This window comes from Carassius carassius, chromosome 13 (assembly GCF_963082965.1).
Source record: "Carassius carassius chromosome 13, fCarCar2.1, whole genome shotgun sequence".
Classification (NCBI taxonomy): Eukaryota; Metazoa; Chordata; class Actinopteri; order Cypriniformes; family Cyprinidae; genus Carassius; species Carassius carassius.
Window position 1 is genome coordinate 15,901,909 of NC_081767.1, and position 72,089 is coordinate 15,973,997.

General features: G+C 39.5%; 1 protein-coding gene across 1 annotated transcript; it reads left to right on the forward strand.

Annotated features, from left to right (window-relative positions):
- Nucleotides 1-4,774: 4,774 nt before the first annotated feature.
- LOC132155622 (extracellular calcium-sensing receptor-like) lies at nucleotides 4,775-49,049 on the forward strand. The gene is made up of 6 exons (XM_059564359.1): nucleotides 4,775-4,980; nucleotides 5,314-5,602; nucleotides 5,678-6,433; nucleotides 6,546-6,773; nucleotides 47,889-48,012; nucleotides 48,136-49,049. Exons 1-6 carry the CDS (start codon nucleotides 4,775-4,777, stop codon nucleotides 49,047-49,049), a joined length of 2,517 nt encoding a protein of 838 aa, XP_059420342.1.
- Nucleotides 49,050-72,089: the final 23,040 nt, after the last annotated feature.

Below are 72,089 nucleotides of genomic sequence, written 5' to 3' on the forward strand. Positions count from 1 at the left end.
CCCAGTGTGCCCCCATCCTTCTACTTGTCTGTCACTCACAAATTCAAATCATAATCTTTCAGTTTAGTAAATAACTCATGATTGCGTCGCGATGCTTCTCAATGAGGACCAAGAATAGCAAGCTGCTGTTTTCCAACGAAAAAAAGCACACGGTAAATTGATCTGTTTTATATAGCTTATGTTTTTCGATTAGCGAGTTGTTGCAGTGCAAGAAGTGTTTGGTACTAACTGTCAAGTGTTTCTTCCAGGTGCACGGGTCCCCCACTTGACAAGGGTTCTTTACTTCTGAATTGAACACTGGGTTCCACTCAAGAATGAGACTTAAGTTGCCTTTTCTCAATTTATTGTATGTTCCAGTAGGTGAAAAACCTTTAAAACCACACACAAAGCAGTGTAAATATTTACAGCAATGTACATGAGTTAAACCACCACAATTTCACATCGTACATAACACCATTTTAATTCTGTAAGCGTTAGCGTAACACTTTCTTTTTACTAATACTATTCTACACCATAGCAAATACGTTTTAAAGAATTAGCTTTTAAATCACTGGATTTGCATTTCATTAGAAGGGAATTTAACCATTTTTACCATAACAAATATTCCAACAAGTGAATTGATTACACATTTCTAGACAGTGAATTTCAGACAGACCTTTAATTTTAGCAAATTGAATATGTGAATAATTTCCTGACAATATACTTTAAAATAACTGTTCACTGCTAGGCATTTGGGCTCAACAATTCAAACACTAACCTAATCACAGATACCAAATAACAATAATAAATACCTAAGTCCATAACATGCACATCCACACAAAGCCACCACACGCAAATGTAAACATTTAGATTTACCGGCAGTCTCTTCAGAATCAAACGATCCCGTGCAGTTTAAAATCAAATCTTTGACCCAACGTTCCCACTGCGTCCGCGCTGCTCACAGTGTACACAATGAAAAGAGCAGCGCAAGCACCATTTCAAACCCAAGGTGCACGTCACGCTGATTGAAACAAACTTCACCTGCCGTTCATTTCCGTGTAACGAGAGGCGTGGCAACGGGCGGATTGCCGCAACACTAACGTTAACGTCTTTCGGTGTTAGACAGACCAGGTTCGATGACGATGTTATCTCCTAGAGCAGACCAAGATGCTAATCATTATATTTACTATGCTCCTTTGATGCTGAATGTAAAAGGGGTTTACTGCGTTACGATTTACTTATTTTTCGGCCGAACGCGCCGATATAGGCAACAACGCAATTTAAAGCAATGGTTTAAAAAAAGTATCATTGTAATTCTAATAAAGTCATTATTGAATCATGCAGTCGATGAGCGACTTTTTTCACTTAAGTGAGGTGACGAAACAAATCGTATGATGTTTATCTAAGGCTCCACACTTGAGACTTTTTTTTACAGTATGGGTGAGACACATGCAAAAACATTGTTTTTTTTACTGGTCAATTTTGAGATTTGGGGCTGTTTGTCTTCAATAACATGTCTTCTTTCAAACTTGTGGTGAAAAAAAGTCCAAAATACACATATAGGTCTTTATTTTACTACACCTTTAGTCTATTCGCGTCTGTAGATTTCTCAGAAATTCAGTTGGCGTTCTAAATCACCATGGTGCTCCGCTATTGCTGTCTGCACCCTGGAAAGCTCTCTCTCTAGCTCTCTCTCCCGTACTCGGATCCAAATATGGTCATTTCCTTTTCATCAGCAACCAATTGTGAAAGTACAATGAGGCATTTAACACTAAAACTGAATTTCATTGGCTGATGCCAATTTCCGACAACGTGATTCGTTCAGACGCATCACGTGACGTGCTCTGACATTTCCACAGTGTTTTTGACTGTTTTTCTGTTTAGTTGAAGGCCATAAATGCTGAGTTATAGGTTTTGATGTGTTTTAGTTGGTTTGTATTGTTGATTGCTAAGGATTTGACAAGATATTGTGTCTGTAAATAGTTGTTTCCACTAAAAAAAATAATTCGCTTTTACATTACAAATCTTTAAATGCCGTTTTCTCAAAATGAGTTTTGTGTCATTCTTCAGTACAAACATCTTAGCCTATGTAGCAGCTATGTGCACCAAACTCTCCAGTTATACACTTATATTCTGTATTCTGAAGATATCTCCAGAGGGATTTGTTAATAAATCATTACTGGCCTGATTAATGAGACATTTTAATAAAAATGAAAAAAATATGCCGAAAATATATAAATATGCTGAAATCCCTCTGAACATCTTTTTTCATCTTGTGTGTAATCAAAATGAAAAAAATAATTTAGCACCTGGCTTTATCATATGTTCATCATATGTCCGCAAATATCATACATAAATATTTAATGCATGATTAAATAGCAAAATAAATAACTAATACTAAAATAACACTGGACTAATTAAGCTAGTCTAAACTGTTTCTATAGGATCAACATATTTTAGATGTTAAACTAAAGCTACCTTTTTGAACAAGTAGCTATCTAACAAAGTATGGATATATGATATTTTTAAATCAATATGCTCAAGATTAATTAGCCTTGACATAAGTAGATTTTGTTTATTCATCAATGCAAATTTACTGCAACTGCTGCTATGCAAATTGAATGGGATGTGGATAATAAACAAAAACAATTTATTATATTAAATTTATATTAGTTATATTAATTCATTAATTGCGTATTTATTTCTATGAATTATTAATGTTGTTCTGCATTTATATAAATAAGGTTATTATATATATATTATATAAGGCTATTATAAATAAATTCTATTATTATTATTATTATTTGTGAGTTGTACACTGTTCATACATTGGATTCTTTTATTTATTACAGTTTTTCTTTTGACTTTTGTAAAGTGAAAAGTTAAAACAAATTGCATTTGATTGTTTTGATTTAGAGCAGTGAATAACTGCTATTAAAATATAATAGGGTATCACTGTTTATTACTGATTTTAAAGGTTACTGAACTCTTGAAATGATTTGGATATACAGTTCAAACAACACAAGATTGGCCCCTCTGTATTAATCGTGGCCCCTCTTGTGCCCCCCAGTTGAAAAAATCCTAGAATCGCCCCTGTATATATATATATATATATATATATATATATATATATATATATATATATATATATATATATATATATATACATGTTTATATACTCTTTAAAAATGTTCAAAATAACTAAACATTAAAAACTTAAACTCTAACAGGCCTTTCTATTTTCATAAAATGCAGAAAACTCATGCAACTCTGCACGAAGGCACCAGTCTGAATAGCAACAACACTGCTTGGATCAACAAGAGTGAATTATGTTCAGGGAACATTCACAGAATATGTCCAGTGAAATTGTTGTGATCTCATTAAATTAGCATGAATTTTACTCATCAGTACATTTAACTTAATTTAAGTTAAAATAAATCAGTTAAATGCATGGAAATGTGTGTCATAATTTTATTAAGTTAGACAAACAAGCAATTTTTGGGAGTGTAATGTGCATTAGCCACAATGTTAACTATTTAATCTGCAAATGTGAAGAAATGCATTTGTACATGCATAAATTACCATTAACAGTAATTCCGAACAGTGATGTCGATCATTGCCAGTTAATGTTAACTAATGCATTAACTAACATTAATATGACCTTATTGTAAAGTCTTATCAAAGCTCCATAGTCAATACAACCCTTCATTCTCTGTCCTTCTTGACCATGAAGAAGAAACTCAATGTTATCAGTTATCTAAATGGATGGTACAGACATCACTCAATGTAATAATATGACAAGAAAATATCAATTGAATTAAATGTAGAAATAAAAAGAATAAAAATAATCAAATCATATGGAAATAATCTGGCATATTATAAAGAATGAATAGATAAATTGTTCTACACAATCTGTACAATATAAGAATTAAGTTTTTTTTTTTGTTTTTTTTTTTAGAAAATAATTGCAGTGGCAAAATCACAGTTGTATGGTTCCAAAACTATAAAATAAACAAATACCCATGTGAATACTGCCATTCATCATAATTATTACCAAACAAAGAATTTTATCCACTTATAGTTTATTTATTCCTTCACAGCTTATTTGTCTGTGACTGTCTATGGAAATGATTTAAATTCCTTAAAAAAATGTGAAATTTTGATTAATGAACTTCAAGATTTTTTTTTTTTAAGAACTCAAATGTGTCTTAAAATAAGACATTGCAACTCGTCCCATATATTCGGTGTGTTCTCAAGGCATCGTTAGGATTTGGAGAAACAAACTGAAACCGTAGTTCATTAGGAAAATTTGTATCTTTGTTTTTATAGTCCTGTGTACATTTAGCACACAGCAGTTTGCACCAATGGGCCCAGAAAAATCACATTTAGTTAATTAATTTTAAGAAATCAAGATTAATTAAATCATGAAAAGAAACACATACTGTAGCCTTTAAACCTGTGAAAATTAAGTGATTACTTTCTTCTTATAGGTGAATATTACACAGTTGTACTCGGTCTGTAAGACAGTTCAGAATGGCAGCCTATAAATAGAAGTACAAAAATAACTTTGAATATAGACAGAAGAGGAATACTTAACATTTTCTGACAGCATGAGAAAATAATAAGATTCTGTCAATAATTATCACAAGCATGCATGACCTGGTTAATTTCATGTCCTATGAGGTCTTGGGCCATGTTCTCTTTCATTCAACCATATTGGTTGTGTCTATAAGAGTGCAAATGTTCTATCAGATCATTCGCATTTGACATCTGCTGTGGAGGTCAATCATTTGGGATGCTTCTCTTTCTTTACGCACTCCTTTTCCATCAGCTTCATACAAAGGCAGAAAACACTCCTTGTTATAAAATGGGAGACCCTAAATACCCGCTGCTTTCCAAGGACGGAGATGTAACTATTGGAGGGATTTTTGCAATCCACAGAAAGGAGACACTACCTTCTTTTGAGTTTACACAAAAACCTCAATATCTGTTATGCTCAAGGTGTGTTACAATGATGATTTAAGAAAATTTAAGTTTAATAAGAAAACTATTTTAACACAAGCTGTTTTTTAAATAATAATAATAATAATACTTATTAATTTTATTAAGATCATATATATATATATATATATATATATATATATATATATATATATATATATATATATATATATATCTGCATCTATAAATTCTTTTCAACAGCAAACTACCAAAAACATCTGTAATTTTATCGTTTGAATCATATGTGAAAATAAATAATTATTATCCCTTATTTCTCCACCTTATATATATAAAATTTAGTTTAGCCTAATAATTTAATGTTTCATTTAACAGTGTGAATCTGAGAGATTTTCGTCTGGCGCAAATCATGATCTTCGCAATTGAGGAAATCAACAGAAGTGAAAGTTTACTTCCAAATGTTACTATTGGATATAGAATATATGATACTTGCGGATCAAGATTGTCTACAATGAGTGCAACAATTGGAGTGATGAATGGTCAGGACTTTGGACCAAGAGACAGATGCAATGGACGTACTCCTTTACATGCTATTATAGGAGAATCAGAATCTTCTGCCACAGTGATTCTGTCAAGAACTGCAGGACCTTATAAAATTCCAGTGGTAAGGAGCAGTAATACTAAAGGTTTGATGATTACCATTTGACTTTGTCATTTTTTTCTGTGCATTCTTTTTCAGATAAGTCCCTCAGCCACTTGTGAATGTCTCAGTAATAGGAAATATTACCCATCATTCTTCAGGACTATTGCTAGTGATTACCACCAGAGCAGAGCACTTGTATACATAGTGAAGCACTTTGGATGGTCCTGGGTAGGAGCTGTGAACAGTGACAATGACTATGGAAACAATGGAATGGGCGCATTTCTTCAAATAGCCCAGGAGGAGGGGATTTGTGTGGAGTACTCTGTGAAATTCTACAGAACAGAGACAGAAAAACTAAAAAAAGTGGTAGACATAATTAAAAAAGGCACAGCAAAAGTGATTGTTTCATTTGTTTCATTTGTTGAGATGGGCTTACTTATTGATCAGTTAAGTATTCAGAAAATTGCAGGCTTTCAAATGATTGGTGTGGAGTCATGGATAACTACAAAGAATTACATCACCCCAAATAGTTTTAATTCGTTGGGAGGGTCACTTGGATTTGCAGTGAGACAAATCTATATTGAAGGGTTTGCAGATTATGTTATGAAAGAATTCTGGGATACAGCTTTTCCATGCTCACAGAGTGAGGAAAATTTTTCTCAATATGCATTAAACTGCAGCAGATATGAGGAACTACTTGAGCAAAAAAACTACAATGAAGACATACTTGAACAAAGATATGCAAGCAATGTCTATAAAGCAGTTCATGCTGTAGCTCATTCACTACACAGTCTGCTTAAGTGCAGTGAACAAGAAGGATGTGAGAAAAGCCTGACGATACAACCACAAGAGGTAAAAAATTAAAGACATAAAAGATAAAATAAAAAAGAGGGAACATTATTTTTGTTACACATTTTAAATGTCTCAATGATAATAACAAAACTGTCTCTTTTTTTTTTGCTAGGTTGTTGAGGCTCTGAAAAATGTAAATTTCACTATAAAGACAGGAGATCATGTGTGGTTTGACAGCACTGGTGGTGCAGTAGCCCAATATGAAGTTGTGAACTGGCAGCAGGACTCTGATGGATTATTCCAATTTAAATCCGTGGGATACTATGATGCCTCCCTTCCCCCTCTCCAACGCTTAATGATTAATACTAAAAATATTATTTGGGCTGGAGGACAACTAAAGGTAAATGCCAATAATCTGTTTCTGCTATAGGGATATTTTAATCCTGGAAGCCGGGAACACCATTTTAAAAAGTAAAGAGTAAATACAAGTAATAAGCCTTGATGAAAGGCATGTAGAATACATAATTAGTTTAGGAAAAAAACAAAAAAAAAAAACAATAATGTTAATTTACCACAATTTACAATAATTTTGTAAGGCATTAGTTATCTTGAAAAAAAAAATAGAAAGTTTAAATAAAAGAATATAATACTTTTAATAGCATTTATTATTCTGTTGTATAAATGTACTTTTGTTCATTAGGTTTCAAGAGCAAAGCACAGAAACCCCTTTTGTAATTATTTTAATTATTATTATAATTCTGCCATACAACTGAAAAAAAAAATTGTTAACACAAATGTTTAAGTAAGTGTATTTGTTCATAGCTAGTCTATCATAACGTATTATCCAATGTGGTAACACTTTATATAGTGCACATATAATGCATTACATAATGCATACAGATAATAAGTTAATATAAATTCACATAGCTAGAAATGTGAGATATCATGCTTGTTAAAGCTTACTAATGTACTTATTAAACATTACTTTATGATTAACAGATCATAATTTAATATGATTTGAAATGCTTTCAAATGTCATTAAAGGGGTCATATGACATTGCTAATGGTGTAATGAAATGTGTTTATGCAGTTTAAACACGTAAAGCTTTACAAAGTTTGTCATTCTGAAAAGTGAGGTCAGGGGCGTAGTTTAAGGGGGGGGGGGGGGTAACCCCCCCCCCCCCAATATTCAAATCCATCAGTTACAACCCCCCCCCCCCCAATATTTCAACATGAAAATCACAGTAGATCAAATAAAAAATATAATATGAAAAAATAGAATTCATTTATTTTGTAAAAATAATAATTTTGTTCCTAGTCAAATATGAGTATGTCATAATAAATCAGACAAAAAATACTCCCCCTCCATTGAACCGATTGGTAACGCCCAACCAGTGAGTCGCACTTTCACCAAAACAAGCGAGTGGTGTTTGAATGGGAGAGCACACGGTTAATGTTAACGCCAAAAATGAAGATAAGCGCTGCACAGCGGACTATATTTAACTGCTGGTCAGAGAGTGATGCAAAAAAAAAAAAAATAAATAAAGCATGTACTGAGAATGAGGTATGAGAATATTGTGTAATAGTTAGTACACACCACATATATTTTAGCTAAATCCATTGCAATGTATTTAGCTATAACTATCAGTATAAACAAGTTACCAAAGCAGCTGTCTGTTTTGCTAGTATATTTTTCAATAGTGTCTGTAATTATCAACGACAAAAGTATTCACATCGGTGTTTGTTTTCTTACTAAATTAATCTGACTTTTGAACGAATTGGATGAATTAACGATTTAATTGGCTAACTCATTAAAACAGTGAAACACTGCCGCCTACTGGCGGTTTCAATACTTAATTTTTTTCTTTTGATAATCTCTACTATGTTAGAATTTTCTGAATGATGATTATACACAAATTTCATAACGTTATGAGGTGTATAATCTCTTAACATGTTTTTATAACAGATTCGAGGTAAATATAGCTGCAGGGTAGAAAAGTCAGCAGAGGGAGAGGAGGAGCAGGTGATCAGGTAAAGAATATGCCATTCAATCAATAAAATAAAATAGGAAACAGTATAGAAAAACAGCAGCTTTGTAAAGTTAGGCTATACATTAATGCCTTTAATGTTTTAAAGATGTGTTTCCCTTTAAAAAAAAAATTAAAATGCATTAAGGTGGAATGTAAAAATCTTAAAATAAATGTCTAAATGTTGTCTCTTTCATATTTGTATATGTTGAATTTGTAATCAGTTAAAGCATGTTGCCAGATAGATAGATAGATAGATAGATAGATAGATAGATAGATAGATAGATAGATAGATAGATAGATAGGAATAAATTATCCAATAACAATACACATAAAAAAAATTATTTTGAAAAAAATAACGGGCAGCATACAACGTTCAACCCCCCCAATGTTCAAACCAAATCTACGCCCTTGAGTGAGGTGTATACTGACTGACTGGTGTGACAGAAATTTTACACCCCTTACCATACTGTGAAGCCATTTCCTGGCACGACGAGACAAAACCAATAATAATTAAAGCTGCAAGCAGCGATGAACGGGCCCTCACACCCGGGCTCACCGGCAGCAAGTGGCTTTAGTAAATAGGTGAACGGTGAGAAATATTCTAGGAGTAGTTTGTTGCAGCGTAAAACATGTCACTTCCTGTTTCCAGCAGGTGGCGCTATGACTATAACTGAATATGGGCATGTAGATCTGTTAAGGGCAGAAGTCTTATCTAACATGTGAAGTTTGGGGCAGATTGGACATTGTATGTCTGAGTCATAGCAACTTCCTTTTTCATGGCGAAACATCGAAATTTGTCAGGCCGCCATGGACACGCCCTTTAACGAAACCTCAAGATCTTCACAATTTAACATCGCAAAGGCCTTTAGATTTAACTGACCAAGTTTGGTGTTGATCTGAATAAATCTCTAGGAGGAGTTTGTTAAAGTACAACCCCTGAAAATGGCAAAAACAACGCCAATTTTGCAGAGAAAATTCTAAATAACCGACTTCCTGTTGGGATTCGGATTTTGTACCAAGAGACTTTTTTGTAGGTATTGGTGTGTTACATGTGTGCACCGATTTTTGTACATGTACGTGAAACGGAGCTCGAGGCGCGCTATGTTGAAAGTGTATAGGTGGCGCTATCGAGCCATTTTGCCACACCTGATGGAATATTGGCCTACAGATGTGTTCAGGCCAGGACTCTTATCACACATGTGAAGTTTGGGGAAGATCGGACATTTTATGCCTGAGTTATAACATCTTGTATTCCCATGGCGAGACATCGAACTTCGTCACGGCGCCATGGACACGCCTTTTAACGAAAACTCAAGATCTTCACAACTTAACATCGCACAGGCCTTTAGATTAGACTTACCACAAAAAAGACATTGATGTCATAAAATTTCTAGGAGTAGTTGGTCGCAGTGTAAAATATGTCATTTCCTGTTGCCAATAGGTGGCGCTATGACTATAACTGAATATGGGGCAGATTGGACATTGTATGTCTGGGTTATAGCAACTTCATTTTTCATGGCGAATCATCGAAATTCGCCAGGCCGCCACGGACACACCCTTCAACGAAAACTCAAGATCTTCGCAATTTAACATCGCAAAGGCCTTTAGATTAGGCATACCAAATTTGGTGTTGATTTGAAGAAATCTCTAGGAGGAGTTCGTTAAAATACAACACATGGAAATGACCAAAATTACACAAAATTTGCTCATAATATTAAAAATAACCGACTTCCTGTTGGGTTTAGAATTTTGCTCCAAGAGTCTTTTTTGTAGGTATTGGTGTGTTACATATGTGTGCCAATTTTCGTGCATGTACGTGAAACATAGCTGGAAGGCTGTTGATTTTCTTAGTTTAGGTGGCGCTGTCGAGCCATTTTGCCACACCCTTTTCTGAATCCTATATCAGACGAAAATTTTCACCAGATTTGACGCGTGTGCAAAGTTTCATGACTTTTTGAGCATGTTTAAGCCCTCAAAAATGCGATTCATTCGGGAGAAGAAGAAGAAGAAGAAGAAGAAGAAGAAGAAGAAGAAGAAGAAGAAGAATTAAAGCTGCAAGCAGCGATGAACGGGCCCTCGCACCCGGGCTCACCGGCAGCGAGTGGCTTTAGTAAAGAGGTGAACGGTGAGAAATATGCGTTTAAACTCATATATATAAGTAGAATATATCAACGTTTATTCCATATATGTTCCAATCCTCCTGTTGCCAGCAGGTGGCACTATCATTACAATGGAATATTGGCCTTAAGATGTGTTCAGGGCTGCACTCTTATCGAACATGTGAAGTTTGGGGAAGATCAAACATTTTATGCCTGAGTTACAACAACTTCTCTTGCTGTGGCGAGACATCAAATTTTGTCATTTTTGCCATGGACACGCTCTTTAACAAAAACTCAAGATTGCCACAATTTAACATTACACAGGCCTTTAGATTAGACTGACCACAAAAATACATTAATGTCAAAAAATCTCTAGGAGTAGTTTGTCTCAGCGTAAAATATGTCACTTCCTGTTGCCAGCAGGTGGCGCTATGACTATATTTGAATATGGGCATGTAGATCTGTTAAGGGCAAAAGTCTTATCTAACATGTGAAGTTTGGGGCAGATTGGACATTGTATGTCTGAGTTACAGCAACTTCCTTTTTCATGGCGAAACATCGAAATTTGTCAGGCCGCCATGGACACTCCCTTTAACGAAATCTCAAGATCTTCCCAATTTAACTTCGCAAAGGCCTTTAGATTTAACTGACCAAGTTTGGTGTTGATTTGAATAAATCTCTAGGAGGAGTTCGTTAAAGTACAACCTCTGAAAATGCCAAAAACAATACCAATTTTGCAGAGAAAATTCTAAATAACTGACTTCCTGTTTGGATTCGGATTTCGTACCAAGAGACTTTTTCGTAGATATTGGTGTGTTACATGTGTGTACCGATTTTTGTACATGTACGTGAAACATAGCTTGAGGCGCACTCCGTTGAAAGTGTATATGCACTCAGTTGAAAGTGTATAGGTGGCGCTATCGAGCCATTTTGCCACACCCAATGGAATTTTGGCCTTCAGATCTGTTCAGGCCAGGACTCTTATCACACATGTGAAGTTTGGGCAAGATCTGACATTTTATGCCTGAGTTATAACATCTTTTATTCCCATGGCGACACATCGAACTTCGTCACGGCGCCATGGACACGCCTTTTAACGAAAACTCAAGATCTTCACAACTAAACATCACACAGGTCTTTAGATTAGACTGACCACAAAAATAACATTGATGTCATAAAATTTCTAGGAGTAGTTTGTCGCAGTGTAAAATATTTCACTTCCTGTTGCCAATAGGTGGCGCTATGACTATAACTGAATATGGGCATGTAAATATGTTCAGGTCAGGAGTCGTATTAAACATGTGAAGTTTGTGGCAGATTGGACATTGTATGTCTGAGTTATAGCAACTTCCTTTTTCACGGCGAAACATCGAAATTTGTTAGGCCGCCATGGACACGCCCTTTAACGAAACCTCAAGTCCTTCGCAATTTAACATCACAAAGGCCGTTAGATTAGGCATACCAACTTTGGTGTTGATCTGAATGAATCTCTAGGAGGAGTTCGTTAAAATACAACGCATGGAAATGACAAAAATGACACAAAATTTGCTCATAAAATTAAAAATAACCGACTTCCTGTTGGGTTTCGGATTTTGTACCAAGATACTTTTTTGTAGGTATTGGTGTGTTACATGTGTGTACCGATTTTTGTACATGTACGGGAAACGGAGCTCGAGGCGCGCTATGTTGAAAGTGTATAGGTGGCGCTATCGAGCCATTTTGCCACACCCGATGGAATATTGGCCTACAGATGTGTTCAGGCCAAGACTCTTATCACACATGTGAAGTTTGGGGAAGAACGGACATTTTATGCCTGAGTTATAACATCTTTTATTCCCATGGGGAGACATCAAACTTCGTCACGGTGCCATGGACACGCCCCTCAACGAAAACTCAAGATCTTCACAACTTAACATCGCACAGGCCTTTAGATTAGACTGACCACAAAAAAGACATTGATGTCATAAAATTTCTAGGAGTAGTTAGTCGCAGTGTAAAATATGTCACTTCCTGTTGCCAATAGGTGGCGCTATGACTATAACTGAATATTGGCATGTCAATCTGTTCAGGTTCGGAGTCTCATCAAACATGTGAAGTTTGTGGCAGATTGGACATTGTATATCTGAGTTACAGCAACTTCCTTTTTCATGGCGAAACATCGATATTTGTCAGGCCGCCATGGACACTCCCTTTAACGAAACCTCAAGATCTTCCCAATTTAACTTCGCAAAGGCCTTTAGATTTAACTGACCAAGTTTGATGTTGATCTGAATAAATCTCTAGGAGGAGTTCGTTAAAGTACAACCCCTGAAAATGCCAAAAACAACACCAATTTTGCAGAGAAAATTCTAAATAACTGACTTCCTGTTTGGATTCGGATTTTGTACCAAGAGACATTTTCGTAGATATTGGTGTGTTACATGTGTGTACAGACTTTTGTACATGTACGTGAAACATAGCTTGAGGCGCACTCGGTTAAAAATGTATATGCACTCTGTTGAAAATGTATAGGTGGCGCTATCGAGCCATTTTGCCTCACCCAATGGAATATTGGCCTTCAGATCTGTTCAGGCCAGGACCCTTATCACACATGTGAAGTTTGGGCAAGATCGGACATTTTATGCCTGAGTTATAACATCTTTTATTCCCATGGCGACACATCAAACTTCGTCACGGCGCCATGGACACGCCTTTAAACGAAAACTCAAGATCTTCACAACTAAACATCACACAGGTCTTTAGATTAGACTGACCACAAAAATAACATTGATGTCATAAAATTTCTAGGAGTAGTTTGTCGCAGTGTAAAATATTTCACTTCCTGTTGCCAATAGGTGGCGCTATGACTATAACTGAATATTGGCATGTAGATCTGTTCAGGTCAAGAGTCTTATCCAACATGTGAAGTTTGGGGCAGATTGGACATTGTATGTCTGAGTTACAGCAACTTCCTTTTTCATGGCGAAACATCGAAATTTGTCAGGCCGCCATGGACACGCCCTTTAACGAAACCTCAAGTCCTTCGCAATTTAACATCGCAAATGGCTTTAGATTACACTGACCAAGTTTGGTGTTCATCCGAATAAATCTCTAGGAGGAGTTCGTTAAAGTACAACCCCTGAAAATGGCAAAAACAACGCCAATTTTGCATGGAAATTTCAAAATAACCGACTTCCTGTTGGGATTAGGATTTCGTACCAAGAGACTTTTTTGTAGGTACTGGTGTGTTACATGTGTGTACCGATTTTTGTACATGTACTTGAAACGGAGCTCGAGGCGCGCTATGTTGAAAGTGTATAGGTGGCGCTATCGAGCCATTTTGCCACACCCGATGGAATATTGGCCTACAGATGTGTTCAGGCCAGAACTCTTATCACACATGTGAAGTTTGGGGAAGATTGGACATTTTATGCCTGAGTTATAACATATTTTATTCCCTTGGCGAGACATTGAACTTCGTCATGGCGCCATGGACACGCCTTTTAACGAAAACTCAAGATCTTCACAATTTAACATCGCACAGGCCTTTAGATTAGACTGACCACAAAAAAGACATTGATGTCATAAAATTTCTAGGAGTAGTTAGTCGCAGTGTAAAATATGTCACTTCCTGTTGCCTATAGGTGGCGCTATGACTATAACTGAATATGGGCATGTCAATCTGTTCAGGTCAGGAGTCTTATTAAACATGTGAAGTTTTGGACACATTGGACATTGTATGTCTGAGTTATAGCAACTTCATTTTTCATGGCGAATCATCGAAATTCGCCAGGCCGCCACGGACACGCCCTTTAACGAAAACTCAAAATCTTCGCAATTTAACATCGCAAAGGCCTTTAGATTAGGCATACCAACTTTGGTGTTGATCTGAATTAATCTCTAGGAGGAGTTCGTTAAAATACGACGCATGGAAATGTCAAAAATGACACAAAATTTGCTCATAAAATTAAAAATAACCGACTTCCTGTTGGGTTTCGGATTTTGCTCCAAGAGACTTTTTTGTAGGTATTGGAGAGATACATGTGTATACCAATTTTCATACATTTACGTGAAACGTAGCTCGAGGCGCACACCGTTGAACGTGTATAGGTGGCGCTGTCGAGCCATTTTGCCACACCCACTTCTGAAACCCATATCAGACGTAAATTTTCGCCAGTTCTGAGGTGTATGCAAAGTTTCATGACTTTTCGAGCATGTTTAGGCTCTCAAAAATGCGATTCATCTTAGAGAAGAATAATAATAATAATAATAATAATTAAAGCTGCAAGCAGCGATGAACGGGCCCTCGCACCCGGGCTCACCGGCAGCGAGTGACTCTAGTAAATAGGTGAACGGTGAGAAATATGCGTTTAAACTCATAAATATAAGTAGAATATATCAATGTTTATTCCATATATGTGCAAATCTTCCTGTTGCCAGCAGGTGGCGCTATCACTATAATGGAATATTGGCCTTCAGATGTGTTCAGGGCTGCACTCTTATCGAACATGTGAAGTTTGGGGAAGATCAAACATTTTATGCCCGAGTTACAACAACTTCTCTTGCTGTGGCGAGACATCAAATTTTGTCATTTTTGCCATGGACACGCTCTTTAACAAAAACTCAAGATTGCCACAATTTAACAGTACACAGGCCTTTAGATTAGACTGACCACAAAAATACATTAATGTCAAAAAATCTCTAGGAGTAGTTTGTCTCAGTGTAAAATATGTCACTTCCTGTTGCCAGCAGGTGGCGCTATGACTATAATTGAATATGGGCATGTAGATCTGTTAAGGGCAGAAGTCTTATCTAACATTCAAAGTTTGGGGCAGATTGGACATTGTATGTCTGAGTTACAGCAACTTCCTTTTTCATGGCGAAACATCGAAATTTGTCAGGCCGCCATGGACACTCCCTTTAACGAAACCTCAAGATCTTCCCAATTTAACTTCGCAAAGGCCTTTAGATTTAACTGACCAAGTTTGATGTTGATCTGAATAAATCTCTAGGAGGAGTTCGTTAAAGTACAACCCCTGAAAATGCCAAAAACAACACCAATTTTGCAGAGAAAATTCTAAATAACTGACTTCCTGTTTGGATTCGGATTTTGTACCAAGAGACTTTTTCGTAGATATTGGTGTGTTACATGTGTGTACCGATTTTTGTACATGTACGTGAAACATAGCTTGAGGCGCACTCCGTTAAAAGTGTATATGCACTCTGTTGGAAATGTATAGGTGGCGCTATCGAGCCATTTTGCCACACCCAATGGAATATTGGCCTTCAGATCTGTTCAGGCCAGGACCCTTATCACACATGTGAAGTTTGGGCAAGATCGGACATTTTATGCCTGAGTTATAACATCTTTTATTCCCATGGCGACACATCAAACTTCGTCACGGCGCCATGGACACGCCTTTTAACGAAAACTCAAGATCTTCACAACTAAACATCACACAGGTCTTTAGATTAGACTGACCACAATAAATAACATTGATGTCAAAAAATTTCTAGGAGTAGTTTGTCGCAGTGTAAAATATTTCACTTCCTGTTGCCAATAGGTGGCGCTATGACTATAACTGAATATTGGCATGTAGATCTGTTCAGGTCAAGAGTCTTATCCAACATGTGAAGTTTGGGGCAGATTGGACATTGTATGTCTGAGTTATAGCAACTTCCTTTTTCATGGCGAAACATCGAAATTTGTCAGGCCGCCATGGACACGCCCTTTAACGAAACCTCAAGTCCTTCGCAATTTAACATAGCAAATGGCTTTAGATTACACTGACCAAGTTTGGTGTTCATCCGAATAAATCTCTAGGAGGAGTTCGTTAAAGTACAACCCCTGAAAATGGCAAAAACAACGCCAATTTTGCAGGGAAATTTGAAAAAAAAAACGACTTCCTGTTGGGATTAGGATTTCGTACCAAGAGACTTTTTTGTAGGTACTGGTGTGTTACATGTGTGTACCAATTTTTGTACATGTACTTGAAACGGAGCTCGAGGCGCGCTATGTTGAAAGTGTATAGGTGGCGCTATCGAGCCATTTTGCCACACCCGATGGAATATTGGCCTACAGATGTGTTCAGGCCAGGACTCTTATCACACATGTGAAGTTTGGGGAAGATCGGACATTTTATGCCTGAGTTATAACATATTTTATTCCCATGGCGAGACATGGAACTTCGTCATGGCGCCATGGACACGCCTTTTAACGAAAACTCAAGATCTTCACAATTTAACATCGCACAGGCCTTTAGATTAGACTGACCACAAAAAAGACATAGATGTCATAAAATTTTTAGGAGTAGTTAGTCGCAGTGTAAAATATGTCACTTCCTGTTGCCTATAGGTGGCGCTATGACTATAACAGAATTTGGGCATGTCAATCTGTTCAGGTCAGGAGTCTTATTAAACATGTGAAGTTTTGGACACATTGGACATTGTATGTCTGAGTTATAGCAACTTCATTTTTCATGGCGAATCATCGAAATTCGCCAGGCCGCCACGGACACACCCTTTAACGAAAACTCAAAATCTTAGCAATTTAACATCGCAAAGGCCTTTAGATTAGGCATAACAACTTTGGTGTTGATCTGAATTAATCTCTAGGAGGAGTTCGTTAAAATACAATGCATGGAAATGACAAAAATGACACAAAATTTGCTCATAAAATTAAAAATAACCGACTTCCTGTTGGGTTTCGGATTTTGCTCCAAGAGACTTTTTTGTAGGTATTGGAGAGATACATGTGTATACAAATTTTCATACATGTATGTGAAACGTAGCTCGAGGCCCACACCGTTGAACGTGTATAGGTGGCGCTGTCGAGCCATTTTGCCACACCCACTTCTGAAACCCATTTCAGACGTAAATTTTCGCCAGTTCTGAGGTGTGTGCAAAGTTTCATGACTTTTCGAGCATGTTTAGGCTCTCAAAAATGCGATACATCTTAGAGAAGAATAATAATAATAATAATAATAATTAAAGCTGCAAGCAGCGATGAACGGGCCCTCGCACCCGGGCTCAACGGCAGCGAGTGGCTTTAGTAAATAGGTGAACGGTGAGAAATATGCATTTAAACTCATAAATATAAGTGGAATATATCAAAGTTTATTCCATATATGTGCCAATCTTTCTGTTGCCAGCAGGTGGCGCTATCATTATAATGGAATATTGGCCTTCAGATGTGTTCAGGGCTGCACTCTTATCGAACATGTGAAGTTTGGGGAAGATCAAACATTTTATGCCTGAGTTACAACAATTTCTCTTGCTGTGGCGAGACATCAAATTTTGTCATTTTTGCCATGGGCACGCTCTTTAACAAAAACTCAAGATTGCCACAATTTAACATTAGACAGGCCTTTAGATTAGACTGACCACAAAAATACATTAATGTCATAAAATTTCTAGGAGTAGTTTGTCGCAGTGTAAAATATTTCACTTCCTGTTGCCAATAGGTGGCGCTATGACTATAACTGAATATTGGCATGTAGATCTGTTCAGGTCAAGAGTCTTATCCAACATGTGAAGTTTGGGGCAGATTGGACATTGTATGTCTGAGTTACAGCAACTTCCTTTTTCATGGCGAAACATCGAAATTTGTCAGGCCGCCATGGACACGCCCTTTAACGAAACCTCAAGTCCTTCGCAATTTAACATCCCAAAGGGCTTTAGATTACACTGACCAAGTTTGGTGTTCATCTGAATAAATCTCTAGGAGGAGTTCGTTAAAGTACAACCCCTGAAAATGGCAAAAACAACACCAATTTTGCAGGGAAAATTCAAAATAATCGACTTCCTGTTGGGATTAGGATTTCGTACCAAGAGACTTTTTTGTAGGTATTGGTGTGTTACATGTGTGTACCAATTTTTGTACATGTACGTGAAACATAGATCGAGGCGCACTCCGTTGAAAGTGTATAGGTGGCGCTATCGAGCCCTTTTGCCACACCTGATGGAATAGTGGCCTTCAGAACTGTTCAGGCCAGGACTTTTATCAAACATGTGAAGTTTGGGGAAGATCGGACATTTTATGCCTGAGTTATAACATCTTTTATTCCCATGGCGAGACTTTGAATTTTGTCACGGCGCCATGGACACGCCCCTTAACGAAAACTCAAGATCTTCACAACTTAACATTGCACAGGCCTTTAGATTAGACTGACCACAAAAAAGACATTGATGTCATAAAATTTCTAGGAGTAGTTAGTCGCAGTGTAAAATATGTCACTTCCTGTTGCCAATAGGTGGCGCTATGACTATAACTGAATATGGGCATGTCAATCTGTTCAGGTTCGGGTTCTCATCAAACATGTGAAGTTTGGGGCAGATTGGACATTGTATGTCTGAGTTATAGCAACTTCATTTTTCATGGCGAATCATCAAAATTCGCCAGGCCGCCACGGACACGCCCTTTAACGAAAACTCAAAATCTTCGCAATTTAACATCGCAAAGGCCTTTAGATTAGGCATACCAACTTTGGTGTTGATCTGATTTATTCTCTAGGAGGAGTTCGTTAAAATACAACGCATGGAAATGACAAAAATTACAAAAAATTTGCTCATAAAATTAAAAATAACCGACTTCCTGTTGGGTTTCGGATTTTGCTCCAAGAGACTTTTTTGTAGGTATTGGAGAGATACATGTGTATATCAATTTTCATACATGTACGTGAAACGTAGCTCCAGGCGCACACCGTTGAACGTGAATAGGTGTCGCTGTCGAGCCATTTTGCCACACCCACTTCTGAAACCCATATCAGACGTAAATTTTCGCCAGTTCTGAGGTGTGCGCAAAGTTTCATGACTTTTCGAGCATGTTTAGGCTCTCAAAAATGCGATTCATCTTAGAGAATAATAATAATAATAATAATAATAATAATAATAATAAACGGAGCAATTCCAAGAGGGTCCTCACACCATCGGTGCTCGGGCCCTAATAATTAAAGCTGCAAGCAGCGATGAACGGGCCCTCGCACCTGGGCTCACCGGCAGCGAGTGGCTTTAGTAAATAGGTGAACGGTGAGAAATATGCATTTAAACTAATAAATATAAGTAGAATATATCAATGTTTATTCCATATATGTTCCAATCTTCCTGTTGCCAGAAGCTGGCGCTATCATTATAATGGAATATTGGCCTTCAGATGTGTTCAGGGCTGCACTCTTATCGAACATGTGAAGTTTGGGGAAGATCAAACATTTTATGCCTGAGTTACAACAACTTCTCTTGCTGTGGCGAGACATCAAATTTTGTCATTTTTGCCATGGACACGCTCATTAACAAAAACTCAAGATTGCCACAATTTAACATTACACAGGCCTTTAGATTAGACTGAAAACAAAAATACATTAATGTCAAAAAATCTCTAGGAGTAGTTTATCTCAGCGTAAAATATGTCACTTCCTGTTGCCAGCAGGTGGCGATATGACTATAATTGAATATGGGCATGTAGATCTGTTAAGGGCAGAAGTCTTATCTAACATGCAAAGTTTGGGGCAGATTGGACATTGTATGTCTGAGTTACAGCAACTTCCTTTTTCATGGTGAAACATCGAAATTTGTCAGGCCGCCATGGACACTCCCTTTAACAAAATCTCAAGATCTTCCCAATTTAACATCGCAAAGGCCTTTAGATTTAACTGACCAAGTTTGATGCTGATCTGAATAAATCTCTAGGAGGAGTTTGTTAAAGTACAACCCCTGAAAATGCCAAAAACAACACCAATTTTGAAGAGAACATTCTAAATAACTGACTTCCTGTTTGGATTCGGATTTCGTACCAAGAGACTTTTTCGTAGATATTGGTGTGTTACTTGTGTGTACCGATTTTTGTACATGTACGTGAAACATAGCTTGAGGTGCACTCCATTGAAAGTGTATATGCACTCAGTTGAAAGTGTATAGGTGGCGCTATCGAGCCATTTTGCCACACCCAATGGAATATTGGCCTTCAGATCTGTTCAGGCCAGGACCCTTATCACACATGTGAAGTTTGGGCAAGATCGGACATTTTATGCCTGAGTTATAACATCTTTTATTCCCATGGCGACACATCGAACTTCGTCATGGCGCCATGGACACGCCTTTTAACGAAAACTCAAGATCTTCACAACTAAACATCACACAGGTCTTTAGATTAGACTGACCACAAAAATAACATTGATGTCATAATATTTCTAGGAGTAGTTTGTCGCAGTGTAAAATATTTCACTTCCTGTTGCCAATAGGTGGTGCTATGACTATAGCTGAATATTGGCATGTAGATCTGTTCAGGTCAAGAGTCTTATCCAACATGTGAAGTTTGGGGCAGATTGGACAATGTATGTCTGAGTTACAGCAACTTCCTTTTTCATGGCGAAACATAGAAATTTGTCAGGCCGCCATGGACACGCCCTTTAACGTAACCTCAAGTCCTTCGCAATTTAACATCGCAAAGGGCTTTAGATTACACTGACCAAGTTTGGTGTTCATCTGAATAAATCTCTAGGAGGAGTTCGTTAAAGTACAACCCCTGAAAATGGCAAAAACAACACCAATTTTGCAGGGAAAATTCAAAAAAATCGACTTCCTGTTGGGATTAGGATTTCGTACCAAATATACTTTTTTGTAGGTATTGGTGTGTTACATGTGTGTACCAATTTTTGTACATGTACGTGAAACATAGATCGAGGCGCACTCCGTTGAAAGTATATAGGTGGCGCTATCGAGCCATTTTGCCACACCCGATGGAATATTGGCCTTCAGATCTGTTCAGGCCAGGACTTTTATCAAACATGTGAAGTTTGGGGAAGATCGGACATTTTATGCTTGAGTTATAACATCTTTTATTCCCATGGCGAGACTTTGAATTTTGTCACGGCGCCATGGACACGCCCCTTAACAAAAACTCAAGATCTTCACAACTTAACATCGCACAGGCCTTTAGATTAGACTGACCACAAAAAAGACATTGATGTCATAAAATTTCTGGGAGTAGTTAGTCGCAGTGTAAAATATGTCACTTCCTGTTGCCAATAGGTGGCGCTATGACTATAACTGAATATGGGCATGTCAATCTGTTCAGGTTCGGGTTCTCATCAAACATGTGAAGTTTGGGGCAGATTGGACATTGTATGTCTGAGTTATAGCAACTTCATTTTTCATGGCGAATCATCGAAATTCGCCAGGCCGCCACGGACACGCCCTTTAACGAAAACTCAAAATCTTCGCAATTTAACATCGCAAAGGCCTTTAGATTAGGCATACCAACTTTGGTGTTGATCTGATTTATTCTCTAGGAGGAGTTCGTTAAAATACAACGCATGGAAATGACAAAAATTACAAAAAATTTGCTCATAAAATTAAAAATAACCGACTTCCTGTTGGGTTTCGGATTTTGCTCCAAGAGACTTTTTTGTAGGTATTGTAGAGATACATGTGTATATCAATTTTCATACATGTACGTGAAACGTAGCTCGAGGCGCACACCGTTGAACGTGAATAGGTGGCGCTGTCGAGCCATTTTGCCACACCCACTTCTGAAACCCATATCAGACGTAAATTTTCGCCAGTTCTGAGGTGTGTGCAAAGTTTCATGACTTTTCGAGCATGTTTAGGCTCTCAAAAATGCGATTCATCTTAGAGAATAATAATAATAATAATAATAATAATAATAATAATAATAATAAACGGAGCAATTCCAAGAGGGTCCTCACACCATCGGTGCTCGGGCCCTAATAATTAAAGCTGCAAGCAGCGATGAACGGGCCCTCGCACCTGGGCTCACCGGCAGCGAGTGGCTTTAGTAAATAGGTGAACGGTGAGAAATATGCATTTAAACTAATAAATATAAGTAGAATATATCAATGTTTATTCCATATATGTTCCAATCTTCCTGTTGCCAGCAGCTGGCGCTATCATTATAATGGAATATTGGCCTTCAGATGTGTTCAGGGCTGCACTCTTATCGAACATGTGAAGTTTGGGGAAGATCAAACATTTTATGCCTGAGTTACAACAACTTCTCTTGCTGTGGCGAGACATCAAATTTTGTCATTTTTGCCATGGACACGCTCATTAACAAAAACTCAAGATTGCCACAATTTAACATTACACAGGCCTTTAGATTAGACTGACCACAAAAATACATTAATGTCAAAAAATCTCTAGGAGTAGTTTGTCTCAGCGTAAAATATGTCACTTCCTGTTGCCAGCAGGTGGCGCTATGACTATAATTGAATATTGGCATGTAGATCTGTTCAGGTCAAGAGTCTTATCCAACATGTGAAGTTTGGGGCAGATTGGACAATGTATGTCTGAGTTACAGCAACTTCCTTTTTCATGGCGAAACATAGAAATTTGTCAGGCCGCCATGGACACGCCCTTTAACGTAACCTCAAGTCCTTCGCAATTTAACATCGCAAAGGGCTTTAGATTACACTGACCAAGTTTGGTGTTCATCTGAATAAATCTCTAGGAGGAGTTCGTTAAAGTACAACCCCTGAAAATGGCAAAAACAACACCAATTTTGCAGGGAAAATTCAAAAAAATCGACTTCCTGTTGGGATTAGGATTTCGTACCAAATATACTTTTTTGTAGGTATTGGTGTGTTACATGTGTGTACCAATTTTTGTACATGTACGTGAAACATAGATCGAGGCGCACTCCGTTGAAAGTATATAGGTGGCGCTATCGAGCCATTTTGCCACACCCGATGGAATATTGGCCTTCAGATCTGTTCAGGCCAGGACTTTTATCAAACATGTGAAGTTTGGGGAAGATCGGACATTTTATGCTTGAGTTATAACATCTTTTATTCCCATGGCGAGACTTTGAATTTTGTCACGGCGCCATGGACACGCCCCTTAACAAAAACTCAAGATCTTCACAACTTAACATCGCACAGGCCTTTAGATTAGACTGACCACAAAAAAGACATTGATGTCATACAATTTCTAGGAGTAGTTAGTCGCAGTGTAAAATATGTCACTTCCTGTTGCCAATAGGTGGCGCTATGACTATAACTGAATATGGGTATGTCAATCTGTTCAGGTTCGGGTTCTCATCAAACATGTGAAGTTTGGGGCAGATTGGACATTGTATGTCTGAGTTATAGCAACTTCATTTTTCATGGCGAATCATCGAAATTCGCCAGGCCGCCACGGACACGCCCTTTAACGAAAACTCAAAATCTTCGCAATTTAACATCGCAAAGGCCTTTAGATTAGGCATACCAACTTTGGTGTTGATCTGATTTATTCTCTAGGAGGAGTTCGTTAAAATACAACGCATGGAAATGACAAAAATTACAAAAAATTTGCTCATAAAATTAAAAATAACCGACTTCCTGTTGGGTTTCGGATTTTGCTCCAAGAGACTTTTTTGTAGGTATTGTAGAGATACATGTGTATATCAATTTTCATACATGTACGTGAATTGTAGCTCGAGGCGCACACCGTTGAACGTGAATAGGTGGCGCTGTCGAGCCATTTTGCCACACCCACTTCTGAAACCCATATCAGACGTAAATTTTCGCCAGTTCTGAGGTGTGTGCAAAGTTTCATGACTTTTCGAGCATGTTTAGGCTCTCAAAAATGCGATTCATCTTAGAGAATAATAATAATAATAATAATAATAATAATAATAATAAACGGAGCAATTCCAAGAGGGTCCTCACACCATCGGTGCTCGGGCCCTAATAATTAAAGCTGCAAGCAGCGATGAACGGGCCCTCGCACCTGGGCTCACCGGCAGCGAGTGGCTTTAGTAAATAGGTGAACGGTGAGAAATATGCATTTAAACTAATAAATATAAGTAGAATATATCAATGTTTATTCCATATATGTTCCAATCTTCCTGTTGCCAGCAGCTGGCGCTATCATTATAATGGAATATTGGCCTTCAGATGTGTTCAGGGCTGCACTCTTATCGAACATGTGAAGTTTGGGGAAGATCAAACATTTTATGCCTGAGTTACAACAACTTCTCTTGCTGTGGCGAGACATCAAATTTTGTCATTTTTGCCATGGACACGCTCATTAACAAAAACTCAAGATTGCCACAATTTAACATTACACAGGCCTTTAGATTAGACTGACCACAAAAATACATTAATGTCAAAAAATCTCTAGGAGTAGTTTATCTCAGCGTAAAATATGTCACTTCCTGTTGCCAGCAGGTGGCGATATGACTATAATTGAATATGGGCATGTAGATCTGTTAAGGGCAGAAGTCTTATCTAACATGCAAAGTTTGGGGCAGATTGGACATTGTATGTCTGAGTTACAGCAACTTCCTTTTTCATGGTGAAACATCGAAATTTGTCAGGCCGCCATGGACACTCCCTTTAACAAAATCTCAAGATCTTCCCAATTTAACATCGCAAAGGCCTTTAGATTTAACTGACCAAGTTTGATGTTGATCTGAATAAATCTCTAGGAGGAGTTCGTTAAAGTACAACCCCTGAAAATGCCAAAAACAACACCAATTTTGCAGAGAAAATTCTAAATAACTGACTTCCTGTTTGGATTCGGATTTTGTACCAAGAGACTTTTTCGTAGATATTGGTGTGTTACTTGTGTGTACCGATTTTTGTACATGTACGTGAAACATAGCTTGAGGTGCACTCCATTGAAAGTGTATATGCACTCAGTTGAAAGTGTATAGGTGGCGCTATCGAGCCATTTTGCCACACCCAATGGAATATTGGCCTTCAGATCTGTTCAGGCCAGGACCCTTATCACACATGTGAAGTTTGGGCAAGATCGGACATTTTATGCCTGAGTTATAACATCTTTTATTCCCATGGCGACACATCGAACTTCGTCATGGCGCCATGGACACGCCTTTTAACGAAAACTCAAGATCTTCACAACTAAACATCACACAGGTCTTTAGATTAGACTGACCACAAAAATAACATTGATGTCATAATATTTCTAGGAGTAGTTTGTCGCAGTGTAAAATATTTCACTTCCTGTTGCCAATAGGTGGCGCTATGACTATAACTGAATATTGGCATGTAGATCTGTTCAGGTCAAGAGTCTTATCCAACATGTGTATGTCTGAGTTACAGCAACTTCCTTTTTCATGGCGAAACATAGAAATTTGTCAGGCCGCCATGGACACGCCCTTTAACGTAACCTCAAGTCCTTCGCAATTTAACATCGCAAAGGGCTTTAGATTACACTGACCAAGTTTGGTGTTCATCTGAATAAATCTCTAGGAGGAGTTCGTTAAAGTACAACCCCTGAAAATGGCAAAAACAACACCAATTTTGCAGGGAAAATTCAAAAAAATCGACTTCCTGTTGGGATTAGGATTTCGTACCAAATATACTTTTTTGTAGGTATTGGTGTGTTACATGTGTGTACCAATTTTTGTACATGTACGTGAAACATAGATCGAGGCGCACTCCGTTGAAAGTATATAGGTGGCGCTATCGAGCCATTTTGCCACACCCGATGGAATATTGGCCTTCAGATCTGTTCAGGCCAGGACTTTTATCAAACATGTGAAGTTTGGGGAAGATCGGACATTTTATGCTTGAGTTATAAAATCTTTTATTCCCATGGCGAGACTTTGAATTTTGTCACGGCGCCATGGACACGCCCCTTAACAAAAACTCAAGATCTTCACAACTTAACATCGCACAGGCCTTTAGATTAGACTGACCACAAAAAAGACATTGATGTCATAAAATTTCTAGGAGTAGTTAGTCGCAGTGTAAAATATGTCACTTCCTGTTGCCAATAGGTGGCGCTATGACTATAACTGAATATTGGCATGTCAATCTGTTCAGGTTCGGAGTTTCATCAAACATGTGAAGTTTGGGGCAGATTGGACATTGTATGTCTGAGTTATAGCAACTTCATTTTTCATGGCGAATCATCGAAATTCGCCAGGCCGCCACGGACACGCCCTTTAACGAAAACTCAAAATCTTCGCAATTTAACATCGCAAAGGCCTTTAGATTAGGCATACCAACTTTGGTGTTGATCTGAATTAATCTCTAGGAGGAGTTCGTCAAAATACAACGCATGGAAATGAGAAAAATGACACAAAATTTGCTCATAAAATTAAAAATAACCGACTTCCTGTTGGGTTTCGGATTTTGCTCCAAGAGACTTTTTTGTAGGTATTGGAGAGATACATGTGTATACCAATTTTCATACATGTACGTGAAACGTAGCTCGAGGCGCACACTGTTGAACGTGTATAGGTGGCGCTGTTGAGCCATTTTGCCACACCCACTTCTGAAACCCATATCAGACGTAAATTTTCGCCAGTTCTGAGGTGTGTGCAAAGTTTCATGACTTTTCGAGCATGTTTAGGCTCTCAAAAATGCGATTCATCTTAGAGAAGAATAATAATAATAATAATAATAATAATAATAATAATAATTAAAGCTGCAAGCAGCGATGAACGGGCCCTCGCACCCGGGCTCACCGGCAGCGAGTGGCTCTAGTAAATAGGTGAACGGTGAGAAATATGCGTTTAAACTCATAAATATAAGTAGAATATATCAATGTTTATTCCATATATGTGCAAATCTTCCTGTTGCCAGCGGGTGGCGCTATCACTATAATGGAATATTGGCCTTCAGATGTGTTCAGGGCTGCACTCTTATCGAACATGTGAAGTTTGGGGAAGATCAAACATTTTATGCCTGAGTTACAACAACTTCTCTTGCTGTGGCGAGACATCAAATTTTGTCATTTTTGCCATGGACACGCTCTTTAACAAAAACTCAAGATTGCCACAATTTAACAGTACACAGGCCTTTAGATTAGACTGACCAAAAAAATACATTAATGTCAAAAAATCTCTAGGAGTAGTTTGTCTCAGCGTAAAATATGTCACTTCCTGTTGCCAGCAGGTGGCGCTATGACTATAATTGAATATGGGCATGTAGATCTGTTAAGGGCAGAAGTCTTATCTAACATTCAAAGTTTGGGGCAGATTGGACATTGTATGTCTGAGTTACAGCAACTTCCTTTTTCATGGCGAAACATCGAAATTTGTCAGGCCGCCATGGACACGCCCTTTAACGAAACCTCAAGTCCTTCGCAATTTAACATCGCAAATGGCTTTAGATTACACTGACCAAGTTTGGTGTTCATCCGAATAAATCTCTAGGAGGAGTTTGTTAAAGTACAACCCCTGAAAATGGCAAAAACAACGCCAATTTTGCAGGGAAATTTCAAAATAACCGACTTCCTGTTGGGATTAGGAATTCGTACCAAGAGACTTTTTTGTAGGTACTGGTGTGTTACATGTGTGTACCAATTTTTGTACATGTACTTGAAACGGAGCTCGAGGCGCGCTATATTGAAAGTGTATAGGTGGCGCTATCGAGCCATTTTGCCACACCCGATGGAATATTGGCCTACAGATGTGTTCAGGCCAGGACTCTTATCACACATGTGAAGTTTGGGGAAGATCGGACATTTTATGCCTGAGTTATAACATATTTTATTCCCTTGGCGAGACATCGAACTTCGTCATGGCGCCATGGAAACGCCTTTTAACGAAAACTCAAGATCTTCACAATTTAACATCGCACAGGCCTTTAGATTAGACTGACCACAAAAAAGACATTGATGTCATAAAATTTCTAGGAGTAGTTAGTCGCGGTGTAAAATATGTCACTTCCTGTTGCCTATAGGTGGCGCTATGACTATAACTGAATATGGGCATGTGAATCTGTTCAGGTCAGGAGTCTTATTAAACATTTGAAGTTTTGGACACATTGGACATTGTATGTCTGAGTTATAGCAACTTCATTTTTCATGGCGAATCATCGAAATTCGCCAGGCCGCCACGGACACGCCCTTTAACAAAAACTCAAAATCTTCGCAATTTAACATCGCAAAGGCCTTTAGATTAGGCATTCCAACTTTGGTGTTGATCTGAATTAAACTCTAGGAGGAGTTCGTTAAAATACAATGCATGGATATGACAAAAATGACACAAAATTTACTCATAAAATTAAAAATAACCGACTTCCTGTTGGGTTTTGGATTTTGCTCCAAGAGACTTTTTTGTAGGTATTGGAGAGTTACATGTGTGTACCGATTTTCATACATGTACGTTAAACATAGCTCGAGGCGCACACCGTTGAACGTGTATAGGTGGCGCTGTCGAGCCATTTTGCCACACCCACTTCTGAAACCCATATCAGATGTACATTTTCGCCGGTTCTGAGGTGTGTGCAAAGTTTCATGACTTTTTGAGTATGTTTAGGCCCTCAAAAATGCGATTCATCCTGGAGAATAATAATAATAATAATAATAATAATAATAATAATAATAAACGGAGCAATTCCAAGAGGGTCCTCACACCATCGGTGCTCGGGCCCTAATAATAATAATAATAATAGACGGAGCAATTCCAAGAGGGTCCTCACACCATCGGTGCTCGGGCCCTAATAATAATAATAATAATAATAATAAACGGAGCAATTCCAAGAGGGTCCTCACACCATCGGTGCTCGGGCCCTAATAATAATAATAAACGGAGCAATTCCAAGAGGGTCCTCACACCATCGGTGCTCGGGCCCTAATAATAATAATAATAATAATAAACGGAGCAATTCCAAGAGGGTCCTCACACCATCGGTGCTCGGGCCCTAATAAACGGAGCAATTCCAAGAGGGTCCTCACACCATCGGTGCTCGGGCCCTAATAACAATAGCACAGTGTGTTACGCAGGACCATAGTGAATGCTCTAACACTATGGCGTTTGGACGAGCTTATTAATATGACGTTGTAACATGCACTCGTCTCACTGAACATCACGTCTGCATCTGAACGTGATGTCTGCGTATGCCACATTTACAGTTCGGCTGCCTGAACATCACGCCTGTGTCTCGTCTGCATTTTCCTCTTTTTTTTTTCATCAATAGTGCACATTTATCTATGGTAAAAAAAAAAAAAATTGTATGATGAAATGCATGGTGTTTTTCTTTCTTTCTTTTTTTAATCCATAGATTTTATTTTAGGCAAGTCATGTTGATTTGAGAAGAAGACTAAATTGATCAAACATATGCTCATTGCACTTCTTGCCACTGGCCTATACTTATTTAATATCACACAAAAAGTGAAAAAAAAAATTTATCTCGCCAAAATCACAAATGTGATATTGTTTTTTTACATCAGTTACACAAGAAGTCAAAATTAACAGACTTATTTTTAAGACACACCATATTGCCTATTTTTGCTCTATTTCACCAATAAAAAATAGCTCATTCCAAACATGACAGTGTTTTGTTCCTGAACGAATCAACCGGTTAAATGATCAATGACTCACTTATTAATAGTGACTTTCTGCCACCTACTGGTGGTTTTAATTTCATATTTAAAGTACCTTTCCTTACCTTTTTTTTTTTATAATTTCAAATATCAGTAGGCTTTTCAGCATTTTAGGATTAAAATATCAAAACATTATTTCTGCATTTGTCCTGCATTAAATGCACATTATAGTGTGTAAATACATCTAAATGCATCTTCTGATGCAGCTTGTTTCCTCTGTATGGCAAAGATTTTGTTTTATAATGATTTTTATTGGTTTGGTAACAGCCCCAAATGACTTATTTTTCTAATTCACTTTATTGATTGAATTTAAGAACTTGACGCTAAATATAATGCACACTTCTACGCAGAATGTGAATAACTTTAGGAGTCAGCTTCTCCACAACAGTCCTGCAGCGCAACACACTCAGAAAAATATAGTCTGATTATGGTTATGGCTAAAAATCCCAGAAAATATTGAGTTATCATTTTTGTCTCTATCGCACACCCTTATATAGACTATTTAATTCTTCTTTGCTTGTTTGGTAGACATAATTCACTGATCATAAAGCTTAAAATAAGCTTATCTTAGGTTTTCTCAACGATAAGGATCGAGGACACAATAAATAAATAAATAAATAAATAAATAAATAAATCTCAGCCTATTCTTACTCCAGTCTTCTTTGATGAATGATCCTTCAATGAATTTTCAGCGTCGGAAACAACTGTGCTGCTTAATATTTTTCTATGATATTTTTACAGGATTGATTGATAAATGCTGGCAGATTATTATTGAAAATATAGAAATCTTAATAATTTGACATTATTGCTGAATAAAAGTTTTCTTTTCTTAAAAAAAAGGAAAAAAAAATTGAATAATAAATAATATCAGAATCCTAATTTAGATTTTAAATGTAAAATATAAGAAGAGAGGTGCTTGAAAAACTCAACATTAATCAGGCATAATTTTTTTCTATGTATTTTATAATTACAGCAACAGTCTTAGATCTAGCAGCTGATTGCAATCGATGGGTTGGCCATGAATTGCTGTAGGCTACATAAAAAATGTAAAAAGATAAAAACAAAATAACCACCAAATGTAATTTAAGGATTTCATAAAAATAAACAACATAAGTAGGCCTATCCTATAAGCAACAAAGACTTCGCTAAAGGATTGCTTTTGTTATTTATAGGCTTTATACTTTGTTAACAAATAATAATTATTATAGATTTATTAGATAATTATCTTTAGACTTTTCCAGTGTAATTTAAAAAAAGTCAAAAAATGTCTGTATTATATATTAATTAGTGCTGTCAACGTTAACGCGTTAATGCATGCAATTAATTTTTGTCTGGTTTAACGTGTCAAAATATTTAACGCAATTAACGCAGCATCCGTATTTTCTGCCATCCGTTGGCTAGCTTTACATTATATGATCACGCTCTTATTCATTTAAATGCTTTTAAACATTTCTAGCGCGGCAAGACAAAAGAGAATGCGCTGTCTGTGAATGCCCTTATGTGACACATACACACGTACACACACACACACACACACACACAATGCATAGACAGGGCGCCAGAATCCAGTTCTCTTAAGCGCTTAAACTAACAATAAACATCCCAAAGTGACAGTGTTGTCGATTATCCTCATAAGAGCAATCTTAAATGATTTATATAAAGTCTAAAATGAACAAAAAGAGTTGTGAGAGAATGAGGCGAGATCCATAGACAGTATATAAACGGTGAGATCCGCGTGTCTGTCTGCTCTTAAAGGGACAGCAGCCAATAAAGCTTCCTGTCAGTAAAGTTAAAGAACAAAGGGAACAGAGAAAATGACTCGCTGCTCTTGACTAAATAACTTTTGTAGCTTTAATAAGGATTAACTATTTAATTTATAGTTTATGCAGTGCAGACTGCATATAACTTTGATAACTTTATTACATTTCTGTATATTTCCTAACTGTTAAGACAGGAAGGGCAGGAGTAAACATGACATTTATTATGGGTTTATGTTAGCATTGTTTTAAGTTTACTTAAATTAAAAACTGTTATATTTTTGAAGCCTAATAATAAATGTAAAAAATTTTTTTTTTAAAAATCAGTAGCTGTATTAATATCAGTAATACTGGCCTTCATTCATAAAAAGATGTCATTTAAATAAGTATTTAAATTTAACTGTGAAATTATTACATTAAAAAATCTATTAAAAACGTACAAAAACATTTCTTTTTTTATTGCGATTAATTGCGATTAATCACAGAAAAAATGTGTGATTAATCTAGTTAAAGTTTTTAATCGATTGACAGCACTAATATTAATATATGTGTATTTAATATGCACATAATTAATGTATATTAAGTTGGCCTGTAAAAAGACGCACTAAAAACTGCAATCCCAAAAATAAGAAAAAAATGCAGACGCAAAAGTCAGACGGAGATGTCACGTCCATTGAGAGGAGTGAATGAAGTGCAAGTTAATAGTGCATTGGCTCACACACTGCACTGAGTCATGTAAGGACCGTGTTTTGATACGTGTTAGCGAAAAAATAAATAAATAACTTCACTGCTACACGTGAATCACGTGTGACGTCTGACTCGACACTTCACTGCCACACACGATTTTCGTCTCGTCTGCGTCTTAAAATGAAAGGATTTAATAGCAAAAAATTAAGACATCAATGAGACGTTCAGTGAGACAAGCGCATGTTACAACGTCATATTAATGAGCTTGTCGGAACGCCATACTAACACAGGATAGACATGATCAGTAGCGGGCAATCATGTAACATACTAAACTGAAGCTCAGAGAATATTAATCACAGCGATCTATAGTCTATTGAAGTTTTGAATGTACAGTGCTAAGCCCATTAATATATTCATGATTTTGTTATCAATATTATGTTATCACTGAAAAATCACTTCAAAAGTATTACTCTACCGTTTTATTTTTATTATGCTCCGCTATACATTGTGGATCATCTAAAATAACAATCTAAAATGTAGTGGTAAGAACTATGATCAGAAAACCAACATACAGTATTTTCACACTCCCCTTGTCTTATGCACAATTTACTACAAAAACAGACACAGACAACTTATTGAGTCCATAAAAGCAATTAAGTTTTTATTTATTTTCTTTTTCTATTATTTCCTGAGTTGCTGGCAAAGGCCATCTACACTAAGAGAACAAATAAATTAAGAAAATAATGTTGTTATATTTTCAATCACTTGAGAGTGGCGTAGTGAGTGTAACCCTAACCCTAAAATGAATCTTTGCTAAATAAAAGTATTAATTTCTATAATTTATATAAAAAAAAAAATATATATATATATATATGTTACAGAAGCATTTTATTTCACATAAATGCTAATCTTTGGATCCGTATTTTCATCTGAAAAATACTGAAAAATGTACTCATGTTTTAAATATTGATAATCAGCAAATCATCATATTAGAATGATTTGTGAAGGATGTGACACTGAAGACTGGAGTAATGATCCTGAAAATTCACCTTTGATCACAGGAATAAATTACGTTTTAAAATATATTCAAATAGAAAACATTTATTTTAATTAGTACAAATATTTCACAATATTACTGCTTTTTTGTATTTTGGATCAAATAAATGCAAGCTTGTTAAGTAGAAGAGACTTCTTTAAAAATTTAAAACATCTTACTGTTAAAAAACTGTTTACTGGTAGGCTATATAGATTACAGAAATGTTATATTGTAATGTTTATATATATATATATATATATATATATATATATATATATATATATATATATATATATATATATATATATATATATATATAGTGTATTCAATTATATTCAAGTATATATGTAATTTCTGGTCCCCTCACTTCTGAAAAGATGGCTAAACCTGGGACCTGTGTTTATTATAAGTGCAAATTAAATGATGAAGCAGAGGAAAACAGTTTGCCTTTTACAGCAAGTTTATTTTTTCAGTTTCACATTTTACAGTAGGCCTGTTCCACTAAAAACAGCCGGGTTATTATTATTATTATTATTACTATTATTATTATTGTACTAAAAATTTTGGGCTAAGCTTGTTGTGTAATTTTTTGTAGTTTGATTATTTTATTTTCTATATTTTAAGGATATTTTAAGCATTATTTTACTGTTATGTAATAAAATGGTATAAAACAGAATAAAACCGAAAATAAAATGAAATGAGATAAACTAAAGACAAATTTGCGCTGAGGGACATTGTGACGCGCTCCGAAGTTCACAAGAAACATAGACAGCAGATATTACCTGTTTGTTTTCTTCATTTTGCAAAAGCTTTACCATTTTGTATTAATTATGTTTTGCTTCTGTCTATATGACCATAAATTATGGAGCAACAGTTTCCTCAGAGAAAAAATATATAAAAATGCAGTAATTGTGTCGGCGCCTCAATCGCACACAACATATTTTGCTAACTTGACATCGCAACTTGTTCATTTTCTAAATAAAATATAGTTAAAGAAACTTAACTATAGTTAAATATAAAGTTAAGTTATAAAGTTAAACTGCTCAATTTAAATTGTCAGAGTACAATCTGTTCAGCGTGAAAACCACCACACTGTGCTTTCAACTTATATTTAAGAAGGGAACTATAGCATCTATTTTTATTATGTTTATAATTGTTCTAACCATTTAGCTTTATTCACCGGTATGTTAGCCTACATTATTTCTGAATGTATTAATAAAATGCAACGTAAAGCCTACATGACAACATGCTTTAATTTCTTTGACAATTTTTCCATTGGTTTAATACATTTAGCCAAAATATTGTTATAAAAAAATGATGCTGAATGTGCCATGAGTAGATGCAAGATACCAGATAACCAGTGTAACGCATTGCAATGTGTGTTGCATGTATGTGTGTGTGTGTGTTTAATAATAACTGACCACTGGTTTAAGCACACTTATCCTGTCTGTAGAGGGGAATGGTGCAGCAAGTGTGATGAACCCGGTCGAGCATTACAGGTCATCTGAGGTGAGTACGCGAGAGGACACAGGCTCTATACAGAGATTATAGAATCTCGCAAACGTGTTAGTTGTCTCGTGGATGAGCTGGTCTGAGGTCCTGAAGCTCTGCTTGCGGTGCACATAAATGCCCAAGGCACAAACGGGACAGAGCAGATCGATGTTTACCAACTGATCCCTGAAAGGCATGGTGGGAACTTTGGGCACATATCCAGGCCGGGGTCTCAAGACAATGTGATAGTTGGCCGGCCCGAATTCAAGGCATGTATTGTTGACTGAGAATGCCAGCAGGTTCCCAGCCCTCTTAACCAAATCCAATGCAGTGAGGAGAACTGTCTTTAGCGACAAGAACTTAAGCTCTACTGACTGCAGAGGCTCAAAGGGCTCCTGCTTCATGGCCACCAGGACCAAGGGAAGATCCCAAGAGGGTACCAGGTGAGGGTGTGGAGGGTTCAGCCTCCTTACCCCCCTAAGGATCCTGATGACCAGGTCGTGCTTTCCAATAGACTTGCCGTCTACTGCATCGTGATGCAGTAGCAATAGCAATAGCAGCAACATACACTTTGAGGATGGAGAGAGACAGCCTTCGCTCCAGCCCCTCTTGCAGAAAGGAGAGCACAACCGCGATCGGGCATCTACGGGTGTATTCCCAGCAGAAAGAACACCAATCAACGAACAGGTTCCACTTCAGCGCGTAGGCATGCCTCGTAGAGGGCGTTCTAGCGGAAGTGATGGTGTTTACTACTGCTGGAGACAAACCACCTAAAACCTCCACGTCCCGTCCAGAGAACATACGTGGAGATTCCACAGGTCTGGGCGTGGGTGCCAAAGTGTGCCACCTCTCTAAGAAAGTTGATCCTTCCTCAGAGGAATATGCCAAGGAGGGGCTGTTGCGTATGCATTTCCCCGAGTCAGCTATTATGGCACTACTAAGAGGACCCGCTCCTCCTCCTTTCTGACCTTGCACAGACACTGTGCAAGGTCAGGAAGGAGGAGGAGTGGGTCCTCTTAGTAGTGCCATAATAGCTGACTGGGGGAAATGCATACTTGTGTAGACCCCGAGAACAGCTGTGTGCCAGCACATCTGTCCCGATGGTCCCCTGTCTCCTTCAGGTCGATCGCTGTGAACCAATCTTGTGGATGAATGCATTGAAGGATACATTTTTGCATTAACATCCTGAACGGGAGCTTGTGAAGGGCCTGGTTCAGAACGCACATGTCCGGGATTGGCCATAACCCACCACCTTTCTTGGATACAATGAAGTATGTACTGTAAAACCCGACTTCATAATGGCTAGAGGGACCGGCTCCATCACGTCCTTTGCCAGCAGGACCGCGATTTCCGCTCGCAAGACGGGAGCATCATTGTCCAGCACAGAGGAGAACCGTATGCCCCTGAACTTGGGAGGACGCCTGGCAAACTGAATCGCATAGCCGAGTCTGACGGTTCTCGTGAGTGAGGTCTGAGTGAGTGATGTGACTCTTACCTGGCTCCGTGATTGGGCAGGGGGCTCGTGAAATGGCAGAGCATCCTTGAAGCGGGCCCTGCTGCCCTCTGGCGAAAGGAGAGGGGGACGGGAGTGTAGAGGCTGCGCCTCATGCAGCTCTATTGTGGCCCTCTTGAGACCCAGAGAAAAAGGAAACTGCTCTTTTATTGAATGTTTGGGTAGCACTGGCTGGGGAGCCAGTGGTATGTAGGGCAAGGTCCGTTGCAATGCACAGCTCCTGCATCACACCTGGGTCGGAACTACCCTCGTGCAGCTGCTTTAATGCCTTGGCCTGGTGGACCTGCAGGAGAGCCATGGCATGCTCACTGTTATCCTCAATTCATCCTGGCCATGAGCCAAAGTAACCCTCCTCTTGAAGAAAAAACTAGAACGGGGCATGGGGAGGGGGACTCCTCCTCGTTTGATGTAGAGGAGCCTTGAACGCAACATTGTGATGGTCATGTTCCCACAAGGAGAACACGACTCATCCATGAATGCTGCCTCAGTGTGCTTGAGGCCCAAGCACGAGATGCAGCAATCATGACCATCAGATGGATCCAGAAAGCAACCACATCCAGAAACGCACGAGCGGAAAGACATCTTTAAAAAGACGCCCCGTCACTCGTGGAGCTCTTTTAGAATTGTTCTTTTTGTGAATGAACACAAAGTGTTGAAGTGCCCAGGAGGAGTTGTAGCATTACCGCAGAATGGGAAGCTGCACAATGCTGAGATCAACGCAGCACTGGCAACCCCCGCTGACGCGCCATAACACAAACATTGCATCGACAGGCTTTGACGACACTCGCTTTATGAAGCTGAAAGGCTCAGCTACGAAGTGAAAAGCTGAATATGCAACTGCAAATCTTGCACGCCAACATTCATTGGCTTGTTTTGTTAACACTCGAAGGCGATTTGTCTTTCTAGCGAGATCCCAATTTGTCAGTCACTGATGTAACGTTGAAAGTGACTGACTGAAAGGTAACATAATTTATATAGCTAATGTTGTGGGCTATATTAGGCAGCTTAAAATGTGGAATTGAAATAAGACATTAAAATGAAATCAAAATATAAATGCAAATCTGCATGGATTATCACTTTTGCATCACTCAATTTGTTGCTTTTTCATTTACTTTTAGTAAGACTTAATAAATCAGCATGCTGACTTTCTTTAGCTACAGGCCTATAGCCTAGTAGTCTACATATTGGCAATGCACGCAATGCACAGAAAGTGCAATAAGGTGTGCATTTACAAATAATTAAAACTTAAATGGGTTTTCAAAGTCTTTTTTACTAAATATTTGTGTGAATTATATTTTAAACAGATATTCTAATATAAATAGGCTATTTTATGAATTAAACTATTAGACACTAGGAGAAATGAATTCTCAGCAAAGGCACTCTGATCTGGGGCTTATTTTATGTTTCATTCATACTTGGTTTCCTCTTACATCATACTCCGGGGTTTCTTTAGGCATTTATACACATGCTCTTCAAAAAAAAAAAACATTTATATTTACATAGAATATAAGTTATGGATTGTACTGCATGTTAGCTTTCTTATATTGCCCAAGAGCTTATATTGCCGAGGGATCTCCGTGATCATATGTGCTGAATTGCTGGGCTGCCGCATTAAAATAGACACATTCTCGGTGGCCAGACCTGTATGTAAACGCACTTACAGGCTGTAAGTCAGAAGCGCCAGACTGTCCTTGCAAATGGTTGGAATTGCCTCACTTTATAGAAACAGCCTTTCTGCACAGACGCATTGTATGCTACTGGTTCTAGAAACAGTCCTTGCATCCTTAAAATGCACTGCACACATCTGAATATTTGGGTGGAACTGTTCTGAAACAGTATTGTAAATACAACTTAACCACTGATTTCTAGTTGTGTCCTTTTTTGGAAGGCAAAACAAAGTAGTTTTGTTTTCACAACGAAACACATAGCGTCTCCACATCAAGGCAGTGGTGGCAACAACAGTACTACAGTGAGAATTAAAGATTCACTACAAGACATTTGGGAGGCGTTATGCAAATCTTCCCACATTGTGACGTAGACGTGGGGGCATTTTAGAATAAGCTGTTTTAGGAGGGAGTGGTTGACTCTAAACTCTCATAAAGAATATTTATTTTGATTTGAGACTTTAGTCTTTGCAACTTTACAGATCTTCTTTATGCACCAAGAGTTTGTAAAACTCCGAACAGAAACGAAACTCATCATATGACCCCTTTAAACTTTCAATTCATATGATCATGAACTTTTCAATGGTTTGGTTGGATGGATTAAAATGATTAAAAGCTTTATTAAGAAATCATTATTATTTAATGCTTAACAGATCATTAGTTAATGTTTAAAAATGTCATTACACTTTCGATTCAGATGATCATGCACTTTTTCAAAAAAAGTCTACTATTGATTTGCAAATATTATACAATAGTAACAAGCTTAATTGTTAATGCTTTTTTTTACATTTACAAAGGATGTGGGAAATCAATCAATAAATGAATAAATACATTTAGATAGAATTAGATAGGTTGTATACATTTCTACTATTTTCACATTTTAACAGAATATTTATTAATTATTTGTTAATGTTTTCGCGTTACTCAATCTAAAGTGCAAACTATTCCTCATTTGTAAATGTTTATAAACAATTACTAATCATTAGTACCTTGATATCTCCATTGCAAAATGTGTCCCAAAGGTCCTGAATTCACCCCATTTACACATCTTAACTAATCATTTATCGATCATTTATTCATGTTTTTGCAGTACCCAAACTACCCTATCTTTATGGGCATTGGACTTTTAGCTGCTGTAAAAGTTTGTTTAAGGAGTAGTTTAGTTAAGTTTAGCCAAATGCTTGCTAAAGACATCACGCACACAGTAATTTGGGTGCAAATGTTTTATTTATTTTTTTATTGACTACTGTAGGATATTCATTTAAACATATATCAACAGGAGAAAACAAATCTATTTTTTCAAGAAAATATTTAATTTATAAAAACAATGCAATATACAGTATACAGATTGAACCTTATTGCCTTTCAATAATCAATTTGATCCCTGTTCACGTTTGACTTTTGACCAACCCTTACACCTACCCATACAACTAAACCTGTCCCTAACCATAACAGTATCATACCTCAATAGCAGCCAAAGTTTTGAGTATAAACCAAAGCATTAAATCACTGTATAAAATATATTAAAATAATTTGAATGTTTTCAAGAAATGTATAATTAAATGAATTGAAATGTGAATGTCATTTGTAAGCATGATTACTTAAATTAAATAATGACCTGTTATTCATTAGATACTGTTTAATAAGTACATTAACAAGAACATTATCTCATATTTCTAGCTATGTGAATATACTGTATACCAAATGGGTCATATGATGCTGTATGTGGTTTAAGGTATATATATATATATATATATATATATATATATATATATATATATATATATATATATATATAAATAAAACATTATTTTCCACATACTGTACATTATTTTTTCTCCTCTATGCCCCGTCTTACTGAAACACGTCATTTTTTACAAAGCTCATTGGTCTGAAAAGTGAGGTGTGCTCTGATTTGCCAGTTATCCAGTGCATTGTGATTTGACAAATGCCTCAAGCATGTGACGGAAATGTTATGCCCCTCACCATACTGTGATGACATGTGTCCCTGCATGACAAGACAAAAACAATAAAACCTATTACAAATGAGGCATCTAGTGGGGACATAAATACTGATTATAATGACTTAGATCTCTTATTACACATTGCGTTGCATATCGCGCTGAGTAAATAAAGCCATGTCTGCATTTGTAATCGGAGAAACTATACACAACAAGCTCTACTCTACACTGCTCAAAACTTGCGTTTGAATCATCGGTTTTACTTATGTAAACATACTAACAGTCTGTGAGTCAGAAGTGCCAGACTGTCCTTGAAAATATGATACTACCCTACTTTATAGAAACAGATACCGGTTTCACAAGTTCGCTTTGCAGATAATAAAGCGAGAAGAATAGTATGCGTAATTGGTATGCTGCCTAGGGAGAGGGCTCCAAGCTCGGCACCAGCCCGAACGCTGAACTCTCCCCCCAAGAATGGGTTGAAGATGAGGAGTTGGGGTTGTGGAGGGATGCTAAAAGACTAGAGAATGAAGGTAAGGCTGCTATGATTATTTATAGTGGTTCTCTCTCGTTGTGATTGCATGGATGGTGTGGTTATTGATAGTGAATTGACCACGTTGATTATCTGTGCACGCTCCTCCCGAAATTTGTTAATAAAACATCAAGTTGTAGGCTACTCTTAAAGGAAACAGTCTTTATCCTCTGTAAAATGCGTTTCACACATATTTTGGTTGAACTTGTTCTGGAACAGTGTTGTAAATAAGGCGGTGGCGAAAACAGAGAGAATAAAATAATACGCCTTCTTTCTTTGCATGAACATTTGGGCGACGTTATGCAATTATTCCCAAATCATAACGTAGACATGTGGGGGCGTGTTAGAATGAGCTGTTTTGGGAGGGCGTGATTAACTTAACATTTATAAAGAATATATCTTTGTATTTGAGACTTTAGTCTTTGCAACTTTACAGATATTTTTTATGCACCAAGAGCTTGTAACACTCCAAAGAGAAAGGTAAACTTGAAATTGCATCGAGTGACCCCTTTAATTAATGATCTGTTAAGCATTATATAATGTTTCCTAATAGATTAATAATGAAAGTCATTATAAAGTATTACCTAATAGGGATAAATATTGTCCTTATTAGACTACATTTTGTGATGTCATGTCATGACACAAAATGAGGGACAATACCGGTATGAAATTGTACACTGGTTTAAGGTACATTATAAATGAAACATACTTTACAACAAAAGTCCAATATCAATATCCAACGAATAGTGTTGAATAATGTATAGTTACTGTATGTGTCAAGCTTTTCCTGCAATATTGACACTACTTATGTTTATAGTACTTTTCATACACAAGAAGTGCCAGATGCACCTAAACCCTTGTAGTCTAAACATTCATGATACAATTCCACTTCGACTAAAATGAGAAAATCTGCAGTGCTGAGGACTTAACAAATATAAGCATACAGTGACCATTGTAAGTCTGCAAGTGCATATGAAGTATGTCTGTTTTGATGTGACAGGGATGAGAAACGAGTAGATCCATTTGCAAGCTATTATTCAAAGACGTGGTCATAACAGGCGAGGGTCAAACAATGGCAAACAGGCATATTGAGGGCAAGACAGAAGAGTAATCCAAGACGGCCGTGGTCGATCAGCGGCTAACAATATCTTGAGGATGAAGCAAACAGGAAAATTCAGATAACAGCAATGGTCCATCCAGGGGCAAACAGAGTATGAAAGAGCAAGACAAAAGGGTAAACTGAAATCACAGGCAAGAATCTAAACACAGGAATACAGGCAAGGCAAGACTTAATAAGAACTGGCTCCATAGAGTAGCTATAGCTGAATATGGGATAAATGCTAAACAATAAATGGGAGTGAAATGGTGGTGTGAGACTGGTTTATATACCATGTGTTATTGGTAGCAGCTGTGTGAGATTGGTTTCAGGTGAACTTGTGATTAGTGCATTGGAGCATGATAAATGTAGTCCAGGGTGATGTGTAACAGTCTGTGTGGTGTGAGAGTCAATATATGGTAGGATGACCTCTGGTGGCAAGTGGATGAAAGTTCATGGACAAGATTTGTGACAGTGTTATTTGGGGCTGGGCCATTCATTTATTTACAAAATCCACAAATTCACCCTAATCTGACATTCTTACACTTAACTCTGACACTCCACTGCCCATCAGGTATGTAACGATGCTCCACGAGCCAGTTGAAAATGAATTCAAATATGTGACGATTCAAATCAGTAGAGATATTAAACGAATTGCGTAACATTTGGGGGAGGATTTTAAATATCTGAGGGGAACTGATTTAGAATAGTTTAGATTATATTTTATTTTCATTTTGACTATGTATAATGCATATTAAATCAGTGCTGTGCTGCCTTGCTGCTGTCAGAGAGTGAATCTGCGTTTGTTTTTCTGCATCTATCATTTTTATGTAGCATTATTTTAAAGTCAGACAATTCTGTTTGTGCTTCAGATTTAAAAATTATACAATCTAATTTAGATTAAAAACTGCTCATGCAGCATGTTTGCAGCATCTTTGTTTGGATCTTGATTAAAATCCATTGGTTGCTTCTAATTGTGCGTTCACACCACCGCCGGAGAGAGCATCAAAATTGTATCTGGCTGCCCCACCAACAATGCTATAGAAAGATTTGTGGATGCTCTGACATAGATTTAATGTTTGGTATTTTTTAACTTTATTTAAAGGGGTAGAAAAGCAAACAAGCATGCTGATCTTGTGCAGACTGGCCACAAGAGAGATATAGGTTAACCTCATTAAATATTTAAAATCTAAAAGTAAGAAATTGATGGAAATAACTTAATTATAGATACATATTTGTTAACAAAATAACCAATTAAAATCCATTTGTGTGGTGTGGCTTTTGTGCTCATGATTAAGTGCTATTCTAATTTTGGTGAACATGATTTCACCAGGTTCAACATGTTCCTGGAACAACATTCCACCCAACCAATCAGACCAATCAGAATTGAGGGAAAAGTTTTCTAGAAATTTCAGTTTTAGGCTTACAATCAAGGTTAGATGCTTCTTCAACCTTGTTATTCACCTATAATTTCCCTCTGATTTTAGGAATAAATTATGTGTATTATGTGGTTTTAGGGGTAGGGGCTGGGTTAGGTCATTTATTTGGACAGTAATGTCGATCCATGATCAACAAAAGATGTTAATCCAGCAACAAGTCTTTCTTGGCAAAATCATGGCAACCTCTAATTTCAATATGCAGTTAGTAGGACACGTTTACTAGCCTTGATCTTAAATTAACATTAATTTGTGCACAGCCTACTGTACATTACAAATTTTCCTTGTTGAAGTGTAGTCTAAATGCAATGGGTCAAATCTGTGTTGTTTTGAAAAACTATATGGCATTCCTCCTGAAAAATGGCTCATTACAATAAAGTTGACCTGACTTTAACTCTCCTCTACGCCCGCACCATCCAAGACGTACCCGCGTCACTGCTCAAATGAATCACTTCCGGCCACTTTGATGCTCTCACCAGCGTTGGAGTGAACGCATGGTAACTGAATGGAAAGAGAACAGGCAAAGCCTTAGTTTGTATTATAGTTTGTTTATATAAAGAGATTTATTTTATTTTTGCTGTTTATTTATTTAAATTGGGGTTTGTTTTAAAATGTTATTTTTTTAAGAAATGTCCAAGCAATAATAAAAGGACATACTGTATTTTTATATATAATTTGTCCTAAATCTCTCTTTTTTTTAAACAAAAACAAAACATAAATAAATAAAAAATAGGGAGAACATAATATTGTGAAATCAGTATAGTGCATCGTATGACATTGGGAGTTAGTGAATTGTTACATCCCTACTGCACATGTGTCCTTTATATTTTGTTGAATTTGGTTTGGTTGGGTCTATAGTCATTTGGTTAAATTACTATATAACTTTTACTTTAACATCTGTGGTCATGAAGTTGTTTGAAAGTTTTAACTCACCTTAAGGACGTCACTTGTCCCTTGTTGTAGCCCCTTCCATTTGTGTACATGTGACTTCACTACGTACATCCTGCAACATCTCAACAGACCAGGGATTTTTGTGATGGTCTTGTTTATGGACTTCACCTGTACAAGCAGCACTGGCACCCCCCTGGAATGTGTGCTCTCCACGCTGCTCTTCTCCCTCTACACCAGTGACTACACCTCTACAGACCCCTCTGTTCAGCTCCTGAAAATTGCAGATAACTCATCTGCCTCATCCAGGACAGCGATAAGTCTGCGTAAGACTTAGTAAGAGTTGGTTGTCTGATGCAGTCACAATAACCAGAACAGCACAATGTGCTCATTTGGGTTCCTGGGCACTACAATCTCAAATAACTTAAATTGGAACACTCATACAGGTGCAGGTCATATAATTAGAATTTCATCAAAAAATTTATTCATTTCACTAATTCCATTAAAAAAGTGAAACTTGTATATTATATTTATTCATTACACACAGACTGATATATATGTTTATAACTGACAACTAAGGAAAATCCCAAATTTAGTATCTCAGAAAATTAGAATAGAACTTAAGACCAATACAAAGAAAGGATTTTTAGAAATCTTGGCCAACTAAAAAATATAAAAATGAAGTATTAGCATGTACAGCACTCAATACTTAGTCGGGGCTCCTTTTGCCTGTATTACTGCAGCAATGCGGAATGGTAAGGAGTCGATCAGTCTGTGGCACTGCTCAGGTGTTGAGAGAGCCCAGGTTGCTCTGATATTGGCCTTCAGCTCTTCTGCATTGTTGGGTCTGGCATATCGCATCTTCCTCTTCCCAATAATCCATATATTTTCTATGGGGTTAAGGTCAGGCGAGTATGCTGGCCAATTAAGAACAGGGATACCATGGTCCTTAAACCAGGTATTGGAAGCTTTGGCACTGTGCGCAGGCACCAATCCTGTTGGAAAATGAAATCTGCATCTCCATAAAGTTGGTCAGCAGCAGGAAGCATGAAGTGCTCTAAAACTTCCTGGTATACGGCTGTGTTGACCTTGGACCTCAGAAAACACAGTGGACCAACACAAGCAAATGACATGGCACCGCAAACCATCACTGACTGTAGAAACTTTACAATGGACCTCAAGCATTCTGTCACAGTGTCTGGGTTGTGTTCCCTGGGTTTCCACTAGGTGTCCTCAGTTCCCACGGTGTTTATCATATTATCACTTCCTGTCTCCTTATTTGGTCACCTTCCTCCTTGTTTAGTTAATTGATTGTTCCCCACCTGTCTCCTGTTTCCCCATTATCCTTTTGTGTATTTATACCCGGTCTGTCTGAGTCTGTGTTACAGAGTCCTTGTTTAATGTTTGAAACTCATGTCCGTCAGCTCTTGTCCTTGCCTTGTGTTCGTGTCTTGTTTATGTTTGGATTTGGATATTCTGGTTTTGACCCTGCCTGGACTGTTTACCCCTTTTGGATTATCCCTAAATAAACACCTTACCTGCAATTGGTTCCCTCTCCTGTGTGTTCTGTAACACCGATCGTGACACATTCTTTGTGAATCTCACAAACCCACATTTTTGAATGGGTTTTGTTTCACAATCCTTATTATCCTGTTATCAATCGTGTTATCCCTATTGCTTGTACACTTTTTTCTACCACATCTTTTCCTTCCCTTCACCTCTCTATTAATGTGCTTGGACACAGAGCTCTGTGAACAGCCAGCCTCTTTGGCAATGACCTTTTCTGTCTTGCCCTCCTTGTGCAAGGTGTCAATGGTCGTCTTTTGGACAACTGTCAAGTCAGCAGTCTTCCCCACAATTGTGTAGCCTACAGAACAAGAATGAGAGACAATGTAAAGGCTTTGCCGGGGTTTTTAGTTAATTAGCTGATTAGAGTGTGGCACCAGGTGTCTTCAATATTGAACCTTTTCACAATATTCCAATTTTCTGAGATAGTAAATTTGGGATTTTTCTTAGTTGTCAGTTATAAACATCAAAATTAAAATAAATAAACATTTGAAATATATCAGTCTGTGTGTAATGAATTAATATAAGATACAAGTTTCACTTTTTGAATGGAATTGGTGAAATAAATCAACTTTTTTATGATATTCTAATTATATGACCAGCACCTGTATAGTCTTAGTTGTGAAAAAGGCCCAGCAGTGGTTGTATTTCCTTCACTGGCTTGGAAAGCTCAACCTGCCACAGATGTTTAAAATCACCTGGTAAAATCAAAAGGGCTGGTAAAATCACTCTGAACCCCTAGGGTGTTATGTGTATGCCAGGTTAAAGAGTTGGGTATTTAATTTAGATTTAAATTAACAGAGTGTGCCTGCCTTCCAAATAATGCTAGGTAGATTGTTCCAGAGTTTAAGTGCTAAGTATTAGCTTATAGTGATGAAGGTGACCACACAGTCTCTGGGCCATGCAGTGTCCATGCTAGTGGTCCAGGAGCACCATCTCTGGCTGTGTCTGGGTAACATGAAGGAGCATGATAAGGTACAGTTCCTGAATGCTCCTGTGTCACAGATCAGCCTTTTCAATGATGCTGTCAAGAGCTTTGCCCAGCAGTTCTCGTGGGACAGAAGCAGACTGAGGCGATCAAACACATCATGCACTGGAGTAAACCTGCTGCTTCCACCCTGGCCGCAGCCCCTCAGCCTGCTCATCGCCGTGGGAGCCCCCTTGTGGCCGTCACTGCTCCCCTGCAGCTGCCTTCCAATAGACAGTGTCGTCGAGCCGGTCACATGCGAAATGCCCAGCACATCCAGGTGTCCGCCAACACAGTGGGAAAGAGCAGGTGTTGGGATGGGTGACCCAGAGATGGAGGAGACTGCTCATTGTGAGATGGTGATCGCACTACTCTCTACCCCGGAGGAAGGCCTGGAGGAGAATCTTTCGTTTCATTACATTTTTGTTCTACTGCAGACCCACCAGCCAGAGGTACCAAAAACTTCAATAAAAGAGCAGGGTCCTCTGTCAATGGGTCTCAAGAGGATGAGAGAGTTTAACCATGCATCACAGGATCATTTCCTCTTCTCTTGCCAGTGGGCAGCAGTGGGTTGGCCAAAAGTACTCCTCCTGACCATTCCTGGAACCAGGTAAGGGCTGTAGCACTCAAGCCCCACTCCATGTTGTCACACACACCAGGCTGTCATAAGTCTTAAGCCGGTCTCCTGCATTCCCTCCGGCACAGGGAGGAATCAGGTGAGTATTACAATTTAGACCCAGACTCCACACTCTGCCGTAACAGGCACCTGGCCGAGTCCTGCGACAGTACGTGGATAGAACTCAGAGCTTTTAAAAACTGAGAATAGATCTTCATCTATTACGGAGGACAGCAGAAAGGGAAGGCTGTCTCCAAGCAGAGGATGGCCCACTGGATAGTGGATGCCATCACCATGGCCTATGAAGCACAGGGTGTATGCTCTGTAAACTCAGGCTGCATGCTTAGTAAATTAAAGGTGTCGCATTGTCCTGGGCACTGACTCGTGGTGTCTTGCTAGCAGAAATTTGTAGAGCTGTGGGCTGGGCTACTCCTAACATGTTCGCTAGGTTCTATAGTCTATGTGTCAAACCGGTTTACACCTCTATTTTCACCTCAAACAGGTAGTGGTAGTCTATCCACCATCAAATATCACTTCTCTTCATTTTGAATAATTAATAAATATAACGGCATTCATGAAAAGGGCTAATGTAATGTGTTTTTTTTTTCCAGTTGGATTTCAAAAAGGTTTGAAGATAGGACACCAGTGGTGTAATCCTAAATTTAAAACAGTTTTTAGGATATATATATATATATATATTTTTTTTTTTTTCTTGGGTTAGAATACTTCTGTAATACCCTATCTGTAGTTAAGATAAAATAATGCACTAAGAAAATTTAGTTCTATAAAAGCTTTTGTCCTAAATGAAGACCTAATTGAAATCGCCATTGGTTAAATAAAATATTTTAAAGGATTCTAAATTTAAGATCTTTCTGTAATATGTTTTTTTTACATGCAGAAGCCAATCTCTGTGTGCAGTGAGAGTTGCCCTCCAGGCACTAGGAAGGCTTCACAAAAAGGAAGGCCTGTCTGCTGTTATGACTGTATCCCATGTGCAGAGGGAGAAATCAGCAATGAGACTGGTAATCTTCATTCCATCTTAAAGTTTTGAAAACTTGTTAGTTGCTATTTTGCTGTTAATTAAATAAATTATTTTCCTTACCTTCCTTACCTTCTCTAACTAGTAATTACATCTTCATTTACAGATTCAATTAACTGCAAGCAGTGTCCAGGGGAATACTGGTCTAATGCTGAAAAAAATAATTGCGTGTCAAAGAATTTAGAGTTTCTGTCACTCACAGAAGTTATGGGTATAGTCCTTGTCTTTTTCTCATTGTTTGGAATAGGAATAACTGTACTGGTGGCCATCCTATTTTACAGCAAGAAGGACACCCCCATCATAAAAGCAAACAACTCAGAGCTGAGCTTCTTACTGCTCTTCTCATTGACTCTGTGTTTCCTCTGTTCACTCACTTTTATTGGACGGCCTACTGAGTGGTCATGTATGTTGCGTCACACTGCATTTGGGATCACTTTTGTCCTCTGTATCTCCTGTGTTCTGGGGAAAACAATAGTAGTGTTAATGGCCTTCAAGGCTACACTTCCAGGAAGTAATGTCATGAAATGGTTTGGGCCTGCACAACAACGACTCAGTGTTCTTGCCTTTACACTCATACAGGTCCTTATATGTGTGCTTTGGTTAACAATATCTCCTCCATTTCCCTACAAAAATATGAAATATTATAAGGAAAAGATCATTCTTGAGTGTAATCTGGGTTCTACTATAGGTTTCTGGGCTGTGCTGGGTTATATTGGACTACTTGCTGTCCTGTGCTTCATTCTTTCTTTTCTGGCTCGTAAGCTGCCTGATAACTTTAATGAAGCCAAATTCATTACATTCAGCATGCTGATATTCTGTGCTGTATGGATAACATTTATTCCAGCTTATGTCAGTTCTCCTGGAAAATTTACTGTAGCTGTGGAGATTTTTGCCATTTTAGCTTCAAGCTTTGGTTTACTATTCTGCATATTTGCACCTAAATGTTATATCATCCTGCTTAAACCTGAACAAAATACAAAGCAAAACATTATGGGGAAAACAACATACAAGTCCTACTGAAAAAAAGCATTTTACATCACATATTTTTTCTTAATTATTTCTTCAAAGACAACTCGAAGTGGTGTTATTGATTCTTTACATTTGCAATTTCACAGGTTTTAGGCTACTGTGCTTCGTGAGTTTGATTTAGTGGGCTAATTGTACAACCTTATTGTACTTTCTATGTATATAATGAATATCATGCAGCTGTCTTTTTTTTAGACAGATGTCTATTTTTTATGTTTTTCTCTTGAGCAAACACATCAGACATAGTGAAACCTAAAAGAAAGTAAAGCCCCAATAATTCACATTACATTTTCCATGTCACACCATATCAAACCGCTTCATAACACACTGTAAAATAAATACAAATGATGTTACTGTGTGTGCCTCTTGGAACACATAAAAACCAAAGAATAATTTTGGGGATGAACATTCCCTTACTGCATCAACGTTTGTGAAACTTCTCTGCAGTAACTGATGAGTCACACTGTGACTATTATTATTATTATTGTTGTTGTTTTAGAGTATATTTTTTATTGTCTCTGGCCATCCTTATCATCCAATATATATATATTATTTTTTTGAGTGTGATTTAATTCTAATAAGCATGTGAATTGTATACTTAATTTATGTAAGTTATAACGTTGTTTTGTCTTGTCTTATTAAACACTCCTAACCTCACAGTTTAATCTGACCCCATTTTAATCTTTTAGCATTTCATTGTACTGCCTGCTGTACAGTGCATGTTTTTGAGGGTTAACTTTGTAACATACAACAACTCTAAATAAATAAATAGTTAAACATTTATTTATATGCATATCCTTGGAAACTGATATTTGTGTGATTTGAATTATGCAAACCATTTTAAGATGCAATCTACATAGCAGGTATGATCAGTGTCTTTGGCAGACAGACAATAAGACGTCATGATGTGATCCTATTGTGTTTTCCAGCTAGTAGTTATCTGCAGGCATCTTTTAGAAGGATATATATATATATATATATATACAGTACAGACGAAAAGTTTGGACACACCTTCTCATTCAAAGAGTGTTCTTTATTTTCATGACTATGAAAATTGTAGATTCACACTGAAGGCATCAAAACTATGAATTAACATGTGGAATTATATATGGAATTATATACATAACAAAAAAGTGTGAAACAACTGAAAATATGTCATATTCTAGGTTCTTCAAAGTAGCCACCTTTTGCTTTGATTACTGCTTTGCACACTCTTGGCATTCTCTTGATGAGCTTCAAGAGGTAGTGACCTGAAATGGTCTTCCAACAGTCTTGAAGGAGTTCCCCTAGAGATGCTTAGCACTTGTTGGCCCTTTTGCCTTCTCTCTGCGGTCCAGCTCACCCCTAAACCATCTCGATTGGGTTCAGGTCATCTGGCGCAGCACCCCATCACTCCCCTTCTTGGTCAAATAGCCCTTGATGCCTTCAGTGTGACTCTACAATTTTCATAGTCATGAAAATAAAGTAACTCTTTGAATGAGAAGGTGTGTCCAAAGTTTTGGTCTGTACTGTATATATAGATATGTTGGACAACACAATCGAGGATGGTATGTAAAGTTGTGTACAATATATTAAGTTTGTTGCACAAGTAAATAAATGTTTCTTCCGACATGCTAAAGTTCTCCAACCACTGTGTGTTTGTAAACCCAGGAACAATCACACCCCACCACTCAGAAGCTCTGTTAAATGTCCAAACAGATGGTCTGTGACGGCGACTTTGCAAAATATGATACATCTGAAATACACAGAGTACACATTTTAATTATATGCTTTGTGACAATATAGCGATTGAGACCCTAAACAAGATTAGCTTACCATCGTGCGCCGTCGGGCATACCGAGTGATATCGTCATCTTCGCTTCGTTGTAAGAGTTCCCAGACTCTTTTGTTTTTTTTTGCAGTAATTTGTTTTGCTGCCATCAGCCTCATTTTAAACACATTTCTCCATCTTGAAGTTAAAAACATCCACATGCTGAGAATCAAGAACACCATCCCCTCGATAGGCTCCATTGTTCCTGTGTTGTGCATTTGAAATATGGCGCGTTTAGGATGATGTCATGACAGTAGAGGCGGCAACTATTAAAGGGTTAGTTCACCCAGATAGCAAATTTATGTAATTAATAACTTACCCTCATGTTGTTTCAAACCCGTAAGACCTCCGTTTATCTTTGGAACACAGTTTAAGATATTTTAGATTTAGTCCGAGAGCTCTCAGTCCCTCCATTGAAGCTGTGTGTACGGTATACTGTCCATGTCCAGAAAGGTAAGAAAAACATCATCAAAGTAGTCCATGTGACATCAGAGGGTCCGTTAGAATTTTTTGAAGCATCGAAAATACATTTTGGTCCAAAAATAGCAAAAACAACGACTTTATTCAGCATTGTCTACTCTTCCGTGTCTGTTGTGAGAGAGAATTCAAATCAAAGCAGTCTGGATATCCGGTTCGCGAACGAATCATTCAGTTCACCAAATCGAACTGAATCGTTTTAAACGGTCCGCATCTCTAATTCGCATTAATCCACAAATGACTTAAGCTGTTAACTTTTTTAATGTGGCTGACACTCCCTCTGAGTTCAAACAAACCAATATCCCGGAGTAATGCATGCACTCAAACAATTCACTGACTGAACTGCTGTGAAGAGAGAACTGAAGATGAACACCAAGCCGAGCCAGATAATGTATGTATATATATATGTACAGGTCCTTCTAAAAAAATTAGCATATTGTGATAAAAGTTCATTATTTTCCATAATGTAATGATAAAAATTAAACTTTCATATATTTTAGATTCATTGCACACCAACTGAAATATTTCAGGTCTTTTATTGTTTTAATACTGATGATTTTGGCATACAGCTCATGAAAACCCAAAATTCCTATCTCAAAAAATTAGCATATCATGAAAAGGTTCTCTAAACGAGCTATTAACCTAATCATCTGAATCAACTAATTAACTCTAAACACCTGCAACAGATTCCTGAGGCTTTAAAAAACTCCCAGCCTGGTTCATTACTCAAAACCGCAATCATGGGTAAGACTGCCGACCTGACTGCTGTCCAGAAGGCCATCATTGACACCCTCAAGCGAGAGGGTAAGACACAGAAAGAAATTTCTGAACAAATAGGCTGTTCCCAGAGTGCTGTATCAAGGCACCTCAGTGGGAAGTCTGTGGGAAGGAAAAAGTGTGGCAAAAAACACTGCACAACGAGAAGAGGTGACCGGACCCTGAGGAAGATTGTGGAGAAGGACCGATTCCAGACCTTGGGGGACCTGCAGAAGCAGTGGACTGAGTCTGGAGTAGAAACATCCAGAGCCACCGTGCACAGGCGTGTGCAGGAAATGGACTACAGAGAAGCAGCACTGGACTGTTGCTCAGTGGTCCAAAGTACTTTTTTCGGATGAAAGCTAATTTTGCATGTCATTCGGAAATCCAAGTCCCAGAGTTTGGAGGAAGACTGGGGAGAAGGAAATGCCAAAATGCCTGAAGTCCAGTGTCAAGTACCCACAGTCAGTGATGGTCTGGGGTGCCATGTCAGCTGCTGGTGTTGGTCCACTGTGTTTTATCAAGGGCAGGGTCAATGCAGCTAGCTATCAGGAGATTTTGGAGCACTTCATGCTTCCATTTGCTGAAAAGCTTTATGGAGATGAAGATTTCGTTTTTCAGCACGACCTGGCACCTGCTCACAGTGCCAAAACCACTGGTAAATGGTTTACTGACCATGTTATTACTGTGCTCAATTGGCTTGCCAACTCTCCTGACCTGAACCCCATAGAGAATCTGTGGGATATTGTGAAGAGAAAGTTGAGAGACGCAAGACCCAACACTCTGGATGAGCTTAAGGCCGCTATCGAAGCATCCTGGGCCTCCATAACACCTCAGCAGTGCCACAGGCTGATTGCCTCCATGCCACGCCGCATTGAAGCAGTCATTTCTGCAAAAGGATTCCCGACCAAGTATTGAGTGCATAACTGAACATAATTATTTGAAGGTTGACTTTTTTGTATTAAAAACACTTTTCTTTTATTGGTCGGATGAAATATGCTTTTTTTGAGATAGGAATTTTGGGTTTTCATTAGCTGTATGCCAAAATCATCAGTAGTGAAACAATTAAAGACCTGAAATATTTCAGTTGGAGTGCAATGAATCTAAAATATATGAAAGTTTAATTTTTCATGTTTACATTATGGAAAATAATGAACTTTTATCACAATATGCTAATTTTTTGAGAAGGACCTGTATATATATATATATATATATATATATATATAACCTTCTAACAGTAGCATAGAGAACAACAGAGCAACACTGAACCGGGATTCACACTTCGTCAAATTGTCACGCACCTACAGCACTTCTGAGAACAGAGGAAAAACTGAATAATATAATAAATAAAAAGAATAAAATAACGTGTTCGGTGTTGCCCAGCCCGCAGCTCTACAGATGTTTCCCAGAGAGGCACTGTGCACCAGTGCCCAGGAGGAGGCAACACTCCATGTGGAGTGAGCTCTCACCCCCAGGGGGCACGGGCCATCTTGGGATTGCTATGCCAAGGCGATAGCATCCACTATCGAGTGGGTCAACCTCTGCTTCTGCTGACCTCCATAGCAGACTAAGAGCTGCTCAGAGCTTATAAAGCTCCGGGTGTGGTCAACATATATATGCAGTGCTCTTACGGAATACAGCACGAGGAAAGGCAGGGTAGGAACCTTGGGCACGTATCCAAGCCGGGGTCTCAGGACAATGTGAGAGTAGGCTGGTCCGAGCACAAGATACTCTTCACTTACCGAAAATGCTTGGAGGTGCCAGACCTTCTTGCTTGGAAGTGAGCAAGGTCAGGAGCGCTGTCTTAGCAGACCAGAACTTAAGCTCGACTGAAACCAGAGGCTCAAAGGGACCCCTCTGAAGTCCAGCCAGGACAATATAGAGGTACCAGGAGGGCACCAGGGGTGGCGCAGGAGGATTTAACCTTCTGGCATCGCTCAGGAACCTGACGATGACATTGTGCTTTCCCTGGGACCAGCCATCCACTGCATCATGATGTGCTGCAATGGCAGCAACATACACTTTCAAGGTGGAGGGTGACAGCCTACGCTCTAATCTTTCTTTCAGGAAAGAAAGCACTACTGCAATCGTGCATCTTCAGGGGTCTTCTCGGCGAGAAGAACACCAATTTGTGAACAGACTCCATTTGAGAGCATAAGCTTGCCTCATAGATGGAGTTCTAACCTGAGTGATCGTGTTAATCACCGCGGGTGACAGATCAGCTAGGTCTGTGGTGGGTGCCAACTGGTGCCGAGCTTCTGAGAGAGGAGGTCCTGTCTCAGGGGGATGCATCTGTGAGGGACTGTGCAAGGAGCATGAGTTCCAGAAACAAGGACCTGGTGGGCCAGAAAGGCACAAACAATAAGATGTGCTTCTCGTCCTCCCTGACCTTGCACAGTGTCTGTGTGAGTAGGATCACTGGGAGAAAAGCATACTTGTGAAGCAGCTGGCAGTGGGAGGACTTGTGGGAAGCAAACAGGTCTAGGAGATGGTGGGCAAGCTGTGACATGCGACATGATCGTATATCCCCCTGTTGGTTGGTGTACAAAACAACAGTGTTGTCCGTGTGGACCAACACATGTTTATCTTGCAGCAGTGGGCAGAACTGCCGCAAGGCAATTGATGTGCCAAAGCAGTCTGTCTACCCGTTGCATGTAGTGCCATAACCCATACTGGAGGTATCTGTCCTGACAACGACATGCTGGGACACTTCTCCTAAGGGCACCCCGGCTTGTAGGAAGGCAAGGTCCAACCAAGGGCTGAAAAGGCGGTGACACATTGGCGTGATGGTCACTCAATGTGTACAGTGGCGCCATGCCCACCTCGGGACTTGGGAGAGTAGCCAGTGCTTGAGTGGTGTCATATGCAGCAATCCGAGGCTGTGGATGCCATATGCCCCAGGAGCTTCTGAAAGTGTTTCAGTGGTACCACAATCCTGCCTCTGAAGGAAGGCTTGTTGGTGAGTCGCGCCGTCATATTCACAGAGTCTAACTCCACACTGAGAAAAGAGATTCTCTGCACAAAGTAGATCTTGCTCTTTTCCCAGTTGACCTGAAGCCCCAACTGGCTGAGGTGCCGTAGTACCAGGTCCCTGTGATCGCACAACTGTTCTCGTAACTGATCCATAATGAGCCAGTCATCAATATAGTTGAGGATCCTGATGCCCACTTCCCATAACAGGGCGAGAGCACCCTCCGCTACCTTCGTAAAGATGTGGGGGGACAGCCCAAAGTGGAGGACCCTTTACTGCCATGCCCGACCCTTGAACGCAAACCATAGGAACGGCCTGTGTTGAAGGAGTATTGAGACATGAAAGTAAGCATCATTCAGGTCAACCACTGCAAACCAATCCTGGGGCTTGATGCATCTGATGATGCGCTTCTGCGTCAACATCTTGAACGGAAGCTTGTGAAGGGCCCAATTCAAGACTCACAGACCCAGGATTGGCTGTAGGCCACAACCCTTTTTGAATACGATGACATAAGGTCTGTAGAACCCCTGCTTCATCTCAGGACTCCCGTGTCCCCAGAAGGGTTGGCCAGAGCTGAGTAGAGGGACAATGTGTCTCCCACAGGGGGCGCTGCACTCCTGCGAGAGGCTCGATGCGCTGGCCCTCCCACGGTGACAAGCAGGCTTTTATTTATTCCCGTATGCATGGGCAGTGGCTCAGGTTGACAAAATCCACTAGCCAAATTTAATTAACGTTTTCTCTTAAAGTCAGATATGATTGGGGCTCCAAAGCGAACTCCCATAATGTCGTCACAACATAACTCGTAGTGACCGACATATAAGGAACTGATGAGCATCAAATACTCCAGCAAAAACTCACTTGTTCATGCGGGCAAACAAATATGTACACTATAGCATACTTTCACCACACAGCAAACTTACTTGAAATACTAAAAATAATAGTATTAAACTATTTTTGGTAGGACTTCCTATGAAGACCGTATTTATAAAACAGTATAAGGGTATTCTTAAGGTATTATAATGAATGCATAATACATTATAAAAAAAAAAAAAAAAAAAAAAAAAAAACAATGTTATATCAACTCATGGATAATCATAACTACAATTTTAATGCATCATAATACTTACATAATACTTACGTATTTGTGGTTATAAATTTAAGAATATGATTATTTATAACACAGAATGAACACCATGTTAAATCTACTTTATGTACAGTATAATAAACTGTATCATATCTTGACATTGTTTATTTAAGATCTGCACATTATATTACTACATCTTGTGAGTGGTTAAATGTTGAGTGTTATTTGAGTGTTTCCTGTGAGGCTTATGTTACCGTATTTTCCGCACTATAAGGCGCACCTTCAATGAATGGCCTATTTTAGAACTGTTTTCATATATAGGGCACACCGGATTAAAAGGCGCATAGAATAGAAGATACTGCAGTCAAACTTTTCACTGGGTTTGCTTTATGCATCCACTAGATGGAGCTGTGCTAAAAGGAATGTCAACATTTTGACATTTTCTTTTTAAATTTAAGGCTTTTAAGTGCGCCTTATAGTGCTGAAAATATGGTAGTTAATTTATGTGAGCTTAATACTCCAAAGTTGCAATGTTTTATATCTGGGGTCGGCAACCTAAAATATGCCAATAGAGGCATGCAGAAGGCACGCAGAAGGATAATCGCTGGAATGTGAGCAATAGGGAAAACTGCATTCTGACGTACATTTTGAGGTAATAACTTATCATAGTGACACAACGTGTTAGGAGCTATAAATACTATTAAAGTGTGAGAATTAACTTGCGCTAGTCTACGGATGCACGCACGAATGCTGCACATACTAGATGCTTCAGATCAAAGCCTCAGCAGTCTAACAGTGCTCTTCAATGTCAAAATGACTGAGATGGCCAATCAAATCAAAGTAGGCGGGGTTTACTGTTCACAGAAGCAGAGCACGAAGCATCAGTTTAAAGTTAAAGAGAGCGAAGTAAGATTAAGCTGCAAATCATTTAATATTAGTAAATTTTTAATAATAGGGTTTAAGATAGAAATGTTAAATGACCAACAGCTATATCTAGTGATGAAAAATGTTCTCAAATATGGCCATTTTGAGAGAGAGGAAGAGAGATGTGTAAACTGTCTGCATCTGTCTCTCTCTACAAACAATGAATTGATTTTGCCCCCTTGTTGTTGAAAAATATAATGTAGCGATTCAGTATCGATAAATAAAAGTCGCATGGCAGCACAGACAAATGTATGAGCTTCTGAATGTTACTTTTTGCACAGCGTGATCTCAGATCTCTGTGTGCAAGTGGTGTGTGTGTGTGTGTATGTATGTACACTATGTGCGCACACGCATTAATTCAAGCAGCGCATTAACGGTAATTAAACTGAACTGTTTTAATTCATTGGCCTTGACACATACACACATTTGGCACACTGTGTATCTGTTATTCACTTTTTTTTAAAGTTTACTGTATAAAACTACTTATTAAAAAATATTCAGAAACTATTTGCATCAAATTGTTTTTTTATCGTATCAATTAAAAATGTGTATGTACCTTTTAAATACAGAATACATTAAAACGGGGGGGGGTTGGCACAGTGATTAACCAGAAAAATTAAAAATGGCACGTCATGCCGAAAAGGTTGCAGACCCCTGGTTAATATGGTTACATTTTATTTTGATGGTACCCTTAATCCATCGACTATAAGCAACTTCACAGCTACATGCCAACTCTCATTAGATAATTAGTATGCTCAAGAATGGTAGACTCTAGTATGGTAGAATAAGTTGACGTACTTGCATAGACACTTATAGTCAGTTTATCTGTTGGTTGACCATCAAAATAAAGTGTTAGCATAAATTTACAGTAGCAAACATACTAACACTTCATTGACTGCAAGTTGACATGTAGTTGCAGAGTAACTTAACAGCTGTCTAAAGGCAAAACCAGTTTACACTATACAAAATATTGTTTATCCTTATATTGCATATTGAACTGTTTTTGCACAACTAAAATAACTGGTAGCAGCTCACAGTGGAAGCCTCGCACATCCAGGTTTAAATAGCCATGCCAGCTCTTATTAAAAATAAGGTGGAAAGATATAATTTTCTACGGATCTAGTTTAAAGGTACAATTTGTACAAAATGTGCAGTAAAATATCCAAAAACCACTTGGCTAGTGTTACATATTTTGTCCAGCTGATTACTGACAATATCTCTAATGTTTTCAACTACTTGTAAATTATGAGAAAATTCCCATTCTAAACAGTGACACGGGTTAGTGCAGTCGCCTGTCAATGACGTTAGTTGTTACCGCCTTTACTGACGTAGAAACCACATGACAACAGTGTCGTGGACAAATGCGGAAGTAGTGTCTAGCGTCCAAACCACTTGCTTGCTTCAAGCAGTTCTTTATTTACTTCTTCTTGCAAGTTTTATGGTGGATTGTTTTACTTATTTATGGAACATAATTACTGTTTACCATCTGCCGCTGGTTCTGTCAACAAGGACAGCTCCCGTAAAATTGTGTTTTAAAAGTGAAGTGAAAAGTGAAGTGACATTCAGCCAAGTATGGTGACCCATACTCAGAATTTGTGCTCTGCATTTAACCCATCCGAAATGCACACACACAGAGCAGTGAACACGCACACACACACTGTGAGCACACACCCAGAGCAGTGGGCAGCCATTTATGCTGCGGCGCCCGGGGAGCAGTTGGGGGTTCGATGCCTTGCTCAAGGGCACCTAAGTCGTGGTATTGAAGGTGGAGAGAGAACTGTACATGCACTCCCCCCACCCACAATTCCTGCCGGCCCGGGACTCGAACTCACAACCTTTCGATTGGGAGTCCGACTCTCTAACCATTAGGCCACGACTTTACTCGACAGATGAGTTGTTTTGATTTGTATCTTTACAGAAAACTTATGCTATTATAACGACCAACAAGATTAGTATTATGGGGCATACAGGCCAAACGGGGGGCAACGCGTCGGATCCATAGTCTGATTGCATTGACTTTGTATGTAATCTACTCGCGCAAATCGTTGAACTCACGTTTGAAAATTATGACATCAAGCACAACATTTATAAAACTTTACCTCATCCGTTAAATCCATGATTTTTATTTCCATCTGATTGATGCCCGTCAGAGGTTGGGTAAAAGACAACAAATCCCATCATCCCACGCTCCTTCTTAGCGTCATCAAACCAAGCGATTGTTATTGTTTTGGTAGTGCGCCCTCTCGTGGCAGGTCCTACAACCTGTACCTTTAAGGACCTGTTTAATGTTTGAATCATGTCTCCTCTAATGGAGTAGAACTGGCAAAGTGGCACAGTCCAACAAAACAGGGGACCTATAATTGTCTTCCTAGGATCACATTATTGCAGTAAAATATTACTGCTGTTCACTAAATAAAATGCAATAAAATGTTCCAACTTTTCTAATATATGTCCACTAATATGCACTAATGTATTATTTATTATTGATTTATTAATACTACTTATTTCAAAAGCAAAAAAATAGAACTCTTTTCTAACACACACTACACAGAAACTTTGACGATATAGTGATTTTGTGCTTTCTAGGCTTCTCCTGTTATGATAAAATATGTTTTTATTAACAAGAGTCGGGAGGAGCACGTCAGATACTTAGCCTAATCGACACAGGTGGACCATAATCAAGTAATCAATCCCATAGTATAAATATCGCTGACTTACCTCTATCGATTGACGGTTTATCAGCATGCTGGTTCGCTTTGTCTGTCACCTTATCACAGACCCAATTTTCCTACCAACGAAGAGAGCTATACCGGGGATTTATCAGATCTGCTGCTTTTGCCGGACCCGCGATCATTCCTACCCAGCCAAACACGGCCGTTGAGCACCATTAAGCGTCATCCTGACAGCTGCTCTCCTCGCCAAGCCACACGTCGTGGTCAATAGACCGTGCAAGCTCCGAGCTCGACACAATGATCCTGCCGCCCAAGACGAGCTCTCCTTGAGCGCTGGATTGCAGCAGCAGCAGCAGGCATTCAACCAGCCTGGGCCGCACCCCAGTTCTCACCGCAGCAAGCCTCTCTCACTTCCCGCCGCGGCTCAGCCTTTCACCGCGGCCTTTCCGGCCGAGGCGCAGTTTTAGGCCGCTTACTCTAGCGGCGCAGACCGTGTGACGTAAACCAATACATTTTCAGGCGAAGACGCTAAAAGCAGGTTTGCGGCTAAAGTTTGTTAAAAGACGTCATGACGCAGTTCCGTCTTCTTCTTCTACTAGTGTTTTATGGCGGTTTTGGCAAACCACCGTAAAGGTGAATTACCTCCACCTGCTGATCTGGAGTGTGGAGTGCGCATAGATTTGGAAGACAGACTCAAACGTAGTTCCGTCGGATGACAATGCCACTTTAACCATGAAGCCAAGGCATTATTTCCAGACTCTTCATCCACACTGAAATGTCCAAGATATTATATTCGCCTTACTGCGCACGTTTAAACCTCACTGAAATGATACAGACATAAGTTTCATGTTAGGTAAAAAAAACAAAATAAATAAATCGATAGCCCGAATGCACTGTAAGTCGCTTTGGATAAAAGCGTCTGCTAAATGCATAAAGGTAATTTAAAATTTTAATTTCCATGCAAGTATTCTGGCAGGACCAATTTATTTAGGGACCTATTCATCATTCACTGGCGTGATCACTCAAAATTAATCTAAAACGCAACTGCCCTCGTGTTTTGACACAGGACAGCAAGTGTGAGTAAAATTTCTGTTGCCTTTTTAGGGCCGTAATACGAAAAACAGGCAAGTAAATATCTTTAGAAACCACTTGGAAGCAAATAGCACATAACTGCTATTAACCCATTTGCTTGCAAACATTGCCAGTTTATTATCGTTTCACTTTCACAGCACGTTAAACATAACTCTCTTACTTGATCTGGACAAACCGTGCATCAATTGAAAGTCTAAAGGCTCTAGCTTCGATATTTGACCAATGTTTCGATAAAACATTGTTTCAGTGACAGTTATTTAGTAAATTTATGTCTGGAAAACGATTCCGATTCCTGAACGGTAAACGTCGAAGTGTCAGATCGTGTACATATGTTGATCATGTATCTAGTCAGAAAGAATCATGAGCAGAAATTTTTTTGTAATTTGTAATGTAATGTAATTTTTGTCTCCATGCCAAAAATGGGGGGTGACTGGGAAGGGGTTAACGTTACTGCTATAATCATGTCTGTCGGTACAACGTCTTACAGGACTAAACATGCTTCATCGTTTCCAAAAGCCTGTTTCCACAGTCCATACTACAACGTGAAAACAGCGTTCCAAATGTATCCGCTCTAGAGACCGTCTAAAAAGTCCAAATGAGAGGAAAGATGCTTTTCCAACAGGAACATAATAATGTGGACAAGGCTTGAGGAATTGTCAAATCAGGCAACCAATTGCTAAGCTGGCAACACAGTAGGCTACCCATTCATTTTTAGCTTGCCCCATCAAATGTTACTAACCCTTTTACTCTTCCCGCAACCAACATCTACAGCAGCCAAAGCAAGCTCCGCAGGCGGCCCAAGCAGCTATCTCTTCTCATGCTCCCCTTTATTTCTCTTGTTTTCCGCTTCTCCCCACTGCTGCTGCAGTGTCTGCTCCCGCAGGAGCCTTTTCCCTATCTCCTCACTGCCGCAGCAGTGTCTGCTCCCGCAGGAGCCTTTCCCGTATCTCCCCACTGCCGCAGCAGTGTCTGCTCCCACAGGAGCCTTTTCCGTATCTCCCCACTGCCGCAGTAGTGTCTGCTCCAGCAGGAGCCTTTTCCATATCTCCCCACTGCCGCAGCAGTGTCTGCTCCCGCAGGAGCCTTTCCCGTATCTCCCCACTGCCGCAGCAGTGTCTGCTCCCGCAAAAAAAATAAAATAAAATAAATAAATAAATCGACATCACCTCCGCTTGAAAGGTATGCTATGCATCCTAGGTTGCAGTGATAGTATCATGTATCGACGATAGCCAAGACAATATTAGGCTCATTCTCTAATCAACGTTTTTTATTATCATTATTAGGCAGCCTTCCATAATTCGGCTACTAAACTGCTCTGTTATCCCATCTCAGCACTGCATTTCACGCTCGCCCGTGCTCTCAAAGCATGATTTGAGCCCGTAGGCGGCGAAGAAGTCTCCATTCACAAATAGACATACATCGTTGCAGATATAAGGTATTCCATTGTACTTTAACAGGTAATCCGATACGTGCCATATTTTAAACGAGCTCTCACTAGCGGAGTTTAATGCCACAGTTATGTTAGAATGCATCTCATTCTTGTTTCCGGGGCGGCGCGTCGGTCCCGTCAGGAGCGCTTATGACCAAGGCATCAGTTCAACCGAACTCACTCCAAATATATGAACTTACCTGTTTTTGAATACCTTGTTTTTAAGGCATTCGTTTACGTCCATATTAGGATTAAATCGTTGGACTTTAAATGAAATCTACAATTGTTGACTGATTTTGCAGAACATTTAGACTGATAACTGCCGTGCACAGATGCGGAAAATTTGTCACAGGACAAGCGAGATGACAGTAGTGCCAACTACATGAACTAGCTGTTTTAAATATAGTATTTTATATTTAATGCCAGTGTATCAGTACGTCCGAAAGTATATTTTTTGATTATTGGTGATTCCATAGGCTCTTTTTCATGCACCTGCATGGTTAATAAAATGGCAAATAGTAAGCTCTGACAAGAATAAAGAATCTTTCTCCTACTCCACCCATGCACAATTATATCGTCGATATGTACCATCGATCTCACGTGCTGACAATATGACAATTTGACAATGACCACATCGCTGATTCATGGCACCTATTCAGGGTACATTGGCACAGGAAATGCAATTTATTTTTTGCACGCTTAATTTCGAATACAATGACTGCACCAAGATTTTTCTGACTCGTTATCATAAGCAGCTCATTGGATTTGCTAAACAATTATTCAAATAAGCCTCACAATGTCTACCCTCGTAGACAACCAAATCGTCCTTAGTCTTGAACTCCCTGTCAGGCGCTGCAAGAGTGCTCCCAGTTGAGCCAACCTTTGCCTTCTCTGTTCAACTATCAGCAAAGCTTACTAGTATGACATTGCGCGTATTAAATTCCTTCAGATGCTGCAAGAGCTTACCCGCTTAAGCAATCTTGGACTTTCCATCTGACCACCAGCGAAGCTTACCCGATTGAAAACAAAACAAAAAAAACAAACAAAAAAAAAATTATTCTTTCAGTCAGCGACACGTACCTATCGAACACCAACGAGGACATCGCAGCTAAAACAAATTTTCTCTCCGCTGGCAAGATGTACCCATCTAATACCGAAAATGAAGCTTTCACCGAACACCAACGGGTGCTTCGCAGATAAAACAATCTCAATTTTTCCTCTGATGGCCAGAGAGACTACCCATCCGGTGTCTCAAATGTAAAAGTAAAAAAAAAAAAAAAACACCTGATGCCGGCCATAGCCTCCCTGCCAGATAACCTTAACTTTTCTATCCTATGGTTGGCAAGGCTTCTCTCTTCGATGCCAGGACCTCGAGCTCCCATCGGATGCTGACGAGAGCCTCCCGGCCAGACAACCTCGCCTTTTCCATTCTGCGGCCAGCAAGGCTTACCCGTTCGTTGCTAGGAGCTCACACTCCCTTCGGACGTAGGTGAAAGCCCCCGGCTACCTTCCTTGCCGTTCTGTCTTACGTACGGAGAGGTTTACCCATCCAATGCATGGAGTCGGGGCTCCCATTGGATTTAGGTGAGAGCCTCCCGGCTAGACAACCTTACCTTTTCCGTCTTTTGGCCAGCAAGGCTTAACTGTTCGATGCCGGGAGCTAAGCTCCTGTCGGACGAAGGTAAGAGCCTCCCGGCTAGACAACCTTTTCCGTCCTTCAGCCAGAGAGGTTTACCCATTCAATGCCGGGAGCTTAGCTCCTATCGGACGTCGGTCAGAGCCTCCGGGCTAGACAAACTGACCTTTTCCATCCTTTGGCCAGCGAGGCTTACCCGTTCGATGCGAGTGTTCCCATCGGACGCTGGCGAGAGCCTCCTGGCCAGACAACCACTACCATTCCACGTGGTCTAGGTCGCAAAACCGATCTACCCAATAAACAAGCCGTCCGATGCCGAAAGTACCAAACACACAAACAAACCCTCCTTCCATCCTACGGTCGTCGAGGCTTACCCGTCTCATGCTGTGAGTAGCGAACTCCCATAAGACGTCGACGAGAGCCTCACGGCCACACAAACGTACCTTTTCCATCCTATGGCCTGCGAGGCTTACACAGTGGTTTCCGGGAACAGGAAGTCCCTGTTGGATGCTGGCGAGAGCCTCCTGGCCACTTAATGTTACCTCTTCTGTCTCACATCCGGAGAGGTTTACCCGTACGATGCGTGTGCTCCCTTCGGACGCCGCCAAGAGCCTCCTGGCCAGACAACCTTTATCTTTCCATTCTACGGTCAGCGAGACTTAACCAGTTCGATGCATGTGCTGCCTTCGAAACGTCGGTAAGAGTCTCCCGGCCACGCAACTTACCTTTCCATTTGACGGCAGGCGAGGCTTAACTGTCTGATGGTACGAGTCTCGACCTCTCGCCAAATCCTGCAAAAAAAAAAAAAAACCCTCTCAGCTATCCTCACATCTTTTAACCCCGTCTGGCGAGGCTTACCCGTCTGATGCGTGCGCTCCCTTCAGATGTCTGGCGAGAGTTCTCCCAGTCGGGTCTATACTTGCCGGCCACAAAGCGAGTCTCAACCATCCGATGCCGTGAGTTGGGATCTCCCTTCGGATGTCGCCAGAGTCCTCCTTGTCGGCCAGCCCAAAGCTTTTTATCTGCCAAACCGAGACGACCCAGATGTCTGTCATCCTGAGTCTCAAATCTCCAGTCGGAGGCTTCATGGGCCCTCTCGGTCAGCCTTAGGCCCTTCGCCCACTGAATAGCAGGGGCTATCAGCCAGTAGGGCCCGTACGCCGACACCGTGACCTATTCTCGGGCACCACAACCAAGCTGCTCCTCCTCATCGGCCGGTAGGGCTCACCCTTCCAACGCCACAAGCTCCCGTTTAGCATCGGCTCGAGCCCTACCGACCGGGCGCCCACAACCACGTAGTTCACTACCTGCAGCCGGTAGGGCCTACCCTTCCAACGCCAAAGTCGCCTCCACAGGAGTACATAGGACCTTCCGGCCTGCCAACGAGACGACTTCTCAGAAAATAAAAATCAGCCCCCGCCAGTACTCTATGCTGTTTTTGGGGGGGGGCGTTCTTTAAACTGGCGGCTGTCCTCTTGTACATTTGCTTTTTGGGGGGTACTCTAGGTTCAGGCCATTCCCGAGCTCGGAGCCCTTCCCCGGACAGCACGCCAAATATGCATACCATACCTCAGCTAATTATATGTAAGCGTGAACTAGTGAAATGATGTTTTTATTAACAAGATTCGGGAGGAGCGCATCAGATACTTAGCCTAATCGACACAGGTGGACCAAAATCAAGTAATCAATCCCATAGTATAAATATCGCTGACTTACCTCTATCCATTGACGGTTTATCAGCATCCCTCCTCCACCCCATCTCCTCACTTTGAGTTCACTTTATAAATAGACGGTGAAGGGGGGGTACTCTAGGTTCAAGCCATTCCCGAGCTCTTAGCCCTTCCCCGGACAGCACGCCAAATACGCTTACCATACCTCAGCTAATTATATGCAAGCGTGAACTAGTGAATTGTTACAGTCTGATGGTTAAGGCTTAGTGGCATGTCACCTAAGGAAATTTAATGATTTAAGGAATCTTGTTTTATGCCAGGAAAAACAAACAAACAAACAATAATATAAAGTGAATTCTCAATTATGCAGTTATTTAGGATGATCCTAGGGTTTGACAAGTTGAATGACTGAATGAAAGAATAAACAAACAAATAAATACATACATGAATACCTATCTACCTACTGACAGTGTGAAAAATAAATAATTTCCAGTGAGAAAAATCAATATTGAAGGCTTTGCAGATTATCTTCTACAACCCGAATTCCGGAAAAGTTGGGACGTTTTTTTAATTTTAATAAAATGAAAACTAAAAGACTTTCAAATCACATGAGCCAATATTTTATTCTCAATAGAACATAGATAACATAGCAAATGTTTAAACTGAGAAAGTTTACAATTTTATGCACAAAATGAGCTCATTTCAATTTTGATTTCTGCTACAGGTCTCAAAATAGTTGGGACGGGGCATGTTTACCATGGTGTAGCATCTCCTTTCCTTTTCAAAACAGTTTGAAGACGTCTGGGCATTGAGGCTATGAGTTGCTGGAGTTTTGCTGTTGGAAATTGGTCCCATTCTTGCCTTATATAGATTTCCAGCTGCTGAAGAGTTCGTGGTCGTCTTTGACGTATTTTTCGTTTAATGATGCGCCAAATGTTCTCTATAGGTGAAAGATCTGGACTGCAGGCAGGCCAGGTTAGCACCCGGACTCTTCTACGACGAAGCCATGCTGTTGTTATAGCTGCAGTATGTGGTTTTGCATTGTCCTGCTGAAATAAACAAGGCCTTCCCTGAAATAGACGTTGTTTGGAGGGAAGCATATTTTGCTCTAAAACCTTTATGTGACCTTATAGAGTCTATCAAACACTCTCTATACTACTTAAATCAAATTATAAAATATTCAGTTCAAAAGGGCTACCTGGTTTCACGCAAGCCACCCTAATTAAAGGACGCAGATGGAAGCTGGTATGTCAAAAAATATATACATTTATTTATTTCACAATAGTTCAATTATATAAACAATTTTTAAAAGACAACTGTTATACTTTATGAAACTTCCCTCAATCAAAACACCAAATGGTTAAGGGCGTGCACGGAGTTTCCCTCCTGAGACGTGTCAGAATTTAAAGCACACCACACGTCACTTGTAATGAATAATTTAAGAATACACAGGTAAAACAACCCAATTAATATATCACACGTGATTCACAGCAATATTCCCTCTTCACTTCACACACACACCACTGCAGGCGTTTGTCTCTTTGGAAAACTACACATCACCCTATTATTTCAATTAGAGAACCTCACATTGTATATACAAGTTATCAGAGAGAGTTAAAACAGAGCAAAAACAAACAATGTAAAACGCAAGACCCGCACTCTCCCTCTCCTCTCATCCCCTAGGGCGTTCAGCAAACGGTAGTATAAAATATGGTAGGCAGTTTGTATAGCTAAAACTAAACAGGAAAAACAGTGACTGGACACACGTCCTGAATAGCAAACAAATGTTTGCACAATGCGTCTTCACCACAATCTCACGGTGTTACTGTGACAGAAGATACAAAAATCAATATACCAAGCTTTTACGATCATTCACCACATTTCATAATCTAACTTGGTACCTGCAACAGTTTGCCCAGAACAACCGTTTTGTCCACTGGTCAATCTCCAGCCTCAAGCAATGACAACAGCACTGATTTGAACCATCGATCCTGGTGCTTTCATTCCCCACGCTGTACCGACACACTATGCTGGAATGCTAGCTTAGCTTAACGCTCTGTGACTACGTCACACTAAATAGCTGGATGAGCAATGACGCGCTCTGAGTTGGTATCTACTGGGTCCTAATGTCCTACATCTTACATTCACCCCCCTCGTAAAAATGTCACTGTCCCGGTGACAGAAACAAAATAAGGTCAACACCAGGGTCTAAACACAGCATGTAATGCATTGACTGTAGGGTGAGTTATAACCTCCTCCCCACCCTCCTCATTTCTTACAGCCGCACGAGGGAGATGAAAACGATTAGAGTGCTGGCCTGCTATTAGCCGTGTAGTTCGTCGAGTTGGTTGGATTGATGCTTGTTCTTCTTCCTCCGATCTACCACACTCAAGGTCTTGACTCAATTCCATAGAATCGGAACTTAGACGAGCAGGTTGTTAGTTTAGTTGCCCAGACAACAACGGGGCTGCAACACATCTCTGCCTTTCTGAATCATGTGGATTCAACGGTGCACACATCCCCAAGTCAAATTCCTCGTCTGTACTAGGGTCAGGGCTAAGTACTACATCCCCCTTGGGCACCTCTCCAAATAACTCCACCTCAATCGCACATGGGTTCGGGGAGCCTAAATGGATTGGCAATGGGCGCAATTCTTGTCGATGGATAGTCCGCTCTGGGCCTGACTGACCCTTGGGTTTGATTTTGTATAATGACCCAACCTCATCCAGACATCGCACTACTTCATATACAACAGGCTCCCACTGGTCTTGGATTTTATGGCGACCAGGGGGGTGACTTCGCCTATACACAAATGAGCCAATCGGCAGAATTGGCAATGAGACTGAACGATGTTGTGCTCGAGAAGCAGCTGCAGCTTCCAATCGAGTTCGCGCTTTAAGATAGGTTGATGTTAAACGCGTCTGATGTTCTCTAACCCAATCTTCTACTGTCCCACCCGATGTCACCTCCTCAGTCCCCTCCTCAGTTTGTCCCAGAAGCGAATCTATAGGGAGAAGAGGCTTTCTTCCAAACATCAACTCATAGGGAGAGAATCCTGTGGAGCTATGCACTGAGGTGTTATAGGCATACAACAACTGAGGCAAATGATGAGGCCATCTCTTTTTCTGTTCTGGGGGTAAAGTGCGGAGCAAATCGTGCAATGACCGGTTGAAGCGTTCACATTACCCATTTCCTTCTGGATGGTAAGGGCTAGTTCGTGACTTCTCAATTCCATACAACTGGCAAAGGCGTTTCAGTAGCTCTCCCTCAAAGTTTCGTCCTTGATCTGAATGGATCCGTTTTGGGACACCATAGGTATAAAACCATCGTTCCGTAAGAATTCGAGCGACCGTCACAGCTCTCTGGTCAGATGTAGGATATTCTTGTGAAAACTTAGAAAACACATCGGTCACAACGAGGAGGTTCTCTCTACCATCACTGGCTCGTTCAAGCGTGGTAAAATGGCCACAATCTCTAGGGGTCTAGAAGCAAGCAGGCTGCCCATAAAAGTTCTCACCTTTGGCTGTACAGCTTTGGCTGTCAGGCACCTAGTACATTCTTGACACCAACGTTCAATATCTTGCCGCATAAAGGGCCAGTAACAGCGTTGACGTACAAGGGTGGTAGTACGTTCCACCCCTTGATGACCATGATGGTCATGAAGATTAGTCAGTTACAGATAACAGCTGTAACACTTCCTCTCTACCCCCTGGGACATGACTTCGTCGATACAATACTCCCTGATGTTCTTGGATTCTATTCCACTGGCGAACCATTTCCAGGACTGCTGGAGATTCCTTGGTCCGCTCCAAAGCTGAGGGGACTCCACCACGTTTCCAATACACCAAGAAAGCCTGTATCACTGCATCTTCTGCCTGTAACACTTGCAGGTCGGCTTTACCTCTTGCTGGAGCTGCCTCAATAATAGATGTAACAGCAGAACACTGCTGATGATGTTTAATGCAAGCTTGTTCAACCTCTTCAGGAACCGTGATACCAGGAGCGACTTCTCCCATAGAACATGGCAGCGGGGCAGGAGGCAAGCGAGAGAGTGCATCTGCATTCTTATTAGATGTACCAGGTCTGTACATCAGGGTGAAATCAAAAAGTGCCAGCTGTGATGCCCAGCGTTGTTCTACAGCACCCAATTTAGCTGTACGGAGATAGCAAAGAGGGTTGTTGTCTGTGAGGACTGTAAATTTAGAGCCAAGAAGATAGTCTCTAAATTTTTCTCTTACCGCCCATTTGAGTGCAAGCAGCTCTAATTTCATAGCTGAATAATTTGTCATATTCCTCTCAATGTCAATGTCAATGTCACCTTTATTTATATAGCGCTTTAAACAAAATACATTGCGTCAAAGCAACTGAACAACATTCATTAGGAAAACAAGTGTCAATAATGCAAAAATGATAGTTAAAGGCAGTTCATCATTGGATTCAGTTATGTCATCTCTGTTCAGTTAAATAGTGTCTGTGCATTTATTTGCAATCAAGTCAACGATATCGCTGTAGATGAAGTGTCCCCAACTAAGCAAGCCAGAGGCGACAGCGGCAAGGAACCGAAACTCCATCGGTGACAGAATGGAGAAAAAAACCTTAGGAGAAACCAGGCTCAGTTGGGGGGCCAGTTCTCCTCTGACCAGACGAAACCAGTAGTTCAATTCCAGGCTGCAGCAAAGTCAGATTGTGCAGAAGAATCATCTGTTTCCTGTGGTCTTGTCCTGGTGCTCCTCTGAGACAAGGTCTTTACAGGGGATCTGTATCTGGGGCTCTAGTTGTCCTGGTCTCCGCTGTCTTTCAGGGATGTAGAGGTCCTTTCTAGGTGCTGATCCAGCATCTGGTCTGGATACGTACTGGATCCGGGTGACTGCAGTGACCCTCTGATCTGGACACAGACTGGATCTGGTGGCCACGGTGACCTCGGAACAAGAGAGAAACAGACAAATATTAGCGTAGATGCCATTCTTCTAATGATGTAGCAAGTACATATGTTGTTATGGGAAGTGTTTCCGGTTCCGGTTTACCTAATTAATGCAGCCTAAAAATCCTTTAACGGATTTGGATAATAAAAGCATATTAGTATGTTATGTGTATGCCAGGTTAAAGAGATGGGTCTTTAATCTAGATTTAAACTGCAAGAGTGTGTCTGCCTCCCGAACAATGTTAGGTAGGTTATTCCAGAGTTTGGGCACCAAATAGGAAAAGGATCTGCCGCCTGCAGTTGATTTTGATATTCTAGGTATTATCAAATTGCCTGAGTTTTGAGAACGTAGCGGACGTAGAGGATTATAATGTAAAAGGAGCTCATTCAAATACTGAGGTGCTAAACCATTCAGGGCTTTATAAGTAATAAGCAATATTTTAAAATCTATGCGATGCTTGATAGGGAGCCAGTGCAGTGTTGACAGGACCGGGCTAATATGGTCATACTTCCTGGTTCTCTCAGTAGGTCTAAGCCCACGGCTTGCATATGCGAGTGGCCGACGTTGCCCTCCTCCCTGTTCCTGGGACAGGACTGCCCCCAGCCCCAGATTGCTAGCCTCCACTTCTAGAACAAATGGTCTAGTAAAATCTGCATACCCCAATACTGGGGCCCCAATCAGTTTCTCCTTAAGCAGATGGAATGCCTGTTCGCAACTCCAGTCCCAGTGATCACTCCACGAGCTATTTGGTCTGGGCCTAGCTCTTTTACCGGAAGGCTGCAACTTTGCTATTAATTTGTGGAGAGGGGCAGCATACTTTGCAAAATCTTCCACAAACCTCCTATAATAAGAGGCAAAGCCCAAGAAAGAGCGCAGTTCTACGACAGTAGATGGAGTTTTCCACTCTTTAACAGCACTGATCTTGTCGGGATCAGTGGCGACACCAGATGCGGAAATGACATGACCAAGGTACTTTACCTCTGGCTGGAAGAAGTGACATTTTCTGAGCTTAAGTTTCAAGCCATTCTGTTGCAACCGATGTAACACTAGCTCCAACCGCTCCAGATGATTCTGAAATGATGAAGAAAAAACAACCACATCATCCAAATATAGGAGGAGGGAGTGAAATCGTTCATCTCCAAAGATGCGCTCCATCAATCTCTGGAATGTTGATGGTGCATTACAAAGGCCGAATGGCATACGCTGAAATTCAAACAGACCAAAAGGTGTACAGAAAGCGGTCTTAGCTTGATCCTTCTCGGCTACGGGGACCTGGTTGTAACCACTCGCCAAATCCAATGTAGAAAACATGCAAGCACCAGTCAGAGCATCCAAAGATTCCTCTATGCGTGGAAGGGGGAACGCATCTTTCCTGGTTTTCGCATTTAATTGGCGATAATCAACGCACAGGCGAATTGACCCGTCCTTCTTCTTGACCACCACAATGGGGGAGGAGAAGGGGCTACAACTCACCCGCACCACCCCCTGCTCTACCAAATCTTGGATATGAGCCTTCACAAGGTCATACTGGGAGGGAGGGAGTCGTCTATAACGTCGGCGAATAGGTGCATTATCTAGCAAGGGAATCTCG

Coding starts and splice junctions, on each gene's coding strand:
- LOC132155622 (XM_059564359.1), top strand. CDS start 4,775: ATGCTTCTCTTTCTTTACGCACTCCTTTTCCATCAGCTTCATACAAAG. Junction 6,434..6,545: donor TGACGATACAACCACAAGAG/GTAAAAAATTAA, acceptor TTTTTTTGCTAG/GTTGTTGAGGCTCTGAAAAA. Junction 6,774..47,888: donor GGGCTGGAGGACAACTAAAG/GTAAATGCCAAT, acceptor TTTTACATGCAG/AAGCCAATCTCTGTGTGCAG.